The following is a 60948-nucleotide window of genomic DNA, read 5'->3' on the forward strand; positions in this document are numbered from 1 at the left end:
GTGTCCCTAATTTGCTGGGAAGTGGCGGTGCGGTCCCCTACGGCACTGCGTAGGATCCTACGGTCTTGGCGTGCATCCGTGCGTCGCTGCGGTCCGGTCCCAGGTCGACGGGCACGTGCACCTTCCGCCGACCACTGGCGACAACATCGATGTACTGTGGAGACCTCACGCCCCACGTGTTGAGCAATTCGGCGGTACGTCCACCCGGCCTCCCGCATGCCCACTATACGCCCTCGCTCAAAGTCCGTCAACTGCACATACAGTTCACGTCCACGCTGTCGCGGCATGCTACCAGTGTTAAAGACTGCGATGGAGCTCCGTATGCAACGGCAAACTGGCTGACACTGACGGCGGCGGTGCACAAATGCTGCGCAGCTAGCGCCATTCGACGGCCAACACTACAGTTCCTGGTGTGTCCGCTGTGCCGTGCGTGTGATCATTGCTTGTACAGCCCTCTCGCAGTGTCCGGAGCAAGTATGGTGGGTCTGACACACCGGTGTCAATGTGTTCTTTTTTCCATTTCCAGGAGTGTATTCCCACTTGGTTCTGTATACATCATTGGCATTCTGTCCACTTTTCCTCTTTCTTATTTTGTTGACTTCCTGTGTATATTGTATGCACAAATGATGATTTTTTTTTATTTCAGTCTCAGTTGTACCGAAGTCTGCCGTGATATTTTCGAAAGCGTCCTGTTTCTTTATTCTTGTTTTGAAGTCCACTTGCTTTACATTCCACAGTACAGGGAAACACTCCACTTTTTATATTAACAACTGCATTTTATCATAACTCCACATGAAGATAGACACTGACATTTTTAATGAAGCAAGAAGTTGAAGAAAACTTCCAGCAACTGGCTAGTTAAGCAGAGTTCACACATGTAACATAAGTGTCGCCACAGTTAGTGGCATACTACAGTTGAAATGTAGTTGTATGACAGCTCAAAATTTTCTACTTTGTTGTACTTTGTGGTGCCACTTTGCTTCCACTCACTGCTCAATGGTGACACTATTTCGAAACACGAGCATCCTGTTGTAGTATTATGGAGTAATTGCTGCTTCACTCCATTCGATTTCAGTGAGTTTTCATTTTATTATGGAAAGAGAATGAAGCCGGCCGCTGTGGCTGAGCTGTTCTAGGCACTTCAGTCTGGAACCGCGCGACTGCTATGGTCGCAGGTTCGAATCCTGCCTCGGGCATAGATGTGTGTGATGTCCTTAGGTTAGTTAGGTTTAAGTACTTCTGGGTTCTAGGGGACTGATGACCTCAGATGTTAAGTCCCATAGTGCTCAGAGCCATTTGAACCATTTGAAAAAAATGAAATGAGTGATCGGCAGGTACATCTTCGCAGCATCTGGAACTACAAGAATGACAACCTATGTTTCATTTTTTGCAACAGTGTGTGTGTGTATTTGTGTGTGTGTGTGTGTAAAAACCAATGACGTATTCCACAATCTTTTGGATAAATAACTAAATAAACTTAATATATGTAGTCAAAATCGAGTCATATTTGATTTGTGAGAGCAAGGATTGCTTACATTATGAGTTGTATGCAGGAAATAGCTCCTTAGTGTCATGTGACAGTTGTTAAACTCAAAATCAGTTATTTTAAATGCCTATATCAACGAATAGAGTAAAATTCTAAACTCTTGGAAGAGTGTCGTCTCTGCAGATGATTTTTACATGCCAAGTGTTGGTTGGTTTACTGCCGCAGCGAACATTTTCGTCTCCGAGTGTTATTTCTTTTATAAACGTGTTTTTTACCCTTGATTTATCCTTGTGCAAAATCTGCTTTCGGATCCAAAGTTTTGATTTCATGTTCCTTGTATTTCACTCTTGTCGCCATAACCTGTACTATCTCTATTCACTCTCGCTCATATGATTTCAATTGACATCATATAGAAAGCTGTGCAACTACGTAGGATTTGTGGCGTTCTGTATGAATGGGAAGCTCACGATGCCACTACAGAAGGCTACAAGCTGTGGCGCCACATTAGTTGCGAGTGTGAACTGCGCTTAAGGCCGGTCCACACGCAACGATCTGTCTGCGCAGACATCGGCGCAGATGTCTGTACATTTAAAAGATCGCTGCAAATGTGGAGTGTTCACACGACACAAACCCCAATCTACTACTCGCCCGCCATCTGCCGGTGTAGAAAAGAAATATCAGTGGCAAGGGACTACGCTCCCCGTAAACGTCAAAAATTTAATTCAGTTATTTTGAAATATAGAAATGGAGGAAGTTCTGTTGTGGTCTGTGTTCGCAACTTGTGTTGCAAAAAACATTCAGACCAACCGCAGGAAACAGAGAAAGCTGGCAAAATGGTGTAGACAGTGGCTGCTAAAGCGAAAGCAGTTTTCTCACGTAAATTTACTGCGAGAGTTGCAGGGCGAACCTAACGACTGGCGAAATTATTTGCGGATGGATGTCGAAACTTATAATTATCTCTTAATGCTTGTAACCCTTCATATTATGAGAAAAAATACTTGTATGAGAAGGGCAATTTCCCCTCATGAACGGCTGGCGGTAACATTGACACTCCAATTTCATCTTCAATTGTACTCCTGCTTGGTCTTGGCGTTTCTTGATCACTAAGAAAGCTAAGCAGATCAAAATACCATAACATTGGCTGGTATACTTGATCTACTCCTACACCAGATCTTCTAGATTTCTGAACTTTGGATAACTCTTTTCGGTAAACAGTTCGCAAGGATTTTTTTTTTATTACTGCTTCTCTGTTTGCCGAGGCCTCAACTGCACGCAATTTTTTCAATTAGAGCATTGTGTGCTGCTGTATTTTTGTCTCGGTCGCCGGTCACTATATTCTTTACTTTTAATCTTCCACAAACATGGGTGGTTTCTACATATTTCAGTGAATTCACTTACAAACTCTCGAGAACACTGGCGAGTATCAGCCATTTTAATGCCCTGTGCGCACAAATACAAACACTAGACAGAGCAAACAGCTGTTTCGCGCCAGATTTGCGGCGATCTCCTGTCCACACGCTCCAACTTGTCTGCGCAGATGTGGTTTGAACCCACAGATTTGAGAGGTTTCGCTCAAACCTCCAACTCCAACTTCCAGGTTTGCACACACCTCAGGTTGGTGCAAATCTTCTGTCCACACGCAACGATCTGTCTGCGCAGATATGATGTGCGCAGACATTTGCGCAGACAGATCGTTGCGTGTGGACGGGCCTTTACATCTACGTAGATACTTCGCAAGCCACCGTACGGTGCATGACGGACGGTACCCTGTACATTACTTGTCATGTCTTTTCCTGTTCCACTCGCATATAGAGGGAGGGAAAAGTAACTATCTATATGCCTCCGTATGAGCCCTAATTTCTTGTATCTTTTCTTCGAGGTCCTTACGCGCAATGTATGTTGGCGACAGTAGAATCGTTCGCCAATCAGTTTCTAACTTTCTTAACTTATACGTAAAGCCTAGTTTACTCGACAACACTAGGTTGCAGGCAACTGCGCTACTGGCCACTGTTCATGCACGCTGAGCGTTAGCGCAACTCGTCGGTGAACTATACAGTTTCGGCGTGTTCCAACTTTGGCGACACTAGTTGCATGAGTTTTGACGTTATGTGTGTGCGTAGAATGCAGACAAACTGAAGTATGAAGTAGGGAACGGGGAATAATGTTCGCTTTTGTGTATATATGCTTTGCATAGTTGTTTGTGGGATTTCATTGATGCTGATTACAAAAAGAAGCAACATATTGCTGCTCCTGAGACCGTCATGTGCGATCAGAACATAGATAGTTTGACAATATCTGAGCTGCAGGGCAAAATTTATTGAATTAGGAGCACATATACAACTGAATTAAGAAAAATACAACCAAATGTAATTCTAGCTGAAGAAATGCTCTTGTCAACAAGACTTAAATACCATCGTTCGAGTTGGCCCACATTTTTTTTTTTTAAGGAATATTGTTGACAGGAGGGAAGGCTACGCAAATCAGGAAGCTACATTCTTTATTCAATATTCATCGATTTAAAACGTCGCAGCAGTACTCCCCATTCACATATGTCTGAAGTTTAACATTTTGCATCTTCAAGAGAGTAGTTTGCAAGCCATTATCTTCTAAAATGTGGCCTGCTTCGAATATTTACTGCTGTTAATGTTAATAATTATTGCTGTTAATCAGACAGCATCATCACCAACTGAAACAGCATCTTATAACATGCCGAGTGTTCCTGATTGTAATGCATGCAATGTGATATGTATTTTCAGTTCTGGCGTCAGTGCTTCATGCTTTACAGTATCGTTATTCCGTATCACGTAATTAACTTTATTTAGAAGAAACGTTAAGAGTTCTGGCGACATTCTAAGATAATTAAAAGAACTTCTTGGGTCTTCCATTACAAATTATTTCAGCAAGGATGCTGAGCAACCGAGCTGACGCATTTTCTTGATCCAGTCACGAATCGAATCACTTTTCTTATTTTTATCTTATGCAGCGATTGCACACAACAAGCTTTAACTCCATCACAACTCGTGCGACGTGCAGCTGCCAAAACTTTCAAACTATTTGCGTGTAACTCATTCCACGCAACGAGTGGCGCAACCCAATGTCGTCGTGTAAAAAGGCATGGCAGTGTGCAACTAGGGTGCTTCCTCATTTAAGTTGACGTATGCAATGGGTGGTGGAGATGTGCACGTGTAAATGATTGATGCCAACTTAACATGGGCCTTGATCTACTTACATTGTTGTGTTCAGAGACAATTTGCTGTTACGCCAGTTGTCTAATATCAAAGATTCTAATTTTACACATATGCATCTGCTGTCGTTGAAACGTTTCAAACGAGATTCATTTGTTACGCGCGAAAGTGCTGTGTTATTGACATAGTGTTTGATTTGTTGTTGGAGTTGTGGGTGTGTATGCCAAGAAATAACTATGACTGTAACAAATTTAGCTTTGAGTAAAGAGGTTGAAAGCAATAACATGTTCCTGACGCCGGCTGCGAAGGTAAGTAGTATTTATGTTGAAGAAATTATTTTCCTTTGCTTATAGTTGTGTTGAAAGAAGTGTGCGTATGTTTGTTACTGTTTTATTTCACAGCTTCTGTGGAGGTAACTATTAAGATACATCATATCCTTATGTTAGTGCAAAATGTATTATTTTTTTCTTATTTAAAAGGATAATACTTAAACCATAAAAGGTGAAATGTGCCAACGTTGTGTTAACATTTTTGTATCGTAAATCGTCCCAAAGAGATGTGTCTTTGAGTTATATTTAATGCACGACATAATTCCTATGTGGTATATGAGTAATAAAAGCGGACCGAAGACACTTCGTATTGGATTGAACTTAATGAAGGCAAAGTGTCGTATTTGGTGATTTTCGTATTTATTCTTGCATGTATTGAAAATATACCGTTTCGATGCAAAGATGCATTGTAGACCCCTCAGAATCGCATCATTTTTTGTACAATTCATCGTACTAAAATTTTGAGGAGTACAACGCCTGCCCATCATACAGCTACCATTGTTTTGTGAACTAGACACAGTTTAAATCTTTGTTGATAATAAAAGTGGATAACCTTCAGGAATATGATTAAAATTTACGAAGCTGAAGTAGAGGACTGGTATTGTGTTGATGTGTGATTATTTTTTTTGTCTAGTATTGCAGGCCAATGTTTATTGATTTCATCTTCAATGGTCATTGGACTGCCTGCTATGTCACCAATACTGTTGTTAATTAGAGACCTATGTGAATTGTCTGCTTCCAGAAAAAAGGAAAAATTGGCGCTAAAAAGAAACAAGTGCAAATTGAACCACCTCCACCACCCAAAAAACCTGAGAAGAAAGTACCAGAGGGGAGAAAATATGCACAGATTGCACCAGAATCTATTAAAATTAAGGGTGAATGTGTTGGAGTTGATGACTTGGATGATGCCGTAGCAAAAGCTTTGAGTGAAGAAGTCAGCTACAGGCTAAGGGAAATTATTTCAGTAAGTTTACTTTCATTTTTTTGCATGTTCCATGGATCATATTTTTGAGAATTTGTCAGTAGGTTTATAAGTAGCGAAAATTTCGTCTGAAAATACAGTTTTATGCTGGTCATATACATAACTGGATTTTTGTTTAAATTTAAAACTAAATTTGATGTAACATAACCACCAACAGCTGTGTATTCAGAAATTCATCTATGGACCAGGGAAAGAGTTGTCAAGGGTAGCTAATTTCAATTTTTTTCAGAGCTTGCACCTCTAATTCATTTCTCTGCCCTTCTTCACAATAGAAGGAAGTGTGCAATGATTTTCACTCTAGTGATTATTTCCTAATATGGATAAACCTTCCAGGCAGAACAGTGCCCAGAACCACACCCAGATAGGTGCTCTGCAACTGGACATTGTACAGTCAAGTGCAATGAGACATTGTACAGTCAAGGAGCTGTGTTTTAAATATAGAGACAATGTTGAGGATTAGATGGCTCACATCACTAGCACAATCCACTATGCTGCTGATGCATCAATGCTATAGTCTTCAGTTCAGCTTACAAGACATCCTGTTTCATGGTGTAGTGGAGAATGCTATTATCTCATGATATGTAATGCCCGTGGGACTGGACGCTATGTTGGATGGTGGTGGTTGGTCATCAAGGTCAGGATCTTGATGGACCTCCACACCTGGGTGAGGGTTAGCAGTGAATAGGTGTGAGGTGGTGTATCTGTCACCCAAAAGGCACTAAAGAAACATCATTAACAAAGTAAAAAAAATATTGTTCAAAGATACACAACTCTCTTGACTCGCAGAGTGTTTGCGCTGCCCATGGGGCAGAGGTGGCACATGCTGTGCTGTAATGCACTAATGCCTGGGATGCAATGCACTGTAGCAGCTGCAGAGGGAGCCATAGAGTCAGCACCCAGCAATGTCCTGGGGTTGCTAGCCACATCCATTATTGTTCACGCTCTCCAGCTCCAGCCTGCACAATCCGGGCACTCTCAATCATACCATAGACAGTGCCCCGAGAGACACTCACCAAATCTGTCTGGAGTGCATGTACCCATGCTGAGTTATGCTACAGCCCCATTATGAGACAGACGAGCAATGTCAGAGTCTCCCTACAGGAGCAGAGGAGAGTGGCAGCAACACCACAGCTCCACAGTGATGGGTGGTGGTGCTGTGCTGTGACTCAAGGTGGTGATGCCCCCACAGGTGGGAATTTTTGCACTACCAGGGATCGTAGATGAGCAGGAGATAAACCAACATTGGTCCAACCTCCATGTTGGATGGCTGCAACTGAGTAGATGCCAGACTATCATAGGTCCCTGCTCTGAGCTCATCAACTATAGAATAACATAATTCCACTGGAATGGAAGTAATATGTACATAGGGCTGGCTCATGTACTTTGCCATGGTGTGGCAGGCATGACATCAGCTGGCCTGCTTTTCTTGTCTAGTTAGCTTTTCTTGCCGCCCTAGTTGCAGTTGAAAGATGACTCAACTTTGTCTTTCAGGAGGGGCCACGGACATATTTTGCAGAGTTAGTATACTGAATAGTTATTTTTGCATATGACTTACACCTGCTTACATCACTGTGTGTAGTCAACACAATGATGGAACCCTCCTCTCTCTATCTTGTCATTCTACTATATTGGCACTGTGGGCATCCAGCTTGTATGACATGTAGCAATTAACTCGATCTTGCAACCATATTCCATATAACGTGTCAGCAGTCCTTCCATGTTTGCATTCTGCCCAGAGAGATGTAGGAAAACCTGGAGTATCACACTCAACCTGGACGTTCTCAGTGATACATCACTAGGGAAAAAGGAATTTGTGTCATTTCCCCTTCCTCTTTCAAAAAGCTCATGTGCATGGTTCATCATATACTAACAAAGGCTAAGAATGCTCCCTACACACAAAGCGCATCATCCCCCCCCTCCCCCCCAAAAAAAAGTACCCAATGTGTATTAACAAAAATAAACCCACAACTTCCCTAAACAAATCAATAAACAACATTAATACACATTTTACCTTTAACAGACACACAAAGCAGATTAAATGGTACTGATTGGTGTGTTCTAAGTGGGTAACTTATCTTGCATGCACTCTGTTCACTCATTCTTTGTTCCTCCGTTTTTCAGATTCAGTGGCTTGCACTAGGGATGATACAGACACTTGCAGCAAAACATCTACAGTCCCTTTAAATGGCTTCCTATGCTCCACATGAAAAGAAGTTTTTGTTAGTAGCTGCACCCTGACATTGACAGTTGATATTACTTCCTTGGTACCAGGGCAATATTTTTTTTTTTTTTACCCCAGCCTTAGGTGCATAGGAATTTGTCACTAAAACCCATTGTCCCACACTGTTCTGTAATAACTTTCACAAACATTGCTCTTGGAGGTAGATGTCCCAATTGTCGAGATGGATGTTCATGTAATGACTCAGCATCCTTGAAATCAGGTGATGCGTGTGTTCCATTTCCCATTTGATTGATGGTGGAAGAAACTAGTCCAAGGATTGTGAATGAGCAACAACTTGCGTAGCTCTTTCATTAACTCAAACATAAAATTAATGCCCTGATTCATGATTATGGTATCAGGAATGCCAAATTTAAGCAACCAGTTGTTCACCATAGCTTGCACTACTGTACTTGCTTGCTGGTCTGGAATAGCATCCTTTATGAGAAAATGTGAAAAATGATCTATCATGGTCAATAAGTAGGTGTATGATTAAATAGGGTCATAAAATCCATCCCCAGAAATTTGAATGGTTTGGGTGCTTCTGGTATCTTCTGTAATAGGATTCATGGTGACAGATTGGCACATTGTTCTCCATCAAAACTTTTCAACCTGTCATCAGTCAGTTGCTTGCCATCTGCCACGACCGGCGAAAATATGGTCATGTACTTGCTTTAATATTTAATGCCTAAAAGCTACAAGTACTACCACAACTGGTCTGCCTTTCATCACTGTGCACAGCAACCCTTTGTCTGTCGTAAATTGTGACTGTGACCTAAATAGTTGGCAGTCAGTGTCAGCTGCTTGAGCCTGTTGCCATTCAGCAATGTTCCTACCAAATGTGTGCAGAACTTCAACCTACCTATTCAAATTATCAGCGTTAGTGTGCTGTTCCCCAAGTTTTTGTACCAACTTATAAAACTTACTCAACTTCAGAGCTCACCACATCAGTTGATCCTGGCAGATCCTTTAGCCCAGCCACCACTTTACACAGCATTGTCTGTTACAGCTTTAATCTTTATGCCATACAAGTAACAATGGAAATACATCTCATCATAAATAAATGCCAACATTTCCTTTTCTGTGGTAGAATAATTCTGCTGTGCTTTATTCAGCTGTCTCAGCATATGTGCCACTGGGTGCTCTTTGCCATCCACATTTTGGCTAAGAATTTCGTTCCGGATGTGGAAAGGGTGCTTCCGGATGCCATGAGGAGTACAGGTGTTGACTCATGTCGGTACCAATGACGTGTGTCACTTTTGACCGGAGGAGATTCTCTTTGGGTTTGGGTGGCTAGTGGGAATAGTAAAGACTGTCAGTTTTGCTCGCGAGATTAAAGCAGGGCTCACCATCTGCAGCATTGTCAGTAGAACCAGCTGTGGTCCTTTGGTGTAGAGCCATGTGGAGGGTCCAGATCAGAGGCTCCGGCATTTCTCTGACCATGTAGGTTGCTGATTATTTGACATGTGCCATCGGGTGGTGGGTTTCCACGTTCCGCTTAATAGGTCAGCAGTATACTACACACAGGAAGTGGCTACATGGGTAGCGGGGGCTGTATGGAAGGGACTGGGCGGTTTTAGGTTGGAGGGTCTCAGGAAACCACAGAAAGGGCGTCCGTCTAAAAGGGGCACGGAAAACACAGTAAGGTAGTTGTAGAAATGATCAGTATTGTAGTTGTAAATTGTTGTAGCTGTGTTGGGTTGTTTCACTGACCCCCGACTCAGAAGATACAGCTGCTGAACAGTTCAAAGAAAACCTGAGTCTCATTTCAAATAGGTACCCCACTCATACAATTATAGTCAGTGGTGACTACAATCTACCCTCAATATGTTGGAAAAATTATATGTTTAAAGCTGGTGGCAGGCATAAAAGTCATCCGAAATTGTACTGAATGCTTTCTCAGAAAATTATTTTAAACAGTTAGTTCATGAGCCCACTCGAAGCATAAATGGTTGTGAAAGCGTACTTGACCTCTTAGCAACAAATCATCCTGGGCAAATAGGGAGTATCATGACGATTACAGGGATTAGTGACCACAAGGCCGTTGTTGCTAGGCTGAATACCGTAACACCTACAATCATCAAAAAGAAACACAAAGTATATCTATTTAAAAAAGCTGATAAAAATACCCTTAACACCTTTTTAAGAGACATTCATCACTCCTTCCGATGTGATCATGTAAATGTTGTGGAATGTTTTCAGAGAGATAGTATCGACAGCAATTGAGAGGTATATACCACATAAATTAATAAGTGATGGTACTTATCCCCCAACGTACACAAAACGGGTTAGATCGTTGTTGCAGAAGCAATGGAAAAGGCATGCCAAATTTAAAATAATGCAAAATCCCCAAGATTGGCAAAGTTTTACAGAAGTTCGAAATATAGCACGTACTTCAATGAAAGATGCTTCTAATAATTTCCACAATGAAATTCTCTCTCAAAATCTGGCAGAAAACCTAAAGAGATTCTGGTCATACATAAAGCACACCAGTAGCAAGACGCAATCAATACCTTCACTGCGCGATAACAACGGTGAAGTCACTGATGACAGTGCCACTAAAGCAGAGTTATTAAACACAGTTTTCCGAAACTCCTTCACCAAATAAGATGATGTAAATATTCCTGAATTCCAATCAAGAACAATTGCCAAGATACGAAACATAGAAGTAGATATTCTCGGTGTAGCAAAGCAGCTATAATAATAATGGCGTGTGACGAGGGCCTCCCGTCGGGTAGACCGCTCGCCTGGTGCAAGTCTTTCGATTTGACGCCACTTCGAAATCACTTAATAAAGGCAAGACCTCCAGTGCAGATTGTATACCAGTCAGGTTCCTTTTAGAGTATGCTGAGACAATAGCTCCATATTTAGCAATTATATACAACCGCTTACTCACCAAAAGATCCATACCTAAATACTGGAAAATTCTTAAGTCACACCAATACCCAAAAAGAGAAGTAGGAGTAATCCATTGAATTACAGGCCCATATCACTAATGTCGATTTGCAGCAGGGTTTTGGAACGTATACTGTGTTTGAACATTATGAAGTACCTTGAAGGAAATGATTTATTGACACATAATCAGCACAGATTCAGAAAATATTGTTCTTGTGAAACAGAAGGCTTTTGACACAGTTCCTCACAAGCATCTTCTAACCAAACTGCGCCCCTATGGAATATCGCCTCAGTTATGGGACTGCATTCATAATTTCCTGTCAGAAAGATCACAGTTCGTAGTACTAGACAGAGAGTCATCGAGTAAAACAGAAGCAATATCTGGCCTTGCCCAAGGAAGTGTTAAAAAGTCCTCTGTTGTTCCGAATCTATATTAACGACGTAGGAGACAATCTGAGTAGCCGTCTTAGATTGTTTGAAGCTAATGCTGTCATTTACTGTCTTGTAAAGTTATCAGATAGCAAACACAAATTGCAAAATGATTTAGAGAAGATACCTCTTTGTTGTGAAAAGTGGCAATCGATCCTGAATAAAGAAAAGTGTGAAGTTATTCACATGAGTACTAAAAGAAATCCACTAAATTTCGATTACGTGACAAGTCACACAAATCTGAAGGCTGTAAAGTCAACTAAATACTTAGGGATTACAATTACAAATAACCTAAATTGGAACATTCACGTAGATAATGTTGTGGGTAGAGCAAACCAAAGACTGTGATTCATTGGCTGAACACTTAGAAGGTGCAACAGGTCTACTAAAGAGACTGCTTACACCACACTTTTCTGCCCTATTCTTGAGTATTGCTGTGTGGTGTGGGATCTACAACAGGTGTGACTGACAGATGACATCAAAAAAGTTAAAAGAAGGGCAGCTCGTTTTGTATTATCGCAAAATAGAGGGGATAGTGCCACAGACATGATATGTGAATTGGAGTGGCAATCATCAAAACAAAGGCTTTTTCATTGCGACGGGATCTCCTCGTGAAATTTCAATCACCAGTTTTCTCCTCTGATTGTGAAAACGTTCTTTTGGCACCCACCTACATAAGGAGAAATGATCATCATGACAAAATAAGAGAAATCAGGGCTCACACAGAAAAATTTAAGTGCTCGTTTTTCCCGCACACCATTAGAGAGTGGAACAGTAGAGAGACAGCTTGAAGGTGGTTCATTGAACCCTCTGCCAGGCACTTTATTATGAATAGCAGAGTAGTCACGTAGATGTAGACACAGATTTAGAACACATCCAATCACCAGACTACTCATGTCACACAGTAAAATAAATTCACTGCTAAAATCTGGAAGCCCCAATACTGGACTCGTGGTGAATGCCTGTTCCAAATCCTAAAATGCAGTTTCATGGCAACTGACCACTGATTTTTTTTTTTTTAACAACATATGATTCAGTGGTTCAGCGATTTCAGAAAATATGTTAACATATTTCATATAATAATTGCAAAACCCAAGGAATGACTGTGAAGCTGTTAAGTTGTCTGTAGTGGCACAAAATCACAGACAGCAGAAATCAAACGTGGATCAGATCTGACACCCTCCTGACTAATCACATGACTCAAGCAATTCACCTGTGTTACAATGGAGTGACACTTATCCACACTGAGTGTCAACCATGCAGCACATACCATATTGTACACTTCATCCAGTTGCTGCACATGCTCTTCCATATCTTTCGAAAATACAGTGATATCATTGAGATAAACCATACTCTGCTTCAGTTTCAATCTTCTGAGCATTCCATATAATAGCCTTTGAAAGGTTGCTGGTGCATTCTTAAGACCAAATGACATCCAGTGCTATTGACAATGGTCCCAAGATACCACATCAGGACCGTCTACCAGAACCACCTCCAACTGATGATAGCCATTTCTCCAATCCATTGTTGAGAAATATTCACAGTGACCCAAGTTTTCCAGTCTTGTTTACATTTAGTATAGAATATATGTCTGTAATATTCCTTGCATTCAGGTAATGGTAATTGCAACAAAATCTATGTTTTTTTGTACCATCTCCTGACTTCATTGGTACAATTACAACACTTGCTCACAATAAACTGTCGCTATGCTCAATGATACCATCAGTTAACTGCTGATCAGTAAAATCTTCCATTTCTGGTCACAAGTGCCTCAGGATTCCATACGGTTTTCTGTACACAGAAGCATTACTACCTGTTATATTCTGTGCTATGGTTCCTCTTGGTTAAACGGATCAGCAAATCTTAATTGCAGAGCTTCTATAGCAGATTCATCTTTCCAAACTGAGTGTTTCACTTTCCCACTCAGTGCAGACAGTGTTGTCTTGCTTGTGACCAAGGCCTCCTTCTGACCTATCGAGTACTCATCCTCATTCAGAATAGCCAAACTGGCAACTAGTAATCCCACTGGCAGACTTATTTTGCCCATACCAAAATTGTCTTTACTCACTGGAACAATGTTATCTCCGTCTACTTATCTTGCGTGTACTGCAATCCTATGCACAAAGAAATGTGAAACATCCAAATTATCATTGCATTCTACAATGCACAACATTTCACTCAGGAGATATACACCAACACTAACTCAGAATAACTTTCCTGTGGCTCTTGGCACTATCATCTGAATTGAGTTACAGTGTATGTGTCTGTAATCTATTTTGTACCTCATTCATGATAGGTGAACCTTGCGGCAATGTAACACAAGCAGTGGTCATTCCGAGTGGAAACAGTGTTCCGCAGAGTTCAATAATTTACTGTGATGAGGCAACACCTCCATGTACTGTTGAAAGTTCCTTGCTCCAATACTGAAATTGAGCAATGCTGATCCCACTGATGCACATCATTACCACCCACTCCACATGACCTATATCATGGAGTCCTCAGCATCCTCCTACCTAGAAGGTCTTGACTGACTACTGACAAAAGCTCCTGCATCCACCAAAAAAACTCTTATTCTGTTCCTTTAACTAAGCCCACCAAGCCACATTCAACCGCTGCAATGGGAACATCATCAGATGGTTAAGGAATTCTCACTAGTGTTTAATGAGTGTTTCTTCTGACGCTGACCATTCCTCTTTTCATTGTGATGCATGCGCGGTGGCCCACTACCCCACACCCTTAACACCAGTGTTGTTGACATTACTTCTTAACGTAGCCCGTAGTCCACATCTATAACACTTCCACAACAGGAAAATTGTCCTGTTTATCCTATCCCTGTGTTACAATATCGACTTCAAGATGTTTAACCACCATCTAAATCTTTCAGGTTTACCTTTGTAATCCTCTTCAATGTATCTGTTGGCAATTCTCTTAAATACACATCCAGTGCCCTGTTTTCAGCTTCTTATAAAATGAATTTACCCACCTCCGCATTTTGCATTAATTCTTAGTCACTTGTATTGGCTTTCCCGATTCTGTCCAAAAATGCTTGCAATGATTCATTATGTTTTTGGGGTAGACCATTAAATTTCTCCCTGAAAATCCTTATCTTTTTGTTTGTGGTACCACTGATAAAGCCTCTTTTCCAATTGCTCAAACATCTGTGCCCTACCCAATCCCTCGTGGTACATAACGTATGATTTGGCCATATTTAGGCATGTTTCAGCCGATCAATTCCATAGCTTTGCAACGACCTTCAGATTACCAATAAGTACTGACACATCCTCAGTCGACTTAAGAGTGAAAGATGTCATGAGGTTAGAACTAACAGAATCTGCTGAAGGAATGGGTACAGAAAATAATGTTTTCACCTCCACCAGCTCAGCATGCCTGAGCCCACCTACAGTTTGGTGACTGCCTACATGTCTGTGCAACACGTTACAGTTCTGCAGTGCAATTACTTTTTTCTGTGGGGCATCAGTTGCCTCCCACTTAGTCACTGTTCGTGTTTCCGACATTTGTTTAATCTCCATCGAACATTAAAATAGCAAAAAATATAGGTTAACACACACAAAACTGTGGTACAAAGTACTCTAGTTCTTTCACCGTATTGTGACCCAACAAGATTCAGAGCACTGACCCACTTCTACATGTGCTACATACAGCTGACATGTATGCATGGCAACTAGAGTTCAGCTAAAATTACAAAATGGGCACTAGAGATGGGCAAACTGAAACACGTAACTGTTTCGAAACAAATGAAACAGTACAATGTAATGTTTCGATACGCTGTTTCGAAACAGTGAAACAGTTTGTGTTTTGTAATTTAATAAACCTACACATTTTATCATCTTGAATGTCTACTGTATAAGTATGTCCATATAAACACGAATGAGGTGCGAGAGCGCTAATCATATCGCAGAAAGTATGAAACTATCACTTAGGTGTCTTGGCAGTTTCGTATTTCATGCAGCAAATTCGCTGCTTTCGTGTCGTGTGACTTTCATACTTTTGAATTGGCTGAGGACAGCCATAGCTGAAGACAGAAGAACCACCACGAACGGAACTGGAGGTGGGAGCAAACTGCAGAAACAACGGATATGCTATTGGGATTCCCACATTCTGTTAGTATAGGTAATATACCCATCCTGCTAATTTCCATGCACACAAAGGGAATTATTGTGGATAATAGGCATAGTGACTATAGCCTTACAAATAATGCCAAATAATTTGAATAAATAACAAAATATAACAGAAAAAATTTTGTCTTTCAAGGTGTTTCGAACTGTTACTATAAATTCACCATGCTTCCCAGCCCTTCCCGTTCACCATTACATTATCAGTGATATGTCAAACAGATTGCTTGCGATTATACCTACATCAAATTTGTATATATGTCTAATAACTGTCACTCTACGCCTTTTTTTTTATTCACAATGTTGTAGGCTTACTTGCGTTTCTTAATATGATCACTGTACATGAACAGAGAAGCGTATGTTATAAAAAAAGTGTAATTTAACTGAATGATTTTCACATATTTATTATTTTGAATGTGAATAGTATGCGTTGTTTTATTGTTTGGTTGGTGTTTATAAAGCAGATGTTATGCCATTTCGGGATAGGACAGTCAGCTAGAAACGAAGCTTTATTTTCGGATATCTTAAGCTTCATGCTATTGCTTGTCAAACAGATTTCGACACTCTTGAAAGTGTTTCACGAAGTGGTATATTGTGTTTCAGTACCTGTGCCGAGCCCGAATCTCGTCCGACACAGAGCGGAATGAAACCTCACTGTTTCGATACAATTAGTCCGTTCCAAGCACAGGTGGACTGAAACAGCCTTATTTTGAAACGACGATACAGTTTCTGTGTCTGGCTTGAGATCGAATCTGGTCTGGTTATCCGAGACGGGGGCGGAATGAAACACCACTGTTTCGAAACAGTGAACCACAGCCGTTCTGAAACACTGAAACAGTTCCACGTATCGATACACTGTATCAAAACATAGAAACAGTGGCCAAGTCTAATGGGCACATCACATGTTGCAAGTAATGCCTCTAAATTGAGAAGTCCACAGGTTCCTGCGGCTTGATGAATAAGTTTTTCAATTTTTATGACACTTGTGGCACCCTACAGTGGTTGTAAACAAAAGAAGCAAAAAAGGCCAATACAATAAGCAACCATACACCACCTTGGACTTTTGACCTGTGAGAGGCTGCTGCTAAAGTCAAGTTGCCAGACCAAGATGAACCTCCCAACACTGGATACCATTGTGTCAGATTGGACCACTTCTGGTAGCGAATGTAATTCCATGTCCTGGGACATGTGTAATTGTGCTGAGTTATGCTGCAGCATCCTGTCAGGAGAAAGGTGAGCAACATTGGAGTCTGCCTGCAGCTAATAGCAACAGCACACCCCTACAATGATTGATGATGGTCTTCTCCATGGACCCGCTGGTTAGGCCACCAGAAAGCCCACTGAAATATGGCGCCCACAGGTCTCCATCAGTCTTGATGCAGATGATCACACTGCAGTTCATGGTGGCAATTTCCACCAGGTAGGACATGCTGCTCCATCAGATATTGTAGGCAGCTAGATAAGGAAATAGACCAACATAGGTCCAGCCTCAAAGCCAGACGGCTGCCAACTGACGAGGAACCAATTTAGTATGAGGCCACAAGTTCAATCTTTAGTAAGGCTCATTGGAAAGTGTTGGGTTAACAATTATGATAGGAAAAAAAATATGTTTTACAGACAGGGAAAAAACAAACAGCCGGAGGCTGAATTTGTCCAGTGGTTCCAGGTGGTATGACTTGCAATGTCACACACTTTTCAGGAGAGAGAGATTGCTCTAAAGGAGTATGATTTTTATACACAGATTAGGAATCAAGCAAAAGCAAGTTATTTTGACCAGCTCTTGGCCAAAAGGAGTGCTGACACAATATTTGTTGTTCTCTTACACCAATTGTTTCACTCTTCCTTGCTGTGATATAAATATTCGCTAGAACCCTTGGAAGATCATACACATGAGAAAGAATCTTAGGGGGCGGAACACCTCCATCTTCTCAAAGCACAATAAATAAATTTCCAGCCAATTTACCATCCAGATTAACGGTCAGCATAATTGCTAACAAATGCGTTAAGGCATTGATGTTTGTTGATCTCGATACAACTCTCTCGGTACCACTGATTGCCAGCGTTCCTTTCAAATGTATTCCACCTTGAAATCCCCATTGGTTGGAGTTGAAAACAAATTCCTTACTGAATGATGGGATGAGTTTGTTTGCATTATCTACAAATTTTCATGCCAGTTATGCAGTTTGCTGTGCATTGCCAAGTTGACACTTTGTTTGAAATTTCGGTATCCTACGTCTTCCCATTCTGTTGCACTGTTTGATGTTATGCAACTATTCCCTGCTTCCCTCGAAATTGCTATAATCTATGTTGTGTGCCATTTGATGTGCATAATGTAGTAGGTCACTATCGTGCAATTGTAAATTGTATTGAGCATCCATGAAACGCACAACACCTGTTTTTGTAACAAGTTCACCTTGTACTTCCTTGAATATCTGTAGTTTTTATTATGTACTACACGGTCATATTACTGTGGACTTATTTGAAATCTGTTCGTAATTGTTTTCTTACTATGCTGTGGATGATCTTACATGTACCTAATTATGTTTAGTATCCACTCGTTGGACAATGATTGTCCATTACTACATTTCACTGGAGACAGGGTTTCTGGATTCCTGTCTGACAGGGATGATGAACTATGTGGCTTGACACCTGTTTCAGTATCACTTTCACTTGTTAAGCACGTATCATGTACATTGTCTTCACAGTGGATTGTATACAACCCTACACATTCCACTGATGTGTCTTTCAGAAATGCTAATATTTTATGTGCTATTTCTTTCTCTGCAAAATTTTTTACATACCTGTCTGACAAAATGTCAGCTTTGGCATTTGTAGTAGATATAATGCAATGTTAGCTTTTTTTTATCATTGCCATTGCTGTTTTTTGTATCAACACCACTAGAACTGTATCACTGTTGTGAGTTATTACTCAACTAAGCAATTCAACTACACTACATAGTATCATGCTGTGCTCACCATTGTATACATTCAGTCCTGCCCCCGGTTGTCATTAGCAGCCAATAGTGTGGTTCCATGGTAAACAACATGTGACACGTCGAGTGCCGTAAACATCATTGGTTTTCTGCGACCTCAAACTCGAGGGATTTTTTGTGAGTGGGTGCAGACTGAGACAAGTCCCTCCTCTGGGCTTGTCAGCTACAGGATAACATACTTTCACTAGAAAAGGAGTAATATACAGGGTGTTGCAAAAAGGTACGGCCAAACTTTCAGGAAACATTCCTCACACACAAATAAAGAAAAGATGTTATATGAACATGTGTCCGGAAACGCTTAATTTCCATGTTAGAGCTCATTTTAGTTTCATCAGTATGTACTGTACTTCCTCGATTCATCGCCAGTTGGCCCAATTGAAGGAAGGTAATGTTGACTTCAGTGCTTGTGTTGACATGCGACTCATTGCTCTACAGTACTAGCATCAAGCACATCAGTACGTAGCATCAACAGGTTAGTGTTCATCACGAACGTGGTTTTGCAGTCAGTGCAATGTTTACAAATGCGGAGTTGGCAGATGCCCATTTGATGTATGGATTAGCACGGGGCAATAGCCGTGGCGCGGTACGTTTGTATCGAGACAGATTTCCAGAATGAAGGTGTCCCGACAGGAAGACGTTCGAAGCAATTGATCGGCGTCGTAGGGAGCACGGAACATTCCAGCCTATGACTCGCAACTGGGGAAGACCTAGAACGATGAGGACACCTGCAATGGACGAGGCAATTCTTCGTGCAGTTGACGATAACCCTAATGTCAGCGTCAGAGAAGTCGCTGCTGTACAAGGTAACGTTGACCACGTCACTGTGTGGAGAGTGCTACAGGAGAACCAGTTGTTTTCGTACCATGTACAGCGTGTGCAGGCACTATCAGCAGCTGATTGTCCTCCACGGGTACACTTCTGCGAATGGTTCTTCCAACAATGTATCAATCCTCATTTCAGTTCTGTTTACGGATGAGGCTTCGTTCCAACGTGATCAAATTGTAAATTTTCACAATCAACATGTGTGGGCTGACGAGAATCCGCAATCATGTCATCAACACAGATTTTCTGTGAATGTTTGGGCAGGCATTGTTGGTGATGTCTTGATTGGGCCCCATGTTCTTCCACCTGTGCTCAATGGAACACATTATCATGATTTTATACGGGATACTCTACCTGTGCTGCTAGAACATGTGCCTTTACAAGTACGACACAACATGTGTTTCATGCACAATGGAGCTCCTGCACATTTCAGTCGAACTGTTCGTACGCTTCTCAACAACAGATTCGGTGACCGATGGATTGGTAGAGGCGGACTAATTTCCTGACCTCAACCCTCTTGACTTTCATTTATGGGGGCATTTGAAAGCTCTTGTCTACGCAACCCCAGTACCAAATGTAGAGACTCTTCATGCTTGTATTGTGGATGGCTGTGATACAATACGCCATTCTCCAGGGCTGCATCAACGCATTAGGGATTCCATGCGACGGAGGGTGGATGCATGTATCCTCGCTAACGGAGGACATTTTGAACATTTCCTGTAACAAAGTGTGTGAAGTCACGCTGGTACATTCTGTTGCTGTGTGTTTCCATTCCATGATTAATGTGATTTGAAGAGAAGTAATAAACTGAGCTCTAACATGGAAAGTAAGCGTTTCCGGACATATGTCCACATAACATATTTTCTTTCTTTGTGTGTGAGGAATGTTTCCTGAAAGTTTGGCCGTACCTTTTTGTAACACCCTATATTCACATGGCTGATCCGTGTGCTTTGCCATTGTGAGGCAGCCAGGGCCTCACCTGGCAGCCTTTTCTTGTTTGGTTGCCGTATTTGCAGCTGGAAGATTATAGCACTACCGGCTTCTATTACTATCACTATTGACCGCTAATGTTACTCCTATGACAGGAATTTAATTTTGGTTGTTAACATGAGCTAATGGTTAAGGTGTCGGGCTATGCTTAGTTATCCAAAAGATTATGTTTTGATAGGAAGTAGTAGTTGAACTGGTGGGAATTGAACAAAGGTTCTGGTGGTATCTGAAGGAAAGAAAAATGTTTGCTAGGCTAATTAGCCAAGCTGGTACCAAGAAATTATACTTTTCATTTAGTAAATTAACTATTTTATGTGGCTTTAGTTGGTACTACTCTGTTCTGCAAAAAGGATGTGATAAAGTAGCACAGTGGAACAATTCTTGGAACAGTAATTTACCTTGAGTAACACAGATGGAATCTTAGAAATGTTTAGGCCACAAACTGGTTCTCACTAACATTAACTGTCTGTATTCAGAATAAGAAAGCTAATATTCATTACAAGAAATCAGTTACTGTTGGTGGAGCAGAACTAATATGGATAGGAGGAGGTATTAAGATTCAATTAATTAAAAACACCTATATAGTGCAGACCTATAACCTGTTATGATAAACGATGTAGTTTATGTTGTAACCCTGTAGTTTGAGCGCACAAATCAAACGGTGCATGATACAAGTGACTCCACGGCCAGCCTAGAGAGTTCGCCTCAGCCTGGACAGACTGTGCCATGTGCGCAAACAGCCCAATATAAGACCTTGATATGTTTTATACTTCATTCACTGATATTGTGAATCTCGTCCTGTGGAAACAGAAAAAAATCTTTGTCGGTATTACATCTGAGTATGTGTTTATACAACATTACAACATACTTGGCGATGAGTGCAGTATTCTGCTCAGCGTGTTTATTTTCTTTGGTTTGATATATAGCCAACATGTCAGTGGAAGTAGTTCTTCAAATCCTTGTTGAACAACAAACTCTCACCGAACAACAGTGAGCCCTCACTGAGCAATAACATGCTCTCGCCATGGCACTATCTGTGGAAGATTGGAACGTATATGAAAAACGCCTTCAGCAACATTTTCAAGCTGTTGGAGTCACCGACCCCAACTTCTGGTAGGCTTTATTTTTATCGTGGATTTCTGCTTGTGTTTATCATTTATTTGTGTCAACTAGCTCCTTTTCCTGAACCTGATAGTCTCCCTTTTTATGAAATGTGTCAGTTGCTCTCTAATTATCATTGCGAACATACTCATGTAAAGCTCTACCATTGTCAAAAGAAGCCACAACAGTCGTACAGAGCTTGGCCAATGGAACTTTATGGGCTTAGCCATTGTTGCCAATTTGTTACTGAGGCCAATGGGTCTCATATGCTGATTGGATGGTTCATGATGCTATAAGACGCCTCGCCTTTAATAGTGAAGTTCATGAACTTGCTTTACAATGTGAAAATCAATCTCCCACAGGTGTTCTGAACATTGCTAGCTCTTTTGAAATATCTAGGGCAGCAGGAAATCAGATAGAAGCATGGTGCGAAGTAGCGGCTGCTGCTGCCTATACTCCTTGGCTGCCATCAGTTAGCTCAAGGGGGAACACGGTGTCATGCTAAGCAGCAGTAGCGGCAGGCAGTGTCACAACAGCAGCTGGGGCAGTATTCTTCTCTTCGATCGTGCCCTTAGTGTTTTGCTCAGCATGTGGCCATGTGTCTAAAGTGTTGGACGACATGCAACCATTGTAAAACAGAAAAAGGGCCATATATTGTGTGTGTGTGTGTGTGTGTGTGTGTGTGTGTGTGTGTGTGTGTGTGTGTGAGACATGAACAGTGAACAGTGTTTTCTAACTTATGGTAGCCCAAACAAACTCTACACGGAAGTACGCATGATGGACACGATGTTAAAAATGCAAGTGAACATCGGTGCAGCAGTGACATTATTAAATTCACAAACCTATGTGTCTCATTCATCAGTCGATGAATTACAACAAACGACTACTAGCTATATTGGTACAGTTTTCTACTTCCATGGTGTACAAAGCAGTTGTTCAGCCATTGACCTTTTTAGTGGTGGATAATGCCAACACTGAAAACTAATTTGGGTTAGAAGCTTCAAAATTTTTGGATTCTATATTTCTGATGAAGTGCACCTGGTATCAGATAAAGTTCCGTACCAACTACTGGACGTGCTCTGCTGGGAATATTCCTCGCTGTATGCTACTGATTTCGAGTTTCACATCACAATGAAACTGACAGTGCATCCTAAGTCAAATTGAAACTAAATCAACTTATATCTTTTGACTGTTATCACACCTGTCTCCTCTAGTGAATGGTCTACCCCATTGATAACTGTCCTAAACCCTAACAGCAATCTTCGGCTCTCTGGTGATTTTAAAGTGTCTTTCAATTCGGTCTGTTATTCATACCTATCCCTTATGCTGTCCGGATGAACTCACGACACAGCTTTCCATGGGCTATATTTTTCCAAAATAACTTGTCAGAATCCTACTCACAACTACCTGCCTCTGGATGATGATTCCAAACATGTCCTTGCAGTGAATAGCCCCTTCAGGTTATGTCACTACTAGTGTCTGCCATTTGGCGTGTCTAGCATTCCTGCCATTTTCCAACGATTTTTGGAGCAACTCGCAGCCTCGATGCTGGGATGCGTAAACTACCTGGATGAAAGTGTGTTCTCAGGTTCCTCAGCAGATGAACATTTGCAGAACCTTTGTGCCTTGTTTACGGTGCTATGTGCTGACAGTTTGAAATGTAACTTGAACAAATCACAATTTTTTCAGCATTCTATCTCGGTTTTGAAGTCTCAAATGTCGGTGTCAAGTCTTTATGCCAAAATGTCGATGCTATTAACCTTTGCTGTGTCCTACGTGTGTCAGAGAGTTGAAAATCTTTTTAGGGAAGATTGCATACTACCATAAATTTCTTCCTGGTGCAGCCACATTGACCCAGTCACTTCATGCTTTTCACTTGTTGCCTGTCTGCAAGCATGCTTGCACCTTATTAAGGTCAAGATTACACAAGCACCTTGCTTGGTTAGCTACTAACACATTGTTTTGGCCACAGATGCCTCCCAGTGTGGCCTTGGGACTGTTTGTGAACACAAATATGCGGATAACTCCAAACGCCCCATTGCGTAAACATCCAAAACTCTGAATCGTGCAGCAGCACTACTCGCAGATAGAAAAAGATGTCCTTGCTATAGTGTATGCACTCAAAAAATTTCATGTTTTACTATACAATTCTAAATTTAATTTGATTACTGATCATAAACCTCCGGTTTCTTTACCGAACAAAGTGGCCTAACGCCTGGTATGCTGGGCGCTCTTATTGTCACACTATAATCATGAGATTAATTTCCATCTCACAGCACAACATGCTAATGCGTATGCTCCTTCTCGATTGCCAACTGGCCCGAATCCATAATTTGATCAGGATGAACAGTTGTGTTTCCATTTAGACATCCGAGCCCAAAACACCGTGGGTGATTTTCCCATTACCAGTTCTCTGATTTCGGTGGCTGTTGTGGTTGATTCTCTCGTGTCACGTTGTTCAATTTGTCCAGCACAGCTGGCCAGATAAACCACAGCACCAAGTGTTGGATCTTTTACGCAGTTATTATGCTCTCTGCCACCGCCTCTCGATTTTTGAATGTGTTACTGTTGGCTACTAGAGTGTTTGCACCCAGGATTGTGATCCTGTCTAAATTGCAGCGGAATGTCATGTGCCTTCTCCACCTGAACCATCTAGGTGTGTTTCTCATACAAAATTGCTGACCCGTCGTCACACATTTTGGAAGGGTGTTGACCATGAGACCTTGTGCGTTGTCAGCCTGCCTGCAGGCACCACCCATCAGGTGGCACCACAGGCCTGCACCACCTACCCTCCTCCACATTGCACCCCTGGGAGCATATTCATGTTGGTTTTGTGAGTCTGTCCCCTAACTCCTTTTGGCCTGTAGTATCAGATTCTTGCTCAAAGTTCCCTTGTGTGGTTCATTGCGTGTCCACCGCGGCTGCAGTCACTGCCCTCTCAAAGATTTTTTCCTTAGAAGGATTGTCGTATAAGTGTGTGATGGACAATGGCCCACAGTTTGTGTCTCAAGATTTTGAAGATCTTTGTACAAAGAGTGGCATCAGGCTAATTACGGTCCCTCCCTTTCATTCTCAGTTCACTGGAGAGGTGGAGTGGCTGGTCAGTGCATTCAAAACCCAGATTGAAAAATATATTACTCAAAATTATTCCATGAGTTCTTGAGTTCATGACTTCATATAGATTCACTCCAGTCAGTGACGGCAAGCCAGCAGAGCTGCTTCACGGCTGCCAGCCCCATACACTGCTTCATCTGCTCTGGCCAACACTTGGCCACCTGTCGGTGTCTGCATCAGAGTGATTTCATCAGGACTCAGTCTTCTGGGCCGATAGGTGTGGCCAACATCCTAAGTGGATACCAGTGGTCATCCACCTTGGCCTATGACACCATCTCTGCAGTGTGGGCACCTCCTATGGCTTATGTCACAACACTACGACAAGCTCTGTCCACAAATGACTGACTGCCCAGCAGATAGCCGTCTACCCCGTGCCCACCATGTCAATCATCTGTGCCCCGTGCTGGCCACCACAGTGTCGTCCATACCTCCTCCTGCTCCTGTGCCATTTTCGACTCCATCTCCACAGCCCCTTTCGCCACCACCTTCTCTGCTACTCCATCGCTGAGTGCCTGCCCCGATATGGACATTGCTACAGCACCATCATCACGAGTGCTCCATTACAGCCTCTTGCAGAGCGGTGTGTACCATGCCTGTTCGTGCCTGCACCATTTTATACCATATTCTCCTGTGATAACATCTCGATACCTGCTCCAGCAGTCATCACCGATTGATGAAGACATGGACATCTCCACAGTGAACACTTCTTCCAAGGGGGAAGGAGTATTTTAACCTTATAGTGTGAGCACGCATAATTAAACAGCACATGGCAGAAGTGCCTCCATAGCCGGCCTAGAGAGGTCACCTCACAACCTGGACAGATGGCGCAGCCTGTGCCGTGTGCATAGCAGTCCAATATAAGCCCAGTGGTTAGGCCCTCAGCCTCCAGCCTCACTTGCTTATCATATACTATGTACAAAACTGTGTATTGATGTGTTCTATATTTGTGAGACCTTGCACTGTTCTGTGCTTCATACAGTGGTATTGTGAATCCCATTCTGTGGAAGTAGAAAAAATCTTGGTTGGTGTTATGCTTGAGGTTGTGTCTGTACAACATTACAACAGTTTGTATACATTTCCTTTGGGAGCATATACTTCTTTGTACTAAGCAGATCATAAATGAAACAAGGGTTCTTTGTATCTGTTATGGTGCGCCCTCAAACACTAATAATCATCATTGTATCTGTTATGGTCTGAACAGTTGTAGCCAGACTTTGAATAACACAAAAGCTATTAAAATGGGTGCTACACTTCACAAATACTTTTATTGTGATAATAATTGTATTACTGGCTCTGTAACTTGAACTATTCACTTATGAAAATTTATGTGGAGTATTTCAGCAACAAAATTGTACACAAAAGAAATTTACTTCTCCACAAAAGTCAATAAATACACTTAGGGCAAGGATTACTTTGCAGTTCAGTAAAGCAGATACTCAGATGTATTGAATCAATGGTAAAAGAATCCCGTGTAGGTAAATGACTAAGGAATACTACATGGTTCTCAACACCAAGTTTAACTAGAAATAATTATTATTTGCACATAAAGCAAATAACTGGTCAATACAAACAATGGCATTACTAAATTTTTACTTGAAATGCAGATGGTTTCAGTGATCTTCCGTAGCTAAAGTGCAGACAGCAAATGTACTCGTGGCTGTTACTGTACAAAGACTTAGAAAATTATCCTCTTTGCACCAGATTTTTCTAATTAAGAGCCAAAGAATAAATGCCATGAATAATTAGCCAGAACTCTTCCACATTGAAGGCATTATTGCTCAGTCTTGCTGCTTTGCTTGCCTCCTTCAACATATGAGATGTGAATAGTTTGCAAGATAGGCACCGACTGACTGTGCCACAAATACTTATGTGGTTCTGCCACTAAATCCTCTTTTTCTATTCCCGCCATGTGTGTTTTCATAGCAGTGGTATTGTCCTCCAGGTTTTACGTAAGTACAAACCTATGTTCCCTATGCATTAACTGCCTCTACAAATACTGTTTCAGCATTTCAGTATTTGTACAGAATATAATTTTTTTTTAAATTACATGCATACATTAATTATAGTGATACATATTGACAGAAAATATGATGAAACATTTGCATAGCTGCTTAACCAAAGAACACAGTGACAAAAATGTCACACTAAGCATAGGAAGACAAAGACAATACATGATATAAGTATAGTCAATGTTGTTCATATGTGTTACAAGGTGACTTAATCTTGCCTTTTAGGAGCAGTGGTGGATGTATTTTGCAATCACTATACTGAAAAACTACTCTTGCATCTGAGTTACGCCACTTTGAATGGCCAGCACAATTATGGTGTCCTCCTTTTCTATCATGTCATTTTGCTGCATTGGCACTTTGTGGACGTAGCTGCCATCTTTGGAATTTCACCCGGCTGCTGCATACTGAACTGTGTTGCTCCGTTGCTCATCTCTTGCATTACCAGGGAAAGACTTCAAAATTTATACTCAACGACATAAGGTTGTCAGTCTGTTGTGTTTCAGAAGGTAGGTGGTTGGCTCTATAAAGATCCAAGTGCAGATCACCTGCAGGTAACCTCATACCCTTTCACTGATAGAGGTGGTGTAGTGGCTTGCACAGTGGGCTTACTTTTAGGATGATAGCAGTTCAGATCCACTTCTAGTCATCCAGAATTAAGTTTCGATGATTATGTTAAATTGCTTAAGGCAAACTGTCATTAAGATAGCAAAGCCTCATATGTTTTGCATGGAAAGAAAAGGCTTTCACATACATATATATTTCAGTTAATACAAGTAAGTCATGCTACATTAGAGAGATATTGGTTCATAAATTAAAGTGATAATATTTTATGTACATATTATTTGGCAACTTTATGGTATTTATGGCCTTATTAAATAAGAAATGAGGTTTTGTAACAACACATTGTTAACACTCAAGAACTTACAAGCTTATGCACTCAAATAGTTTTTATGTCATTAATAGAACTGAGCATACAGACATAAACAACCAGTTTAGTAGCAATTTAAAGCCTTTTTATCAAAAAATAAAAGCTGTGGAGGAGTTCTTTGTGTTTTTTCCTGTACTAGCCTAAAATTATTGTTAAAGAAGATCTTCGTAAAAGTGGTAATCTCATAGAATAACAGAATTGAGACACGTTAAACAATGGTACTTTTTTTTTTTTTGCAACTAGTCCTGCTAAGAGTTTTTATATCCCTGATGACTGTATTGGAGCATCTTGTAAGTAATTTCTAACCCTCTTCAAAATCCAATTTATATCCAATACCCACAGGTGGATTATACCTCAGAGCCGATATGTCTGCAACACTTGAATGTCTTACTTTACTCCTTGGACAAATTCGATTATGGTATGGAACTTCAAAGATGTTTTTTAAAAAGTCATGATATACACATTATAGTCTGTGCTGGCCCTGTTTATCACACCTTGCTTCTTCTAACACATCTGCATAATTAGTTGGAAATATAGACAATGTTCCTCTTTCTGTATTGATTTGTGGAATGCACACAGCCACATTCCACTTGTATGTGTCCTTTGAGTAAATAGTTCTGAATGATGATTGTACCGCTTGCTAAGCTGTAATTCTGCAACACATTTCAAAGAAGGGCATTTCAGTTCTAAGCTTAACGCTAATCACTATATAATACTTTAGTTTTACTTTTCTTTCATTCTTTTATTTCTGTGCCTAAAAAATCTGTAATGAAAGCTGAAAACACATTAGCCATCTTCATTATTTATGGCAAATAAAACATATAACTGAAACACCTCTAAATTATAAACAGTGAAATTGTGACACACCAGCTTCTCTTTAAATTTAAAGACAACTGGCCTGGGTTGCAGACATTAACTGTGCTGCTTGTACATCCATGGTATATACATAACACTTTCCTGCTTCTGTTGCCTTGTTATCATTTGATGTCTCCTGTCTTGCCTTCTTTTTCTTCATCTGCGAGCATTGTACTGACTCCCTGAAATATAATGTAACTGGTTAGAAAGACAGATATCCCATTTGTCTTTCTTTCAACAGACTAAAGCAGTGTTAAATTCCTGTATTTCTTTTAAAAATTAATATTTTCTAACAGCTGGTCCATTATTATTGCTAATGCAATCACTTACAAACACTGTGTATGAATTACCAAATGTGGCTTCAAATAAAGCTTGCAGAAAGATGCTCATCGATAATTTGATGCCAACTTAGGAATTTTATGTAAAAATTTATTAACATTTTCTTTCAGTGTATTACTTTCTTCATTCAGTTCACTTCGTATTTTAAAATAATTATCCTCTTTTAATCTGTTTAACCCATTTCATAATTGGCCAGAATGTACGAAATATTGAGGAAAACATTCCATCTTTATTTTATTTTCAATAGAATTTTGATGAGTATCGATCCATTTTCTTAGGTTCTCTTGTTTACCAATTTGTTCTCCTTTTTTTGTACCATCAGTACTTTATTAATCTTTGTCTTTCATCCTAGAAATTTTAGATTCATTTCTTTTCCATACAGAAGAATATGCTATATCTTTGTTAGTATTCTTTCGTGTTATTTCATTCCTTTTATTCATGGGTTCTTGCTCCACAACATTATTCAGGAAGTTTAAATTTTTAGCATGGCTTTCCCTTTGATTTTGAATACCTAACACCACTTCATTCATAACAGCTACAACTGACTGAAAATTGTAATTTTTTATATTTCATGGTTTCTGAAGTCTTATTCTTTTTTTATACTTTTTGGGACCAACTTTCTTCCTCTGTTTTTATGTTGAGATTAGATCATCTACTTCTGAGCCTTCAGATTCATCTGTTATAGTAGGCTCATAACTTGTACTTGAATCTGTAAAATCACTGCCTTCTAGATTATTTACATTTAAGTTAGTAGGTGCTGGAGGTTCATTTACTGTTCAGAATGATACTGGTGGTACACTTGGAATGTCAGATAATTGTTAGGGTCATTTTCAGTATTATAATTCTCCTAGATTCATACTTTCTTACATGTGTTTGACTTCCCTGCAATATCAAGAGAAATCTCCAGAAAATTCACTGATCATATGTAAAATTTATATACTGGGCACTTCTAGACCAATCTAGAAATACTGTAAGCCTGTAACATGTGTTATTTTCTACATGCACTGAGAGTATCTATAGAAAGTAAGTTAGGGTTTGGTACAATAAGATGGAGAGAGAATAACATAATCCAAAACTAAGCTAACATTTTTGTTTTATAATACACCTACACTTGATTGTTTTCATATTGAGGACAACGTACTTCATTATTTATGTTTGCAATGTTTTTGGATGGCCTGTTTAATCTTCTGTATACAACTAAGCACTAGAACAGTTAATAACTTAATGTGTGTTCATCGCTACAATGTAACACTCTTAAATTGCACAAAAAGAATGTCATAAATCTCGCCAACAAACCATAAATGAGTATTACATTCGCACAATGGTGAAATAAGTGCAGTAAATTTCGAGGCAGAAACAATCTTCTGAGATACGTTAAAGTATCAATGTTGCAAGATATGAGGTTTTGATACTTTGCTATAAAAGACCTCAGCATACCTGTATTGAGATATGGGATTTCTCATCTTCTGCAGGAGACATTTCTAAAGATATGGAGTCATGTAACTAAAAATTGATAATTTTTTTGTTACAAGGTTTTGCTGTCTTAACAGCAGAAATGGTGGCGTAGTTTCTTTGAAAAAGATGCAGCAGATTTCTTTCCCCAACTTCTCTAATCTGAAGTTGGGCTCTGCCTCCAATGACCTTATTAATGCAGCATTACACATGATCTTTCTTCTTTTCTCAGCCTTTCAGGTCAAGACTCACAAGACAACTTTGCACAATAATTGTACACTTCAATATTAAGGTGGGCTTCAGTGCAAAGCTAATTACAGATACATGTTTCATTTGATGAAACTTTGTCTGAATGCATTGTTTACCTCATAGTTGTAGTCCTAAATGGTCGAAAGGTTCCTCAAGCCATCATGGATAAAATCTCACAGTCTTGATGAAGCAGACTCATGTTGCAATAGGGACTGGTACTGATGAACAGTAAACAGTTGTTAAAAAGCTCTATCCTATTGCAGTGTACCATGTCATGTCCCATATATACTGTTTAGTAGCAGTGACTCTTTCTCGGGTGTAATATTACTCAATTGCATTCTATGGCTAGAGCACTCGGTGGTAGTGGTCTCATGCATATTTTAAAATGAGTTTAATATTCTATTATATTTTGACAAAGGCTTCCACTGTGTTAAGTGATGGTTGGGCTTCTATTTCATATCTCAGTGGCATAAAGTTGGACGAGGTTTAAAATTTTGTTGTCTAAAATGCTGAGAAAAAGGTTAAAGCATGTTCAATTGGTGGGTACCTCTCTGTCTGTCTGTCTGTCTGTCTGTCTTTCTCACCATTTCTCTAAAACTTCCAGTTGCCTGTATTGCCTAAGTATATTACAGCAGGATATGCCCGATGGTGTTATGTCCTGCTTTATTTACTACATCCTAGTGTGCAACTGCACCTCTTAAGATTAGTATTTTCATCACATCACTGTGTTCTGTAGTTTAATCAGTGACAGATAAACAACATACTATTTCATCACGTGCAAGTCGTCACTCCCTTCCACTTCAAGAGAATATAGGCAAGATACGGGAGGATATAGTTTACTGAAGTACTATAACCACCTCTGCTACTTATAGCAGCATTGTCTATAGCAAAGAAGTAACCCCAAGCTCTCACATTCAGTATGACATACTGAAGGAAAAAAAAAAAAAAAGGATGAAAAGGGAGGGGTCACTTATAGGTGACATGACACACAACACTGTGTAACACTGCCTCTAGTGGGGATATTGATTGTTACATTTCAACCTGTGTTCCAGATAGTTCTAGATCTATTTTCTATGGGAGTGAGATCAGGTGATTTAGTGAGCAAGTTGAGGTGCGATAAGGTTTATGAGTGCTTGTCAGAATAGGAACTTAATTGTGCAGGGCTGTGAATACGGTTGTTGTCCACAACGTATTCATCATGATTTCATCATGATTACGTGGAAGGAATGGCACCACCTGATCAGTGATTATGTTAAAATAAATATCCTGATCCATGTCCACTGACCGAGTGAGGTGGCGCAATGGTTAGCACACTGGACTCGCATTTGGGAGGACAGCTGTTCAATCCCGCGTCCGACCATCCTGATTTAGGTTTTCCATGATTTACCTAAATTGCTCAGGCGAATGCCGGGATGGCTCCTTTGAAAGGGCATGGCCAACTTCCTTCCCCACCCTTCCCTAATCTGATGAGACCGATGACCTTACTGTTTGGCCTCTTCCCCCAAACAACCCAACCCAACCCCATGTTCACTGTAACCAAAATCTTTTTACCAAAATTGCAGTACAAACAACAGACCTAAAACTTCATAGAACTACCTCCGACTAAATCCTCCATATACGAGGGTGGGTCAAATGAAAACCTTAGATATTTTTTTAATATTATTTATTTTGCAGAAGTGGTACAAAGCTGTATCACTTTTCAAGATAATTTCCCCGACGCTCAATGCAAGTTCTCCAGCACTTACAAAGTGCATAAATACCTTCAGAAAAAAAATTCTTTCGGTAGTCCGCGCAACCAGTTGTGCACTGTGTGGCGTACCTCTTTATCAGAACGGAACTTCTTTCTTCCCATTGCGTCCTTGAGCCATCCAAACATATGGAAATCACTTGGGGCAAGGTGTGGTGAGTATGGTGGATAAGGAAGACACTCAAAATGCAGGTCTGTGATTGTTGCAACTCTTGTACGGGCAGTGTGGGGCCACCTTGAATTGTCATGTTGCAAAAGGACACCTGTTGACAGCAATCCATGTCATTTTGATTTGATTGCAGGCCGCAGATGATTTTTAGGAGATTTGGTGATGAGGAGTGGTGCCACTCCTTGCTCGCTCTCTTCGTTTCTGGTTGTTGGAAGTGAACCCAGGTTTCGTACCCAGTAACGATTCTTGCAAGGAAGCCATCACCTTCTCGTTCAAAGTGCCGAAGAAATTCTTCACAACCATCAACACCTCATTCTCTCATTTCAGGAGTCAGTTGCCATGGCACCCATCTTGCAGACACTTTGTGAAACCGAGTACATCATGCACAATTTGGTGTGCTGACCCATGACTAATCTGTAAACATGCTGCAATGTCATTCAATGTCACCTGGCAGTTTTCCTTCACTATGGCTTCAACTGCTGCAATGTTCTTTGGAGTCACAACTCATTGTACCTGACCTGGACGAGGAGCATCTTCCACTGAAGTCACACCATTTGCGAACTTCCTACTCCGCTCGTAAACTTGCTGCTGTGACAAACATGCATCACCGTGCTGAACTTTCATTTGTCAATGAATTTCAATAGGTTTCACACCTTCACTACGCAAAAACCGAATAACAGAACGCTGTTCTTCCCTGGTGCAAGTCGCAATTGGGGTGGCCATCTTTATACTGATACTGTTATGGTATGTGTGCATCTGCACTATGCTGCCATCTACAGGCCATTCTGCATTCTGTTTGTAGCACGCTTATCAACTTACAGGATAACAGCGCGAAATTTCGATTTGTTATTACAAATTTAAAGTTTTCATTTGACTCACCCTCATACTGCAGACCAAATGCCTCATTGGGCCATTGATGCACTCAGTGTCTTGCATCATTTGAAAAGAGGCAAAATCAGTACTCATTAGACTGCTCTACAGTCCCTCAGTCTGCGACTGTCCAGTTTCTGTGTTGTTTGGCCCACTGAATACATCCTCCTTCATGTGATTCTGTGAGCAATAGTGTTTTGTAAGGTACTCAGCTCCAAATGTCAGCTGCATGCAATTCCCTTCTCAATGTTCACTGAGGTATCTGCTCGAGGTAACTAACTCTACGATTGTCAATGCAGCTCACTTTTGAATGTCTTTACTGACTTAAATTGTGTTTTTTTTCTGTTTTGATTTTCTTAATTGATGTTTAAAATATGATTGTCAATGTTTATGTCAAAATAACTAGATTCTAAACCTTTGGTATTAGTATAGTAAAGTACATTTGCTAAATCTCCATGCTGATCATTCATTTTTATTTTTGGACAGAAAAGTACTATTTACATGCGTCAGACCAAGAGCACCAAACTAAGCAGAGCCCACTTGAAGAGTGTGTTTGTTGCAAATGATTTGGAATATAATTTAGGCCATCTAACACCACCTTCATTCAATTTGCTTGAGGGACCAGAAATTTTTGTCCAGCTGGATTCAACCGATAATCTTGAAGAAATGGTTGATCCTAATGAAGAATTAGAGCAATTTCAACCAAAAATAGCAGGTAATTACGTAGTTTCCTACTGTAATATGCAGTTATGAGTTTGGAAAATACGCTCAGATATTTAAAATCAAAATGTACTGTGATTGTACTGACATTTTGTTCCGTTTTGACCTCTTTGGTGTCTCTCAATCTGTTCAGTAGCACATGATGTTTATTTTCGTATTATGACATTAATAAAAAAGAACTGAGTGTTCAGTTCCAGCTTGTGTTTGTGAAGCAAAAGGAGGAAGACTAGGGCTTAACATCTCACGTATGGCTTGTTGTCGATATTAGATGAAATATAAGTAGACACAAGAATATTTTAATTTACAAGGGTAACCAATAGATGGCCCTCCAACAAGTGGTTGGACCACTCTTTATTTAGTAGAAAGCAAGTGGTAGCCATTGCCAGGTGGTCCTGTCTTATTCAATTTACATTTGGGTTGATTACATTGTTCTACAAGGGTTCTAGTTCTGGGATAAAAGATTGTGATTCTGTATGAATGTTTAATGAGAAAGTCAGACCTGAAATAAAAATTTCGTTATTGGGGATAGATTTCCAGTAATTCGAACATTTCTGTCATAAAAAAGCCATTATTTGTGACTAAAAGAGAGAAAAATTGTAAATAATAGTTGGCAATATTAATTCTGCATTTATGACAAATGTTTCGATATTCAGATGTTGGTACTCATTTCTCGTTTGTGTACCGTTATAAACATGTATTCCATCAAACCTAAACTCATAGTCACTGTTGGTCTCAAGGGTTACTGTGTTTAAAGTGATTTTTGGTTTTTATGCAAGAAGTTACCGAGGAGGAAGGGAGTAAATACAAATGTCTTTGTATAGTATTACTTAAAGTGTGTACTGATATATTTTTGATTTCTCTAGAAATACCTTGTCAGCACTGCTGTTGATATAGTTGCGACAATTTGTTATATCTGTGGGGAATTTGCATTTGCAAGAAATATAAACAGAGAGAATTTCACCCTTCATAAAGAAGGCTGTCAAACATCATTTTGGAATAGCCGTTGGAAATTAGGGAAAATAATGGCCCCACATAAATGTTTCTCAACTTGTTGTTGTAAATTAATAAACTGGTAGAAAGGGAAAGAAAAAGCTTTGTTATTTCCTACACTTATGGTATGAAGAGAACCAGAAGACCATATCTCAGGTGGTTTTTTTCTGTGTCGAATATTCATGGATTTGCAAGGAAGGAATTGAATTGAATTTATTTATTTATTTATTTATTTATTTATTTGCCCGTAAACAACTTTTGTGTTGTATTATAAGGCATCATCAGTGTATACATAATTATACAAAAGTTAACATATATAAATGTGGACATTCTGTTGGGCATGTGTAAGTACTTTAGGGGACTAAATACTTTATACTCACTAAAGTACTGTCTGTGAGAAGTTTAATTGCTTGAACCTAAAATACATCCAATAGATTTTTTCCATCAGACAAAAACCTCTTTTGCTCCAACAGAGTTTCATCAAAGAAATATTCCATAGTGCAAGTATGTATGAAAAAAGATATAGTATACCGTAAGCATGAGCTCTTTACTCACACAATCCTTAAATTTCCTAAGGAGATATAAACGTCATGCCAATTTACTGCAGAGCTTTTCTGCATAGCATAATTTACTATCAGTTTATATACCTAACAGGTTGTGTATCCGGACCTACCTTCCACACTAAGGCCAGTGCCACACTCTAAAAGTCTTTCAGGCACTTAAAGGCAAACAAATGAAGAAATCAATAGTGACAGTGAATTTGATGGCAATGAAGAAATGATAACATCTCCTGCAATATATGATCCACTGTACCAGGACAGTTGTAGAGGTTCAGCACTACACTTATAAATGCAGGCAGATTTTTAGTGTGTGATACAGGGCTAAGTAAACAAAAGACAGAACTGGTTGATTTAAGGTTACAGGAATATAATCTTCTCCATCTCACTACCAACATCATCAAATTTAGACACAGAGAAGGTATTTTTATTTTCTACTTCGCAAGCCAGTGACATTTTGTAACATTGTTGCATGCTTAATGAAAGCACTCATGTTCAGAAACGAACCACAGGAGTGGTCAATGCCAGTTTGGCCAAAGAAAGTTATGAAACTTTAGAAGATATTCTCAAATTAATTAAATACAGTGAGCATAAGTGATTTCAAAATAATTTCATTGTTACTGGGAATTCAACAAGGCTGCACAGAATACAATTGTTTCCTTTGCAAGTGAGAAAGTAGTGATAGCAAAGGCCATCACATAAAAAAGAAATGGCCTGAACGAAATTGTCGACAACATGGCGGATAACGCAGTGCGCCTGTGTAAAATACGTGGTAAAAAGTGTTTGTGTTGTTGCAAGAAAGAAGAAAAGCCAAGAAAAAACAAGGAGAGAAGAATGTCTGCTGCAGCATCCAAACTGCTGTCGAGATTGTACTACTGTAGTAACTGAAGATCCATGTAATTTGCCAGCTGAAGATGGGTGCAAACCCGAAATGCATATTGGCATAAATAAAACGCATTAAAAAGTGGCTGGTTGCTGTATTTTTACAATGAAATAATCTTCTATTTGTTCCAGGTCATCATTAATATGTGAGAGTGGCTGGAAATGAGAGAGAATAAACTTTGGCTGCTTAAACTGGTCATTTGACTGGCATACTGCCATCCTGAAAGAGTGATTTGCTCTCAACTCTGTCAACCACAGAGTGTAGCACCTAAATGATTTTTTCCTACATAATTGAAAATCGTGCTTCAGAAAAAAATCATCCTGTCATGTGTGGAAATATCCTAATTGTTCCTCCTTTTGTTGCTATAAATAACAAACATTCAAAATCAAAGAGCTCAGACCATTGCTCACTACCCTGACATAAATTTATTCTCACATCTTCCAGCCTGGCAGCTACTAAACGTGTTGAAAATTGTGAGACTATAAGAATGTGTAAAAGGCAACATTTTTAACTTTCCACCACAATACAGAAGTACAAACTATACATGAGGACTATTCGGAAAGGAAGGAATGACAGGTCGTGAAATGGAAACCACACTGAAAATCAAAATGGTTTTATTTGCAACAGTTATCTACAACTTCCAGCTACTTATCTCTATAGTCGCCGATCCGACTTAGGTGTTTGTCGTAGCGTTGTACCAACTTTCCAATACCCTCGTTATAGAAGGCAGCCACCAGTGCTTTCCGCCAATTCTCTACATTGGCCTACAGCTCGTTGTCTGTGCCAAAATGTTGTCTTCATAGCCAGCAGTTCATGTCAGCAGAGATGAAACTCAGAGGGAGACAATTACAGGCTGTATTGTGGGTAATCAAACATTTCCAATTGAAGACGATGCCGGATCGTCTTCATTGCCCCTCCAGAATGCGGCTGAGAATTGTCTTGAAGAAGAAAACACTTTTGACAGTTATGTAGTGTTGGCTGCATAGCTTCAGGCAAAATTTCTCACCAGGCCCTTGTACTTGGCGGGAGACACTATTGTCCTAGGTATCTTTATGTGCTCCCTGTGTGCTCAGAACTAAAAAGAATGACATAACGCAATCGATGGGCATACTAGAGACACTGTCCAACACACCTGTGCAAAACTTCATCAGATTTTCACTGTGGTTTCCATTTTGCCACCGATTGTTCCTTACTTTCCGGTTGGTTGGTCGGTTTGTGGTCGGTTGGTTGGTTTGGGGGATTAAAGGGACCAGACTGCTACTGTCATCAGTCCCTTACTTTCCAAATAACCCTTGTAGTTTCACAAATGTTTTTGTGGATATTGTCTCTCTGATTGCTCTAGATACTTGCAGCTGTTTGTAAGTATTCCGTTTGAATAGCTTTTGTAAGGTGTGCTGTGCTGTGGGTGGTTTTTGCATTGATTTTTTAGTAAGACAATGGTGCTCGTAGTTGAAGGTGAACAGATTAAAAATTCTTATGAATTGACTTTCTGTACACCTGTACCATACGTACAGCCAAGTGAAATATGTGCACACAGTTCCCAAGTGATAAATTTGTTTGTGGCTGTACTTTTCTATACTAAAATAATATTCATTTGGAATATCAGTGTAAATAGCAGCAAACAGTGCACAAAGTATGTGTGATGCTGTTAATAATCACTGAAAAAAATGGCTCTGAGCACTATGGGACTTAACTTCTGAGGTCATCAGTCCCCTAGAACTTAGAACTACTTAAACCTAACTAACCTAAGGACCGTAGTGGTCGCACGGTTCCAGACTGTAGCGACTAGAACCGCTCGGCCACTTCGGCCAGCTAATAATCACTGAGCTCACATAGAATGTGAATGGTGCTGTTCTTATAAGGCTCTTACTCAATAAGGTGGCAAATCAGTTAAGTCCCTTGACTCTTATTCAGGAGTAGTGAAGTTCAAATTTGTGTCCAAACATTAGCATTCTAAAACAAAATTAATGAAGAGCACCATTGTCCATAAATGTGCAAACTAGTGTAAATTTTGCTATAGACACTGAATGCTCGTTTCTGGTGAATAATAAACAGGACTAATCTCCTAGCATAATGGCACCTTCATAAAGCTGTGGGTACGCAGTGTTCAATGACACCATTTGGTTCCTGCAGTGAAATCTAACCATTGTTAACAGTCGCGAATGTGTCTGTGAGATACATGACCTACTTTTTCTCTAATATTACCGCAATGAACAGTGGTAACGGTTTGCTGGCCCACGACATCTTGTGTCATACCTATCTTATTGCTTCACAGGAATTTCGGTCATATCCCGATACTGACAAGGTCATAAATGAATCAGGTGTGGGAACGTGTTCTGCCTGTATCTCTCAGATACAGCGCGCCTACTCGGGTAACGCTTTGTCGCCGCTAATGACTGCACCTGTTGCATTGTTTGCAGCGTACACAAGTTGCCAGTTGCGTTGTTTTCTTCTAAATGAAGCAACATTTCGTTGTAGCGACGTGTACTCTCTTTAAAAATGAGTAAACGATATGATCTAGAAAATCCTAAGGATTTGGAAGAAGTACATTGCCTTCTTCTCAACAACGAGGTATCCATTGAAGATGATGATGATCTGGCAGAAACTGATTCAGAAACCAAAGATATACTCGAAACACGATCTGTAGACTCAGGCACAGATCATGAATTTGATGAAGAGGAAAATAATGAAGCGCAGGAAACTGATGAACATTACTATTTTGGTGAGTAGAAAAGACAATACATATGTTTTCAGATTTAATAATAACAATATCTAATAATGGTGTAATGTACTTATTTTTTTGTTTTAGGTAAGGGTGGAACTAAATGGAGGAAAGTGCCTTGGAAAGCAATACAGACACGGCGTCATAATATATTAACCAAACTGCCTGGGGTAGTTGGCGACGCAAAGAAAATGGTAACTGAAATTGACTGCTGGAGCCTATTCATCAGCAATGGTATCCTATATCTAATTGTGGTCAACACTAACAGGCATATAGTTGATCTAAAAGGAAACTTTGCTCGCGAGAGTGACTGCAAGGACACAGACGCAATCGAAATAAAAGCCTTTCCTGGCTTTTTATACCTTGCTGGTGTGTTCCGTGGTGGGCGACGGTATGTTCACGACTTCTGGACAGCAGATGACCTTGGTCTGAATATTTTTAGAATGACCATGTCCGAAAAACGTTTCCTGTTCCTAATAAGATGTGTTTGGTTTGATGATGGAGCCACAAGACAAGAACGGCGCAAGACAGACAAATTAGCAGCCGTGAGGGAAATGTTCACCATGTGTTTGAATAATTGCAAGACACATTACTCCCTCGGTCAGAACGTCACAGTTGATGAACAGCTATCAGCATTTCGAGGCCGGTGTGGATTTCGCCAGTTCATACCATCCAAACGATCTAAATATGGCATCAAAATTTTATGCCTATGTGATGCCAAGCTTTATTATACTTACAACATGGAAATATATTGTGGATTACAACCAGAAGGACCCTTTCACAATGACAACTCCACCGAAGAAGTAGTTCTGAGACTTGCCGAACCAATATATGGGATAGGTAGAAACATTACAGCAGATAACTGGTTCACTAGTTTGGAGTTAGTAAGAGAACTGCATAAAAGGAGACTGTCGTTTGTAGGCACAATTAGAAAAAAAACAAGAAGGAACTGCCATCGAATTTCGTAGCACCAAAAAGTAGACAGCAATATGATAGCATATTTGGCTACAGCAAGAATGAAACCCTTGTGTTGTATGTCCCGAAAAAAGGGAAAACTGTAGTCCTCCTTTCGAGTATGCATGTATCGTCAAGTGAGGTTTCAGAAGGTTTAGAGAAAAAACCAGCAATTATTCTAGACTATAATGACACCAAATCTGGAGTTGATGTAGTTGACAAACTCTGTGCAATCTACAATGTAGCTAGGTCAACAAGAAGATGGCCTATGGTGATTTTTTTCCACCTGTTGAACATTGCAGGCATCAACTCAAGAGTAATTTTCTTGGGCAACAAGAATAAATACTCAGATCGGTGCAAGTACCTCAAAACTTTGGCTCTGACTCTACTGCAAGATCATCTCAAAAGAAGAGCTCTTATTATGACTCAACCTGATGATATAAAGTCAATGCTAGTAAAGTACAAATATAAAGGAAAAGAGCAAGAAAATGCTGAACAATCCTTGGAATCAGAAAACAAGAAAAGAAAAAGGTGCCAGTCATGCTACAGGGAGACAAAAAAGACTTGTCTCAGCAAGCATACATGTGAAAAATGCGGTACACATCTTTGTTTGCAAAAGCACACGAAAATAATTCGTGAACAATGTCTTTCTGTAGTGGGCAATCAGTAAAAAGAGACATGCTTTGATTAGTTCAATAATTTACTTGTATCCATAATAAAATCAATTTTTAAAATAATTTCATGTACTTCTCCATTACAAAATGTCAAATATTTCTGTTAATTTGGAAGTGTAATGAGCTTGATGTTCACTTCTGTATTTGTAAAATCTGTAACAATTTAAAACAAAAGCAAAAGAAAAAGAACCTGTAAACAAACAAAAAACCACAAAAATCGTCGCATGTATCCACGAGATACATCGCGACTAGTGGCGTCATGAAAGTTGACTCGCCTGCTGGAGGGTTAAGGAATATAACTGTGGAACCCAATCAAAAAGTGTGTAACATCAATTATCAGTCATTGACATGCAGTGTAGCCAGTAACTACACTTGACTGAACTTTAGGGATGCTGAATCATTGCTTCCCACTGTCTGAACAGTGGAGCTCAAAACTGTTAATACTAAAGAAAGAGTGTGGTACAGTTCTTTGCTGGAGAACTGGGTGCAATGGTTATCACAGTGGTTTTTTGTTTGTGAGAAGTGGGGTCCAAATCCCTGTCCATCTATTCGGATTTTGGTTCAGATATTCCATGGTTTTCTAAATCATTAAGACAAATGTGGATTGGTTGCTTTGGAAAGGACACTGCTGACTCCCTTCTGTATCTTTGTCTCGTCAGAGCTTATGGTGTAACTTGCGTTACCTTGTAACTAACTAATGGAGGATTAAACCGTAATCTTCCTTCCTTTTTGTTTAATGCAGATGAATTATTCTGTGGAGAATAACTTTTAGGAACTGACAGATTGGTATTTGGTATGGTCCATTCTGAAATGCCTTCACAGTGTGAATAATACGCAACTGCCAATCAGTGGCACACCCACAACTAGCCCTGCTGATTTAGGTTTTCCGTGATTTTACTAAATTGCTTCAGGCAAATGCCGGGATGGTTCCTTTGAAAGGACACGCCTGACTTCCTTCCCCATACTTTCCCAATCCACAGGGACTGATGACCTTGTTCAGTCCCCCCCCCCCCCCCCCCCACCCACCCCCAACCACCACCACTACCTACCACCTCTCAGCCAACCAATCAGTGGCACACATTTGGCCCCCATGACCCTCACTATTTGCACTTTGTTCAGTTCACATAATGTGATACAAACAGTTCTGGTTAAAGACTTTTGCATGAAAGCTGAAAGTGATATTACTTACAACCACAGTTTCAAGTCAGCCTGGCCTATTTGATCTTCACACATTGAAGATGGCAACAAATGCTGTACATATTAGTGTGTTTCGGTTCCTTATCAAGATGTGTATTTTGTAAATCCCTCACTCTTGAACATCAAATGTGAAATTTGTCCGAAATCTCATGATCAAATAACAAAATTTGAAAATCTGTAATGAGCATACTGTGCTTTTGTTAATTGTTCATTTTTGTCTGCTGTGACTGTTAAAAAAAAAAAAAAAAAAAAAGGACACAGGCCTTTATAGTTTTGGAGTTTATATAATATCAGACATCCTGTATTTTACTGCAGTTTCCAAGAATTAATAAAGTTCGTCAATAATAGTAGGTATGTTGAAAACTATTCCGTTTGTTTAATTGTGTTATGAAGGCAACTGTTAGCTATACACAGCTTGCTTCAAATGCAGGTTTGGGACAGGAATGTTGTGGACAACAGTAATGCTTTGTTGAGACAGTGTGGTGCAGTTTTGTAATTTAATTGTGTGATAATTGGATGTAAATTTGAGAGGGGCACTGCTAGCCTGAAATCATATACAGAGTTTCTGTAAAAAAAAATTAATTATTTAAATATCTGTTCATTTCAGGTAAAATTGTACTTCCAGACAAAAGAGTAAAACCTGCTGATCCAAATAAGAAAACAACAAATGGGACTGAATCCCTTGAAGGTAATGCTTCTTAATATTTAAATCTTTTACATGCAAAATATTCCAGTTGTGTACAGTTAATGAATAGAACTTTCTGTCCATTTCAGGTAAGACCGTTGTTCCAGTTGTTCCAGATAAACAGTCAAAATCTACTGCAGCAAACAAGAAACAGGAGACAGAGCCATTGGAAGGTAGTACTACTTAAATTTAATTTTTGTCTCCATTAGAAACTTTTTATGTTCAATTTTTATTATGGCCTATTGAATAAATGTGTGCATTTTTTATTTAGAATGCTGCAAAATCACACATCTTTCATTTCAATAAGATGCCTCAGCCAAACAACAATATTTTCTAAAGCTTTTCAGTATGTCTTGTCTTTTTTTTTTCTCAGCATGTTTGGTTTTTTTTTCTCTCTCTCTTTGTTTTTTTTTTTTTTTTCTCTCTCCACCAAAGTTGCTATTTATTGGTTAACTAGTTTCATTCTGTGTGTGGGCAGTTCTAGAGTCGTATTTGACAGACAATACGAAAAAGAAAAACAGTAACCAGAAACAGAACTTTATTTGCACAACACTATCAAAAACTAAAGGCACATAATGCCTTAATATTAAAAGCAGGCAAAGATATTAGGATTCTCTTGGTGCAGAAAACTGAGTATATAAGTAAAACACAAGAATCATTTAAGGCAAATATCATACATATAGATAAAGACCACACAAACAGATTCAGACACTTAATAAAAAGTGATAAAGAAATCTGAATTTCTCTTAACACAAAAAGAACATAATAGGTACATAGTCACCAACCCACAATGCTCCAAGCTAAGAGCACACAAATCCAGGACAACAAATTATTTTCTCGGATGTAACTAATCTATACGGCAATGTGCCCGTTGATGACCGTTGACCTGGAAGAAACCTCTTGAAATATAGAAAAATGTAAGAAACAGGAGATTATGAATTAGTGGAACTACTAACCATAATTTTATCCCACAACTATTTTAGCTTCAGTGGCCAAATATTCTTACAGAAAGAGGGTCTTGAGATTGGTAGCTGCCTGTGTGGCACACTAGCATATATATTTCTAGACCACCAAAAAAATAAATTCTTTGAAGAACAAGACCGCTGGTGAAGAAAAGTAGTACACTATCTAAGATACATAAATTACACCATCACTGTATTTAGCAGATCAGTGAAGGAAGTTAGCAACAATATACACAAAATATCACCTTCGCAATCAAACACTAATTTAACAATGGCATTACCTTCCTTAACTTAAGTGTCATGAACACTGATTAAGTACATACTTTCAGTATCTTCCACAAACTGACAACTACAGACATTGTCATTCGTAATAGCTCATCACCCTTGGAGCCGCTGTCCTGAGTCGTTATGCTAGCCATCTGTCTTCCATGTGTGCTAATCCGGCCCATGACATTTTTTTCGACGCCTCCTTGGATTTAGGGTATGCAGGCCACCCTTCCTCCCTACTACCACCAGGAGTCTGCTTCTGTCAACTGCTCAATTCTCTTTCCTTCCGCTTTCCTAAAACTTTGTTGACAACTTGGTGTACAGCACCGCCTTGGCTCCATCCCCGGACCTGCCTGCTCCGTGACCTTTGTCAGTTTCCCAAGGATGGAACCCCTTCACTTGTTTATCGTCGGGCATTTTCTGCTCTATGTGCACAAATGAAGGAAGCCACATTTATTTACACTGATGGCTCAAAAACATCATTTGGTGTAGGGAGTGCCTATATTGTTGGCGACACCCCAAATCGATTTCGGCTTCCCGACCAGTGTTCGGTGTATACTGTGGAGCTTTACGCTGTTCTCCAGGCTGTCCAATACATCCGTCGCCATCAGCGGATACAATATGTTATCTATTCAGATTCTCTCAGCTCTCTCCTCAGTCTCCAAGCTCTATACCCTGTCCACCCTCTGGTCCACCGGAATCAGGACTGCCTACGCTTGCTCCACTTGGGGGGCGTCTCTGTGGCGTTCCTCTGGATCCCAGGACACGTTGGTATCTGTGGAAATGAGGCGGCCGATATAGCGGCCAAGGCTGCAGTCTCTCTTCTTCGGCCAGCTATTCGCACGATTCCCTTCGCCGATCTACGGAGTGTTTTATGTCATCGTGTTGTTCTTTTATGGCATGCACATTGGTCGACACTTCCCAATAATAAATTGCGGGACGTGAAAGCTCTTCCCTGTCCTTGGACCTCTTCCTCCCGAACGCGTCGTCGGGAGAAGGTAATTTTAATTAGACTCCGGATAGGGCACTGTCTTTTTAGCCATCGACATCTTTTAAGTTGCGATCCTCCCCCACTCTGTCCCCACTGCTCTCAGCTGTGGACGATAAGACACCTTTTAATTGAGTGCCCCTATTTTACTCCATTACGTGCCCGTCTACAGGTGTCGCCTGATATATCTTCCATTTTAGCAGATGACACGTGCTCAGCCGATCGCGTTCTCGAGTTTATTAGTGCCAGTGAGACGACGTCTGTCATTTGAAGCTCTTTTTGGGGACAACCAACCCCCTTCTATAGTGGTTTTTTAAGCTTTCCTTCTGTTTTTAGTTTCTCCAATTTTTTGAGTTTCGTTTCCATTGCTGCTGGTTTCCAGTTTGGTTTTTTACCTTTTCCTAAGTCACAGAACGGGCATTAATGACTGTAGCAGTTTTGCGCCCTAAAACCATAACAAAAAAAAAAAAAAAAACCTTGGAGCCATAAAGAAACATACTCGAGATCAGAAATAGCCTGAATCATCAAATACTGTCTCAGCCATAAAGAAACATACTCTAGATCAGAAGTAGTCTGAATCATCAAAGACTGTCTCAACATTGTAAATTTTAATTCAGCCCTAAATATGCTCAGAGCCCTGCCAATCAGTAAGGGCTAGAGCTGGTTGACAAACTAAGTAAGAAATACAAAACGGGAAAATCATTAAAGACAAAGTCGTGCTGATCAAGACTGAAACAAAAATAAAGATAAATTTGTTGTACTTCCGTACTGGGGACATGTATCAGACAGAATAAATTCCTCATTAAAGAAAGCAAATCTAAAAATAGGGTCCTTCACCAGCAACACATTAGGAGCAAAGATCATTTATCAAATAGACATTATGCAATGATATAATCATTCTGGTGCTTACAAAATCAAATACAGTGAATGTAATAAAGCCTACATTGAACAAATAGGTAGAATTGTTAAAACAAGATACAGAGAAACAAAAATGTAAGCAGAAATAACCCTTCTGCATGCCCCTCAGAAAATAAACAAATGGCTGAAAATATCAAGAGCAATTACACTGTTATACATAATGCTTCCAGAGACTGATTGACTTTTTAGAAGAAAAATAACTGTACATTAATATGACTAAGCATCCAAAACAAACATTAAATGAACAAACAGAATTATGCAACAAAAAATTCATAGGATTTTTCAGTAACACCTTAATCAGCATATAATATGCACTACATCCTACATTAATCACCTAATACCCAACTACAAACGATTCATAGGAACCTTCTATAGCACCTTATTCAGCAGATGAATTGCACTCCTTTCTACACTACTCACCAGATATGTGACTACAAACTATTCACTGAAAATGCAGTTATGACAGCGGTACAATCTTATCATACGTAGAGCACATTGAATACAAGTGAAATAATGTGTCTCCTCTTGTGTAATGCTAGAAATAAGATAGAATTTTATTATACAACTATAATGTGATGAGATATTGTATCCCCCACTGAACAAAATCAATGATATTACATTCACAGAGTAAACTGAATGTTTCAGAGATTATATAAGACATACAATAAAATTCTTTGGATTAATATTTGTCAAATTTATGGTAATACCTAGGGAAAATAAGTCATTGTGACACACTGTGAACTCCGGTGAGAACCAATCCTCCGTTATGTATGAGATATTGTCGTCACATGGATCAGATCATGCTGGATAATGATAGCACTGCAAATTAGACAAATATATTGTATGCTCATACACTGTCATACTACCATAAGGTATAACTACAATTATGACATGTTGTAAAACAGATCTGATGTACACACAAAATGTGATGAAATGAATAGGACTGTCCACACCAACTTTACCCCAAATACCAAATACATAAATAGTTAACATCTGGACCATGTTATTACAGATACATTTATTATCCACCTTTGACACATCCACTCATAAAATTTCATTCTTTGTGACAGGTGGTTGCGAAAATGGGCAAAGCCCAAAACTATTTAGCCAATAAATAAATAGTGACTTTGGTGCAAATAATAAAAAAAAACCTCACTTCTCAACAATATTATTATTGAATCATGATTGATGGTTGACATTTTAATGATTGATTCTCATACAACTTGTGTTTGCCTGAGAAGAGAACATAGCTTAGTTTTCAGATTTTGTTTCCGCTGTGTGACAGCAGGCTGCCAACGTATTTGCTTAGAAGCTATGCATGAATTGTATTAAAGGGTGCCTTGGCCAGTGCTGCAGCTAGTAAAGTACTCTGAATCAAACCCACTCTGCTGACAAAGTCAGTGGAAGACGTAAAAATTAATTTGAACTAAAGATATCACATTCACAAGTGTATAACCATTTACAGGGATGCGAATCGTGCTTCATGCCCAACATCTGCAACACCATATACATTACTTACACAGAACTTATGTGCCCGTGTACTGCTATTAATGAATGAATCATTCAGATTTAACCACAATAACCATTCTAATAGAATTAAACAAACAAATAAAACACAAAAGCAACTTATCTATACAGAAGAACTCCATGATCTGCCATTTCTGCAGTCCGCATTAGCCAGAGGACAGTCAGTCAACAAATATCCATGTGTTGCAACTGTCACTTGCAGTGTTTATAGTAGAGTCCTTTTCTAGATTTTTTTAACAAAAAGTAAAGCCAAATTCGTGATCCCATTAGGAGAAACCAGTAATTGAATATCACCCAAAATACAACCTGCACAGCCTTGACCCCTAAATTAGAAGGTCCATAATTCATTATATATCAGCTTTTGCAACATGCCACTTGCAGCAGTTATAGTAGACTACTCCTCTACTTTTGTAACAAAAATGGGTTTCATGTACTTCAATTTTTCATTTTATCTGCAATGGATTTTGCATAATTGCTAGTTCCTGCCTTGATGTGCTTTATCATTGGTCCTGGGAAAAAAACTGAAAAAATATCAAAAGGATTGCTGCTGTCATCCACTTCTGCCACACATCCACTTTCTACTTTGAATTAAAGAGTCTAATGTGGTCCATCCAATTCGTCTGAATATATTTGAAGTACTATCTTGATTATTAGGAATTATATTATACACTGTTGGAGGTGGCATTTTGCCTTAAAATGCAATGGAGAAATAACTGACATAGCAGATTTTAGACAGTAAATAATATACAACAATGGAATGGTAATATTGAAATAATGTTTTCTTACCAGAGTCTGATTCAGTAGCAGAATAACTATATTCGCTTTCAAAAATGTCCCCTTTGAAACTAGCCTTCAGGTGGTTCATTCGAAGCTTCTTGATATCAGTATTGTTCAAAAACTTCAACATATTTTTCGAAAAATGCACTACTAACATTACGAGAAACCCGCGAAACATCAGCATCATGTGTCAGTTCTGCAGTTTTTAACAGGTGAGGGTTGCCCTTTGAGAATATTGAAATAGTTTCAGAAATGTCCAAACACTGGCAGTTAAGATAACATCAAACTCAAATAGAAGCTGCGAGCAGAATGGAAACAGTGTTAATGGAGATGAGCTGAGCTCGGGCGTGGGACACTCGCAGCGTTACTGCCACACGCGCTGTGCTTGGGCTTCAAATTGTTAAGTGGGCATTATTAATATACCTGTCCATGGCCTGCTTATACAAAGTAGGTTTGAGAAACATTATTTATCCACAATGTTCTGTGGCTTGTAGCTAATGGGAATGCCTAGTTAGTGTATTGTCAGCTAGTTATAATGTTTGCCCCAAAAGCTTGCTTCACGCATCAGGTGGCAGTGCTTTTAATGCTATAGGGTTTGTGCTTACTATGTGGTGGCCTTTGGCAGTGGCAAAACAGACACAATTGTCATATTTGGAAATAGGATGGCTGGTTTTAGCAAGTGATAACAACATCAGTGATATCTCATATAACTGGCAAGACATAAAGCATGAAGAAAATGAAATTCACATGGATTCAGAATCATTTGACAGTTATGCAGCACTGGAACATGTGCCACAAAATGTTTTTGTGTGTGTTAGTTTGGTTCCCCAGCATTTTTTGTTTATTGAAAAGAAGGGTGTAAAAGTGCCAGTAATACAGAATGATGTGATTAGTTGTTTTTAGTGTATTGTAGATGACTCCTCATGCAAAAAAATAGCTGATCAAGCTAACTTATACCCACATGACTACATAGCTTCTATTCACAATTTATTAGCAATATTTAGGATTCACTTCTGGCAAGACTTAACAGATGATGAAGTGATGACAATAATTGAAATATTTATTCTTCTGGGAATTTTGTAAAAGCCAGAATGTAAATTGTGCTTTCCAAAATGGGAGTCACTTGACACAACATTCTTTAGGAAACGGGAGAGTAAAGAAGTGTGTGTCTTCTTCTCTAAAGATTCTGGTCTGTTTACTCACTACAAAGGAACGTTACTGTCAAGGAAGCTTTGTTGTTCTGGATAGGATGCCTTGGATAGAAGCAATTTACTCCTTCAAAACATAATTTGGAATAAAATTTTACGATCTGTGTGAAAGCTATTCTGGATATATATTGGACTTCACTGTTTGTATTGGTAAGAACACACATTATGGCATTCATAATCCTGAAGAGAAAATGACTTAATAAATGGTTTTTTAGCTTCTTGTTATTTTCTCGGAAAGGTTTATTATATTTACTTCGACAGCTGGTACACTAGTCCAGCTATGGGTGACAAACTAACAGGAACACCGACATTGTCAGCACAAAGTAGCAAAACGGAAAGGGTTTCTCTGACATAAATAAAAGTGAAAAAATGAGGGACAAATATGTAATGGGATGCGATAAACAAGAAAATAGTGATGAAATGGAAGGACAAGAGAGACATCATGATGGACAGCATCTCCATGATGAGGGACATTAGTTGGAGTCCCATCTCAAACAGTCAGGCATTATCCAGAGTTTTTGCCACGCATAACGAAGAAAAGACCAAGAAGTAGTTGTGGATTATGCACACGAAGAGGTCTTTGAAAAGATACATCTTATTCATGTTCAGAATGTGAATTCCCCTATGTGCAACACCATCATTTTAAATATTTCACACAGAAAAAGGCTTGGAATTGTGTAGAAATAAAATGTTATTCTCTTCTTTAATACTTCCTTTTTGATCCTAATCTAATTTTGGTTCATACACTAAAATCAACAAAGAAGTGTTTTAATGAGTGAGCAAGTTATGTAGCATGACTGCAGCAGCCAGCACTAGTGAGACTGCAGCAGCCAGCACTAGTGAAGTTATCCACGAGGCAGAGAAGCGCTCATGAAAAATACCGACTTATAGGTTTAAAATAACGTCCATCATTTGAAAAATCTTTCCTGTTATTTTTTATTTAAATGTTACAAATTGTTTAGTAACAGAAATATTTGTTATTTCTTTTTTAATAAGAAATCTGCTTTGGGATGTAAACTAAAATCCAAGCCAGTGTCATGCTTTTACCATATTATTTTGTAATAACGCAGTTTTATGATGCCAGTGAGAGTGTATAATTGTGTTACTCAAGTCCCGAAGTAGCATATATTATACCCTCTGTAAGAAGTATTCAACTGTTAAAAATATTTGGTTTTGGTTTATAACACAAACCAGTAATTCAAATGTGTGATCAAGGCTGAAAAGGCCATCCAAGGGTTCCACACAACAGTCTTAGCTCCATCAATAGAAATGTGAAGGTATGACAAATCCAGTTTCAGTATACCCATGATTCCCTTATTTGAGCTCCACATGTCATTATGCCATTTGATGTTGACGTAGCAACTGACAAGTGCACCCATGTTCCTGTGGGTTTGAGAGTTCTTCATTGGTTGAGCTTGGTGTTATACAGATCTTTCAGTCCACCTAGAAGAATATTCTGCTGGGATTATGCTCATGTAATCTCTCTACACTTTTAATCACTTGTTGCGGGTCCACTGTTATTACACACTATGACTAAATTCATTTGGACACTGCAATTTTCACAAATGTTGGTGTTCTATAATCACTCAAATTACACTGTCTAACTTATGCATATGAAGAACAGAGGTGCTGTTGAAAGTCTAAACCATAGGTGGGCAGTGAGAGAGCCACACTCCCGGAGCCATCTGCATGAGCGTGGGCAGAGCCGAGGAGCCAAGATGATGATGCTTGGTTTGTGGGGCACTCAACTGCACGGTTATCATCGCCCATACAAATTCCCAACCATTGCTCAGTCCAATCTCACCACTTTCATGAATGATGATGAAATGATGACAACACAAACACCCAGTCATCTCGAGGCAGGTGAAAATCCCTGGACCCACCAGGAATCGGACCCAGGACGAGGAGCCAAGAGCAGCTGGTGTCTGTCTAATAGTTTGTGCGTAAAGACTAGATGGCAATATGTGCAGCCAAGGTGCAAGAATAGCCACAGCAATGTACCTGGCTGAGTACACAGTATTATGTTATGTTACAGTGCATTGTATAGTTGAAATGGCTAGTCAAAGCAATGCAGTAAAGTGGTGTTCTATTTTATGGTTCAACTCTAGTGAGAGTGTGATTATTTTTTTACCAAAAGCAAAGGAGGAACACATTGTTTGGTATGTGGTAAAATATTAATAATAAAAAAGTACAATATAGAACTTCACTGCAGAACACAATACTTCAAACACATTACTTCAAGTTCTGGAAATCAGGGAAATTTGGAAAAACACTGGGGAAATTGTGTTTTTGTCTCAGTAGATGAAATAGTTTGTTCACTGAGATGTCATGCATCATCGCTGGCTGGGCGAAGCTGAGAATGTGTGCTGCTTCCTGACTTCCTCATTCTTACTGCTTCTCCCCTTCCTACCACTCCTCTCAGCTTGCAGTCAGTGCTGCCACCACTTCTGGCTGCTAGCCTAGCAGCTGCTGAAGAGAGGCAGGGAGGTGTGAGAAGTGGTTTGTTTGGATCTGATTCTCAGATATTGTTGGTGTAGTGGCAGGAGGTGGCGGTCATGTGTGCATGAGTTGTGTCTGAGTGATTGTGTGAATGTGTGTGTGTGTGTTCTTGTTTTCTAACAAAGGCTATGGCTGAAAATTTAGTTGTGAGAGTGTGATTCTCTTTTCTACTTGCCTGTGTGCAGCTCAGCGATCATCTTTATGTTAAGTTCCTACCTATCCTTATTGATATTGACTCTCATAGTATTTGCACAAGTTATCTGTTGCATGGATTGATCATCGTGGCATCATTTCATCAACATGGTGTCTGTGACGTGTGAATAACTTGCCCACGAGTGTATGTCCGTGATGGGCCAAAGCCGCAGACCATCTCTGCGAGTATCTCTTAACGGATTGGGCCTTCTGATCTGAAGCTCACCATTTCCCACTAATGCAGGTCCTGCCCATTAGATCTAGTCTCGTTGATCTGCCTGCAGGCTGGGTCTGTTCATGTGTGGCATAATGCAGTGGATTTTCACAATTTATCCGTGGACCCAGGACTGAGGTGCTCCTCAGCAGGCCAGAGGCCACAAGCGATAGGATTTCAGGAATTGCAAGTGTCTCAACACAACTACATTGTACAGTGTGGCGTTTTATAGTCATTTTATTTATAGTAGTGCATTTTGCATTTCAAAAGTAGTTTATGCATGAGAAAGTATGAACAGTAAGGAGAAGAAAATTGTGGCAGTCGCTCGCAATTTGTGCGCTATGTACTCATATACAGGGTGATTCAAAAAGCATACCACAACTTTAGGAATTTAAAACTCTGCAACGACAAAAGGCAGAGCTAAGCACTATCTGTCGGCGAATTAAGGGAGCTATAAAGTTTCATTTAGTTGTACATTTGTTCGCTTGAGGCGCTGTTGACTAGGCGTCAGCGTCAGTTGATGCTAAGATGGCGACCGCTCAACAGAAAGCTTTTTGTGTTATTGAGTATGGCAGAAGTGAATCGACGAGAATCCGCTGGAAACAACTCAGTATGAACGTGACTCGCCTAAGGTGAACATTTTCTGTGCCATTTCAGCCAATAACGTTTTTGGTCCCTTTTTCTTCGAAGGTGCTACTGTAACTGGACTACAGTATCTGGAGATGTTAGAGAATTGGCTGTTCCCTCAGCTCGAACAAGAAGCACAACAATTCATATTTCAGCAGGATGGAGTGCCACCACATTGGCACTTATCTGTCCGAACTACCTCAACGTCAACTACCCGAGGCGATGGATCGGCCGCCAGGCAGCCCGTGACAGAGCACTTCATCACTGGCCTCCAAGAAGCCCTGATCTTACCCCCTGCGATTTTTTTCTTATGGGGGTATGTTAAGGATATGGTGTTTCGGCCACCTCTCCCAGCCACCATTGATGATTTGAAACAAGAAATAACAGCAGCTATCCAAACTGTTACGCCTGATATGCTACAGAGAGTGTGGAACGAGTTGGAGTATCGGGTTGATATTGCTCGAGCGTCTGGAGGGGGCCATATTGAACATCTCTGAACTTGTTTTTGAGTGAAAAAAAAAACTTTTTTAAATACTCTTTTTAATGATGTATAACAGAAGGTTATATTATGTTTCTTTCATTAAATACACATTTTTAAAGTTGTGGTATTCTTTTTGAATCACCCTGTATTTCTTGGAAGAAAAATCACCCAATACCTGTAAAGTAATGGACATGACACAGTGGGCAGTAACCGACAATAACAAACATAGTGGAACCAACATATTATTGGCCATCACTTATTGTGTTGGTCTACACAACTTACTCTTCTCTGCCTTACACACATCTCTCAAGAGGCCTTCTTTTTCTGGGGTTATTTCTGAGAACAGTGAAGGTATTTTAAATCTGTCTTGTGATTAAAAGAAAATGCTTATTTTTGTCACCAGATGTGCTTTGTTTTATTGAAATAAAGTAACAACAGTGATCTTAATGAAACGCACATACCATTTGGCTTGCTTCCTCAATCCAAAACTAGTTAATTGCAAAAAAATATTGGTTTTAGTACTTAAGATTTTTGCTCATACAGGAGAGAAATACAGAAGTCCTTACATTTTTGTCAACCTATGTCTTTACTTACCTTTGAGATCTCAAAATTTGTCGCAGAAAAATGCTAAAACTTGTCTGGAAATCAGGGAAATATCAGGGAATTTCACCTGGAGAAACTTCTGGCAACCCTGTGTAATGATGTACCTACATATGATATAACTTAATTACAGTGCCTAATAAACCAAATTTTCCTTTGAAATGAAACAATCTTAGTCAGTGTCAGATGTTTAAGGGTAAGTTAGCTTATTTTTCCAAATTGTCAAATATCTAGTTCAACTCCAGATCAGTTGCAGACATTTTCAGATACTCTTGCAAGTCTTGTGAAGGAATTTTCCATGTGACTTAGAGATCTGGATGATTCATCTATGGACCTGAAAGTTTCTGCTATGCCCTTTTCAACAACTATAATAATTGATGACGTTCCATCTGCTCTATGGTGTGAATTGCTCACAATTCTAGGTGATAGTGAATTGAAGGCTAAATATTAATCATGAACAAGCCTATCACATTTTTATTAACATTTTTCACAAACAGATTTCCCAAATATGCACAAAATGGCTGCCAAACTGCTAACAGTGTTCGGCTCAATAAGTCTGTGTGAAAAACTGTTCTCTCTAAGCAAAGAGTCACAATGATGCAAGTCTCACTATAGTTCTGCAAATTGCAAGAGCGAGATCAATAGCACCAAATATAAAGCACACCTCCACATCATCTGCTGAATGACATTTCAAATATATAAGAACACATACACCTATGTTTTGTTTGTGGTGAATTATCTTTATTCATTTATTTATTTTTGTGCTTAACCCTGAGTTAGTCATTCATTGGTTATGCTGCATTCCAAATAAGTTTTTATGTTGGCCTACTGTATTTGTATGACTATAGGTAGTATTCAAAGAAGTCTTTAGTTATCAGATGTTGAAGTAATTACTTTTGGTTCCCACACTTAATCTAATGAAAGGAATATAATTAAACATATTTCCTTAGCACCATAATCTAATGCACTGAATAGAACGAGACATTAGAGACGACAACAATGTCACAAGTTTATACCTGGATGGATACCTGTCCCTTCTCCAGTTGTGATGGCAAGCTGTGTAAGCAGCTGCAAGGTTAACTTCTGCCAGAGCACAAACTCTTCTCTGCCTGAGCTGGAGCACTGTCCATTGAGCTGATATGTGCCCCCCTTTGGTCTACACAGTGATTTCTATAAAGAAAAATGTGTTTTATGTGTGTATGAACATAAAAAAGCAGAATTATTATTGTACTGTAATAGAGAATACTAAATATGGAACATATTTCAGTTGTTAAACATATTAATTTCCAGCATTTTAAGACAATTGTCCCATTGTTGAAGTATTTAGTGAGATGGTGAAGGTGGTGGTGGTGGTGGTGGTGGTGGTGGGTGGGTTGGGGGGGGGGGTGGACTTCCTAGAATTTGAGAGATAGTTATTCATGAATACTAAGCTTCTGCATTTGTTACAAAAGCTGTGATGTTCGTGGTGTGTGAGGTTATTACAGTGTACATCATTGTAGATGAGTTGCATCAGTTGAAAATAACGATCACAAATTACTTGCATCTTTAAAGGTTGCTGAAAATTGAAGAGGAGTATCACAGAGATCTCTCTGTCACAGAGGAAGCCTCAGTGCTTATATCAAAGAACTTGTTTCACCATAGAAGGCTGAATGTGGTTTCACAAACTCATTGTCAGAGTAGTTCCAAAATAACAAGATATCAAGTGGAAGGAAGATAGGCAAGAAGGAGACAGTTGAACATCTCATTGTGCTTATTAGATACAAAATACAGGTTCAGTTGAACAAAAATATAGGTTTAAAGTGGGCATTGAGATATTGAAGGAACCATTGAATAAGGGATTGATTTACGTGAATTATTAATATTAAAACCTGAATCAGGATGTTAAAGTTAGAGAATCTGAAGTGTTCCTCCCTCTCCCCAAATAATTTCCAAACATCCATGAACAGTCAGTGACTAGGAACAAAGTGTCTTTATGTTAAACTTCATACTGTTTCTACAAAGGTTGAAGAAGTGCATGCTGCTAATTTTCGTAATTCCCTCTGTAATGGATAGTTGCAGATGTGTGATGAGTGCAGCACACTGTTATTTTCAAAGGATGACTTTTTGATAGTAACCATAAAATCAAAGTATCAGATGCTTCTATGTTATAGTTTAGTGTTCTGAGATTGCATTGCAGTAATAGGCATTGCTGGGGATTTTGTGCCATAGTTTGCATGTAAGTAAAGAGTGTTAAATTAGTAAAATGTGGACCTTAATAGTGGACAGAAACTGTAGCCTGCTTTGGGGACTGTACTGAGAACCATCTTCTTTGCTGCAGTAACTGATTGAAGTTTTATACTGTTCTTTATAGAACATGATCCTCTCCTGAAATGAATGTGAGTTGTAAAACCTTGAGATGATGTGACCAACGAAAGAAATGTATGTTGGTGTTTCTATTTTGTGCATTGTTTACAAGCAAAAAGAGATTTATGAAATAATGCTATATTACTTTTTTTGACACTATAATGTCTGCTCGGAGCACAATCCTTGTATATGATTTCTTCATAGATTTTCTGATTAAATATTGTAGTGATTTTATAAGCCTGATCATTTTTATCTAACTGTTTCTGGAAAATGAATTTTTCTTTTGAGTTTTGCAAGTCATGATACTAATGCTTTTGTTCTAATTACAGCTTTGGGGTTACGAAAGGTTGCTAAGTCCTGAATCTTCAGTCACCATTGTCAGAATTTGTCATTGAACCATATCAAAAGATTTGAAAGAAATTTTAGCTCTCTTTAAAGTGCTGTTGCAGCATATGCAGAAAGATAGAGCTTGCAGTTATTGTGGAGCATGATTGAAAAATTATTATGCAGTCACAGCAAAAGAAAAGCAGTATATAAGCATAAAAATTCTGAGAAGATAATATTATGTAATTCATCAGCTTCTCCCAGTGTACTTCATGTTGAAATAGTCCACAGATGAACTACTCAGTGTCAGTGCCCTGAACATGGACATCAGGCAGTTCACTCGTGAACTATTTTGACAACGTAATATTTCATTGACATTTATAAATGTTGTGTAATATAACAGAACTTACATTTACAATTGTGATCATGAAGCAAGTGGATATCCTTATGAGTTACAGGACATACAGATTACACTGCTGTAAATTAGATAATTAGGTTTTCAGTTTGTCTTCTTAGGTTAAAGTAATATCATGGATCACGGTGAGAATGGGTAACATAGTGTTTAGAGGCTATCAAACTCAAGTGTGTTTGGCCACATTTAATGACACTGCTCATCGTTATTCTAACTTTGATGTTTTAATACAAGTCTCATTACAGTAGTAACTGTATTTGCTGCGTATAATTCTGTATTATAATATTTCAAAGACACCTCTGCAGTTCATCATTCTTTAGTAAAATTGTACTGAATATGCATATTAATACATTTAAAATGTTGCCAAATGCATTAAAGTGGTATTAGACATAAAAATACAATCTAGTCTGTAAAAATGCTGGATTATTATTTTTAGTGTAGAGTTATCTACATAATGGACTCGTTCAGTGTGAAAAATTGCGCTAAAAGATTTGATATTTTGTTAATTTTATTTATGTATTTATTTATTTATTTCTCTCTTGTAAAATGTCAGGACTTCACTTAGATATAACTAGAATCAACACTTTTCACACCTCAAGTAAGATAATTGTGCAGAATGAAGTATTTTCACAAAGAAATATTTTTAAAAAACTTTAAGAGATTATCTTTTACTAAGTGTAACACAGATTACATGTTCTGTTGAAATATAAAGATAAAAGAATACAGTTGTGTATGTCCATGTTTTTCATACTGATGATAAAAATTAAAATAAGAGGAATCAGTGGTGCTTCCAGCAAGTTTTCTGTTGATAGATATCCTTTCTCATTCCAAATAATAGAAGAATGTGCATTTTAATTGTAGTTCCATCTTTCACGTAGTACTGCTAAAACTGTTCAGAAGAATTAATGCTACTTGTTCAGAATTCAGCCATCCAGGATGGTTTTTGTGTGTTTGAGAACTTCGGTATTAATCGTAGAAGGCAAGCTTCCATGGGCAGTAGTTACATAATTGCTGATATTTATTTTATGGGCATACAGCCAAAGTTCAAGGCAAAATTCTCTCCCCAGTCTTCCAATGCTGCAAAGGCTTTAATGATTCAGAAAGCAGTTACAGAGACTAAACACCTCAGCAAGCTGAACTGTTTATATGAATCCATGCAATGGTTGGTTAGTGACAGCATCAGACTTAGGCTTACGATCACAGAGTCGCGTCAACATATGCCATGGAGCTTGAATTAGGGAAGAGTTAGTGCTGTTTGTTTTATTAATACTAAGGCCCTCGGCTTGTCTAACTTCAGTCCTCCACCTTTTCTGTTAATACTGTTTCTGTGCTTTTGAATTTATGTGGCTCCTCTTAAATCCTAGCATAGTAATTACTAGAACTAGCTAAGACCACAGTTTCAGAGAAACAGATTTGGTGGTTTCCCCAGTCCTAGTGCATGATCTGCTACTGCTGATTTATCTGTCTTGCCCAGTTGACAGTTGCTGTTGTGTTAATTGAGGTGAGTGTTAATGCTTCTCCTTTTGTAGCTTCTATGTATACCTGGCATGTGCGAGCATTTGAACACTGCAAAGGACTTTCACCTGCCACTTGTCCACCCATATATAAAATCTCTTGCGCTTGTGGCGAAGTTTGCATAAGAAGTACAAAAAGGATTATTATTAACATCCAGCTCAAGGAACACAAGAGCAGTTGTCACCTGGGCACAGCGGATAAATGAGCTGTAACAGATCATTCTTTAGGACCAGGAAACCACCAAATAAGTTGCTCTGACACTGTGATCATATCGAGATCTACTAATTACTATGATAGGATGTACAAAGAAACCATAGAAATTTTAAAGCACAAAAAGAATTTTAACAGAAAACAAGGGCTGAAAGTAGAAAAGATATGGGCCTAAGTGCTAAATAAAACAAATAGTGCCAACTTTTCCTCACTACAAGCTCTACAGCATAAGTCACCTCAACTCTGCAATTTTAGGCAGTGATCTGATGATGTCGTGAAGCATCCATTGTGGGGATACATATAAACAGTTTGGCTTGCTGAGCTTTTTAGTCTGTAACAGCTTTCTGGGTCATTAAAGCCTTTTATGATGTCTCCAGCATTGTAAGACGAAACTTGGTGAGGGAATTAGGCCTTGGACCATGGCCATGTCCATAAAACAAGTATTGGTAAAATTCAGCATTGTCCAACTATCGATATAACAGTATTACCATTAACCCATGTCTGCATGTTCCACACACTCAATGGAGCTGAAATCAGAACTCATTGCTGGTCATTCCATCACCTTGTAACCTCCCCCTCACTTATCGACCTAAATGACAGTAAAAAATTAAACCGCGTGTACCTAATGGAAATTTGGGAAAAAGCAATCGTCACCGAAGTTAATTTGTCGGTAAAGAGGGAGGAAAGGGTTACATCTAAATGAAAGGAAAAATGCTAATGAAACTGGTGGAAATTAATTTTGAAAAGGGGTAAAGTTAATAAAGAAAGTAAATGTGCGGCCGTTACGTTAACAATCAACTAGCGGTAATTAGATATTTGAGATTTGGGGGAAATTACGATCGCCAGTCCTAAGGACAATTACTATAGTAACTGAAAAAGAAAGGTTATTACACATATAATTAGCACTAGAAGCGTGGCAACTGAAGGTTGACATGTGCAGTGTGAAAACTGAAGGTTTGTCAGAAGTAATAAATTTCGCTACACTCTGACTTAATTTAGCAAAAGAATTAATAAAACAGGAAAATCGAAAGTTAATTTAGTGACTGAAGTTAATAGTGAGCTTTCTTTCTGAAGCACATCGAAATTCAGTAAAATATGGTTAGTCTTGGACTACCTCAACAATCATTTCAAAAGCTACTTGAATCTACGCAATTTAGAAATAAGAGATTTAACTTTGAACTTGAATTAAATGATTCTGAACAATTAACAATAGTAAAATTTAGTACATACCAAGCTAAGCTGCAGTCACATGTAAGTTAAAATACGGTAACAAAACTCGCACTCTTAATTTGTGCTTGTGTAATCTGAATATTGTAGCCAGCTATGAATACTTTAACTGAACTTTGAAATTAAACCAGTGAAATCAATGATGCTGGCGTTTGAATTTCAACGACACTCTGGTTCATTCCGGAAAAGGAAGTGACCCTGCTTGGTAATGCAATTGGGACAATGAGCAACAAAGGTTCATTCTACGTTGCTGTAATTATAGTTACGAAAATGGTACAGTTTGAAAAGCTGAGGTCTGCCATACAGTTCTAAAACTTTACGTGCTCCCAGTCTTCCTTGTTGGTTGATTGAAGGTTTGAAGCCGTCGATCGAGGAGGTGGCGACAGTCACTCATTGTCGGCCGTCGCTGTTGCAGAAGCTGGATGTTGGGCGCCGTCTTCTCAACACGGTCACCAGACGAAACGGGCTCTTGATGTGCGCCAGCTAATGCTTCCCGTCCGCGACACCATGTCAGAAACTATCATCGCAAGTCGAGCGCAATTACATGCTGCCAAATCCCGAAAGTGCGGCAACTCGTGGGAGCTTCACACAACACACCTGCTCCACTTGCTACTCCAGCCAGACCCTCTCTCTATGCCCTGCCCGTGCTCCACGCGGCCGAGTTAACACTACCAAAGATCCTAAACACTCTGGTTCTCCACACGACCTATCGACGTATTCATTCGATAGCATCGTTTTCCCTAGGCAAGACCCAGCGTAAAAATACAAATAATATTTACAAAACAAACCAATTATACATCGACATAAATGCATAAATATATATATACAAACAGTAAAGCAATTACAATATATAAAGAGACAGAAATGTCATATCTTGAGGTAACAAAATAAGGAAAAAATTACAGTACAATAGATGGAAATAGGAGGATATGCATTTCCGGCGTTACACGTGCCCCACATTGTCTGAGGATGTTCGTGTA

The 60948-nt window shown here is 39.3% G+C and overlaps 1 protein-coding gene across 1 annotated transcript; it reads left to right on the forward strand.

Moving 5' to 3' along the window:
- The first annotated feature begins 4803 nt into the window (after nucleotides 1–4803).
- On the forward strand, nucleotides 4804–60060 carry LOC126184581 (uncharacterized). The gene is made up of 6 exons (XM_049927013.1): nucleotides 4804–4979; nucleotides 5743–5964; nucleotides 33782–34010; nucleotides 42600–42680; nucleotides 42767–42850; nucleotides 56610–60060. The coding sequence occupies exons 1-6, from the start codon at nucleotides 4908–4910 to the stop codon at nucleotides 56639–56641; spliced, it is 720 nt and encodes a 239-aa protein (XP_049782970.1). The 5' UTR covers nucleotides 4804–4907; the 3' UTR covers nucleotides 56642–60060.
- Nucleotides 60061–60948: the final 888 nt, after the last annotated feature.

The sequence above is a fragment of the Schistocerca cancellata genome, chromosome 4, assembly GCF_023864275.1.
Source record: "Schistocerca cancellata isolate TAMUIC-IGC-003103 chromosome 4, iqSchCanc2.1, whole genome shotgun sequence".
In the NCBI taxonomy this organism is placed as follows: domain Eukaryota; kingdom Metazoa; phylum Arthropoda; class Insecta; order Orthoptera; family Acrididae; genus Schistocerca; species Schistocerca cancellata.

Coding starts and splice junctions, on each gene's coding strand:
- LOC126184581 (XM_049927013.1), top strand. CDS start 4,908: ATGACTGTAACAAATTTAGCTTTGAGTAAAGAGGTTGAAAGCAATAAC. Junction 4,980..5,742: donor TCCTGACGCCGGCTGCGAAG/GTAAGTAGTATT, acceptor GTCTGCTTCCAG/AAAAAAGGAAAAATTGGCGC. Junction 42,681..42,766: donor TGGGACTGAATCCCTTGAAG/GTAATGCTTCTT, acceptor TGTCCATTTCAG/GTAAGACCGTTGTTCCAGTT.